General features: G+C 42.4%; 1 long non-coding RNA gene across 1 annotated transcript; it reads right to left on the reverse strand.

Moving 5' to 3' along the window:
- Positions 1-12,255: 12,255 nt before the first annotated feature.
- Positions 12,256-55,508, reverse strand: LOC114811050. The gene is made up of 3 exons (XR_005659902.1): positions 55,451-55,508; positions 54,399-54,466; positions 12,256-12,614 (listed from the first exon to the last, which is right to left on the reverse strand). It is a non-coding gene; the product is annotated as an uncharacterized LOC114811050 (long non-coding RNA).
- Positions 55,509-72,089: the final 16,581 nt, after the last annotated feature.

The raw sequence follows: 72,089 nt of genomic DNA on the forward strand, positions 1-72,089 counted from the left end.
CCCAATTAATTCCTGGAGGATTTTACATGCTATTTCATCCATTATTCTTGGGTAAATGATGATGATGATGATGGAATTTGTTAAGTGCTTACTATATGCCAAGCATTGTTCTAAGTACTGGGGTAGATAAAAGGTGATCTGGTTTTCCCAAGTGGGGCTCACAGTCTTAATCCCCATTTTACCGATGAGGTAACTGAGGCCCAGAGAAGTTAAGTGACTTCCCCAAGGTCACATAGCTGATGAGTGGCGGAGCCGGAATTAGAACCCATGACCTGTGACTCCCAAGCTCTTGCTTTTACCATTAAGCCACGCTGCTGGGCTGTAGATATGATTGCACCAGAAACATAAATTTAACTTCTGTTATCTATCCCAGCATTTAGTGCAGTGCCTGGCATGTAGTAAGTGCTTAACAAATGCCACAAAGAAGTAAATCAATATTAACCAGCTCTCTAAAGAAGCCTCTGTACATCGATTCTGAAATAGTATTATGTGATGTCTTCATATTGTATATTGTATAATGTGACTGGATCCCTTCAAAATACACCTTGACTGACAGAAAAAGGACACTGTTTCAGGATCTGAGAGAGAATGTTTAGCTGGCTCAAATGACAAGCTGCATATTTTTTTCTTTTTAACAGGTTATTTAGCAAATGTCTAAGATACTTTGCTATGATGATAATTGCTGTGAGAGTAGTTTGGAAAGATAAAAGTGCTATATAAATTCAAGATACTATTATTATTACACTAGTGTTGATCTAAAAGCCTTTTAACAGAAGAATCTATAAACACTAAGCACCTTAACTCTGACCCCAAAACATCTGTACTTAGGAATAAAAATATATATTCAGATGTTTAACACAAAATGATCTCCTTACTCACTAATCTGGTAATTTACATATACCGCAAGAAGAGAATGCAAATGTTTCTTTTATATGACCTTATATTTACTAATCAAGAACATAGCATGGAATGACAGCCTCATTTTTCTTTCTGACATTCTAAGTACATCTAAACCAAACAACATGAATTAATTGCATAAGGGTACAAGAAATCAACATCTTTTCCTTAAGGGAAAAGATGTGTGAGCTGTGCACCCAGCTCAAAAAAAAAACACAACCTATTCTTGATCAATTCCATTGTGCTACAATGTAAATGTAATCAAGGCTTATCCAATCAAATGTAAATATGCCAGTCTCATTTGATGTTTCTCCAATTCTCAAAAGATAGAATCAGTAGTATTTACTGAATACCTACTGTATATTGAGCAGCTGGAAATGTTAGAGAAGCAGCATGGCTCAGTGGCAGGAGCCTGGGCTTGGGAGTCAGAGATCATGGGTTCTAACCTCGCCTCTGCCACTTGTCTGCTGTGTGACTTTGGGCCAGTCAATTCACTACTCTGGGCCTCAGTTACCTCAGCTGTAAAATGGGGATGAAGACTGTGAGCCCCACGTGGGACAACCTGATTGCCTTGTACCTCCCCCAGAGCTTAGAACTGTGATCGGCACATAGTAAGCACTTAACAAATACCAACATTATTATTATTAAAAGAAAGTGAAAGACACCATCCCTGCCGTCAAGGAGTTTACACCCCAACAGGGAAGACACACAGACACAAGTTTTTTGCATTTAGTGAGTAGAGGAAGAATTCATAAGATACAAGTGAGGGTAGGAAGCATAAAGAAAGCAAACTAGGGGAATAAATTAGGGAATGTAGGTTAGGGCATGTAAATCAGTAAACACATAAGTACTTAGGAGGACTGTGTGTATGTAAGTGTTAGGGTGGGAATCAAGACACTTCACTTACTCTTCAAAGTCAGACACACAATTTCTAGCATCATGTGCCTCCCCGCCTCCCACCCCACTCCCCGACTGAGTTCCACATGGTGCAGGAACTGCGTCCCACCTGATTATCTTGTATCCACTTCAGCAGGTTTGGCTTAGTGGATAGAGCACAGGCCTGGAAGTAAGAAGGACCTGGATTCTAATTCTTGTTCTGCCACATGTCTGCTGTGTGACCTTGGGCAAGTTACTTAACTTTTCTGTGCCTCAGGTACCTCACCTATAAAATGGGAATTAAGAGTGTGAGTCCCATATAGGACAGGGACTGTGTCTAACCTGATTAACTTGTATCTACCTAAGTACTTAAACAGTGCTTGGCAAAAGTAAGCTCTTAACAAGTATCACAATTATTACACTAATTATTACAGTTGTAATTGAAATTGTAATTATATTACAATTATTACTTTCAAGTGTGGCCTCTGGAACCCCCGCTCTATTACAGGTAAGCTACCTTTCGTCCATGACCTATTCCTCTCCCGCTCTCTCCTCCTCCTCGCCCTTTCAGAAACGTGGCTCACTCCCAAAGACACGGTCTCCGCCGCTGCTCTCTCCAGCAGAGGCCTCTCCTTCTCCCACTCCCCCAGATTCACCGGTAAGGGAGGAGGCGTCGGCTTCCTCCTCTCACCCCGATGCCGCTTCCGCACTATCCCTCCTCCCCCCTCCCTCTCCTTCCCCTCCTTCGAAGCCCATATCATTCGCCTCTACCAACCCCTCCAGATACTTGTCGCTGTCATCTACCACCCTCCTGGTCCCACCTCCGACTTCTTCAACCACCTAGACCCCTTTCTCACCTTCCTTCTCTCTTTCTCTCTGCCCACTCTGATCCTCGGAGACTTCAACATCCATATGGATGTACCCAATGACTCCTCTGCCGCTCGCCTGCTATCCCTCCTCGACTCTGCCGACCTTCTCGTCCACCATGCCGCGCCCACTCACCGACTCAGTCACACCCTCGATCTCGTCATCTCCTACCGCTGCACTATCTCCTCCCTCACCAACTCTGAAATCCCTCTCTCTGAACATAACCTTCTCACCTGCCTCATCTCTCACACTCCCTCCCCCTGCAAATCTTGACTACTTCCCCACAGAGACCTCCGCTCTCTCGATCCCATCTGTCTTTCCAAAAGCATCTCTCCTCACCTTGCCGCCCTGTCCTCACTTCCCACTCTCGATGATCAGGTCTCCGCTCTCAACTCCACCCTCTCTACTCATCTCAACTCTCTCGCCCCCCCCTTTCCCTCCGCCACTCTCGATACATTAACCCACAGCCCTGGATCACCTCCTCTGTCCGCCTCCTACGCTCCCATGCTCGAGCTGCTGAGAGCTCCTGGCGAAAGTCCAAGCACCAAGCCGACCTCACACACTTCAAATTTATCCTTTCCTGACTTAACTCTGCCCTCTCCTCCTCCAGGCAAAACTTCTTCTCCTCCCTCATCGACACCCATGCCCGTCACCCCCGCCAATTGTTCCGGACCTTTAACTCTCTCCTTAGGCCCCCTGTTCCTCCCCCTCCCCCATCTCTCACCCCCAATGATCTGGCCACCTATTTCATCACAAAAATCAACACAATCAGGTCTGAGCTCCCCAAAGTCACCCCTCCTCCTCTCCCCTCCCCCCCACCAACCCTCTCCCCTACTTTTCCATCCTTCCCTGCAGTATCCTCAGAGGAGATCTCTTCCGTCCTCGCAAGTGCCACCCCCTCCACCTGCACCTCGGACTCCATTCCCTCTCACCTTATTAAAACCATCGCCCCTGCCCTCCTCCCTTCCTTAACTTCTATTTTTAACCACTCAATCTCCAATGGTTCCTTCCCCTCTGCCTTCAAACATGCCCACGTCTCCCCCATCCTAAAAAAACCCGCTCTTGACCCCACTTCCCCCTCCAGTTATCGCCCTATCTCCCTACTACCCTTCCTTTCCAAAATCCTAGAACGAGTCATCTACAAATCACTGCTTAGAATTCCTTAACTCCCATTCTCTCCCGGACCCCCTCCAATCTGGCTTCCGTCCCCTCCACTCTACCGAGACTGCTCTCTCTAAGGTCAACCATGACCTCCTTCTTGCCAAATCCAATGGCTCCTACTCCATTCTAATCCTCCTTGACCTCTCTGCTGCCTTTGACACTGTTGACCATCCCCTCCTCCTCCATACCTTATCTCACCTTGGCTTCACGGACTCCGTCCTCTCCTGGTTCTCCTCTTACCTCTCTGGCCGGTCATTCTCGGTCTCCTTCGCTGGCGCCTCCTCCCCCTCCCATCCTTTAACTGTTGGCGTTCCTCAAGGGTCAGTTCTTGGCCCTCTTCTGTTCTCCATTTTCACTCACTCTCTTGGTGAACTCATTCGCTCTCACGGCTTTGACTACCATCTCTACGCAGATGACATGCAGATCTACATCTCTGCCCCTGTCCTCTTCCCCTCCCTTCAGGCTCGCATCTCCTCCTGCCTCCAGGATGTCTCCACCTGGATGTCGGCCCACCACCTAAAACTCAACATGAGCAAGACTGAGCTCCTCATCTTCCCTCCCAAACCCGGTCCTCTCCCAGATTTCCCTATCACCGTGGATTGCACGACCATCCTTCCCGTCTCTCAGGCCCGCAACCTCAGTGTCATCCTTGACTCGTCTCTCTCGTTCACCCCACACATCCTATCCGTTACCAAGACCTGCGGGTTTCACCTTTACAATATCGCCAAGATCCGCCCTTTCCTCTCCACCCAAATGGCTACCTTAGTGCTACAGGCTCTCGTTATATCCCGGCTAGACTACTGTGTCAGCCTTCTCTCTGATCTCCCTTCCTCCTCTCTCGCCCCGCTCCAGTCTATTCTTCACTCCGCTGCCCGGCTCATCTTCCTGCAGAAACTATCTGGGCATGTCACTCCCCTTCTTAAAAACCTCCAGTGGCTGCCTATCAACCTCCGCTCCAAACAAAAACTCCTCACTCTAGGCTTCAAGGCTCTACGTCACCTTGCCCCTTCCTACCTCTCCTCCCTTCTCTCTTCCTACTGCCCACCCCACACGCTCCGCTCCTCTGCCGCCCACCTCCTCACCGTCCCTCGGTCTCGCCTATCCCACCGTCGACCCCTGGGCCACGTCTTCCCGCAGTCCTGGAACGCCCTCCCTCCTCACCTCCACCAAACTAATTCTCTTCCCTTCTTCAAAACCCTACTTAAAACTCACCTCCTCCAAGAGGCCTTCCCAGACTGAGCTCCCCTTCTCCCTCTACTCCCTCTACCGCCCCCCCTTCACCTCTCTGCAGCTTAACCCTCTTTTCCTCCATTTCCCTCTGCTCCTCCCCCTCTCCCTTCCCATCCCCTCAGCACTGTACTCGTCTGCTCAACTGTATATATTTTCATTACCCTATTTATTTTGTTAATGAAATGTACATCGCCTTGATTCTATTTAGTTGCCATTGTTTTTACGAGATGTTCTTCCCCTTGACTCTATTTTTGCCATTGTTCTTGTCTGTCTGTCTCCTCCGATTAGACTCTAAGCCCATCAAAGGGCAGGGACTGTCTCTATCTTTTGCCGACTTGTTCATTCCAAGCGCTTAGTACAGTGCTCTGCACATAGTAAGCGCTCAATAAATACTATTGAATGAATGAATGAACAGTACTTGGCACATAGTAAGTGCTTAAAAATGCTTATATCATTATTATTGGGGTCCTAGTGCCCTGTAATCTTACAACCAATATAAAGGATATCCAGGTTTTCTAAGAAAAGCACTCCAAAATTGTCCCAGGAGTTGTCTGTCATCATCTCATGACAATTGGATTTGATATCCCTAAAGGCCAGAGGAAGCCCAAGCTTTAGCTAGCCAGTTCTGCAGCCTAAGGGGCAACTGCTGAGGTTTACAGCAGTGCCACAGATCCACTCCCTTGCTTAGGAGAGGGAGTCTCCATACTGGTCATGTCCACACAAAGGTTCAGGCACACTCTTTGGTTATGAACAGATAACCACATTTACTTCTCTTCAATCATACTCTCATAGCTATTGGTGGACTTTTAGCACTGAGCCAGCAATCTGTTTCATTTTATTCTACCAAAATGTATAAGTAAAATCCAGTTTGGGAATAGTATTGAGAATATAGAGCAAGAAGTATTAAAGTATTCTATCAAATAATAGCATTTATTGAGTGTTCACTGGGTGCAGAGCACTGTACTAAGCTCTTGGGAGAGTACAAGAAAATTAGTAGACATGATCCCTTGCCTTCAAGGACCTAAGAAGTGTAGGATTGTGTTTGAGTTTATGTTTTCCTATAACCTTAAACAATAAATGTAAGCTCCTTGTGGAAAGGAATGATGTTAACCACCTCTATTGTTTTGTACTGTGCTCTGCACACAGTAAGGGCTGAATAAATGCCATTATTTAATTTACTTATTTAGTCTTAAATAGACACAGTTTTGGGACTAACAACCTATTTAACAATCTTTGTCTTGATTAGTGAGAGGAGGTACAACCCCCTAAAATGAGATAGGGTTTGGGTCCTGGGGCCTTCTACAATCCATTCAGTAATGTGAGATGGAGGCTTAGGGAGAAAAGAACTGATCCCCAAGAATCTATAGTCCACGTGGACTAGATGTGGAATTCATTTCTGAATGTCTTATGTCGCTTAACTGAGAGTTGCCTTCAAGGTATCTCTACGTAGATATCCTCCCATCTTCCCAAGCTTAACATGTCCAAAACAGAACACCCTATCTTCCCACCCAAACCCTGTCTTCCCAGACTTTCCCATCGCTGTAGGCAGCACCAACATCCTTCCTGTCTCACAAGTCCATAACCTTGGGGTCATCCTTGACTCCTCTCTCTCATTCAACCCACATATTTAATTCATCACTAAATCCTGTAGGCTCCACTTTGACAACAGTGCTATAATCTACCTTTTCCTCTCATTCAAACTGCTACCACTTTAATATAATCACTCTTCCTTTCCCGCCTGGATCACTGCATCAGCCTCCTTGTTAACCTCCAATCCTCCCACCTTTCCCCATTCCAGTCCATATTTCACTCTGATGCCTGAATCATTTTCCTTCATAAACATTCAGGACATGTCACCTCATTCCTCAAAAACTCCACTGGTTGCCCATCCACTTCCTCAAACTCCCCACCACTGGCTTTAAAGCACTCAATCACCTTTCGCCCCCACCCCACCTTACCTCGCTACTCTACTACTACAATCCAGCCTGCACACGTCTCCTCGAAAGCTAATTTTCTTACTGTGACCATCTCACCTCTCTTGCTGCCAAGTCTTCACCACACTCTGCCTCCAACCTAGAACACCCTCCCTCCTAAAATCTGGTAGACAAATACTCTTCCCTGTTTCAAGGCCTTATTAAAGGAACACCTCCAGGAGGCCTTCTCTGACTAAGCTTACCCTTTTCTAGTCTTCCCCTCCCTGCTGCATTGCCCTGACTTGCTCCCTTTACTCTTCCCCCCTCCAATAAATATCTATTTATATTAACTTCTGTCTCCCCCCTCTAGACTATAAGCTCATTGTGGGCAGGGAATGTGTGTGTTTATTGTTGTATATTACTCTCCCAAGTGCTTAGTACAGTGCTCTGCACACAGTGTGCTCAATAAATGTGATTGAATGAATGAACTGAGAGCCCAGTGAATCAGCACTTGGGAAAATATAATAAAACTAAAAATGGTCCAGGCCTCAAGCAGCCAACAATATACTATATTCCCCAAACTCTTAGGGATAAAAGAAGAGACACAGCAGTAATATAGGGGTGTTTCAAACACGGTGCCCAAGAGCCCCTCCATCTATGCTGTCAGCAGCCCAAATATCCTTGTTTTTGCTTCAAGGTGTGAGGGGCTTACCCCCAGCCTATTTTAAAGTTCATAGAAAATGGCTTTGGCTGCACTTCAGGGGGAAACATGGAGTGGCTGTGGGGTCATGGAACCATCTGTAAGAATCAACTGGTCTGAGCCAATCTCTGGGGCGTGGTGGAACAAAGAGTGGAGCAACAGACCTGTTCCCCAAGCACTAACCAGAGCTGCAGGAAATGACTGCAATTAAGGAAAGACAGGATTTTGGATCATTCTCTTCTCCAAGAGCAGTACCACATGAGGCCTATGCTGGGTGCTTAATTAAATGTGTTGGGACAATACAAAATTATTTCCTTTCAATCGAGGCTTGGTTAGGCAATCTGAACTATAAGACAATATAATGTTCGAGGAACTAGAAGTTATTGCACCCAATACAATTCTCTACAGCAGCAAAGATTCTGATAGAGGATGGAGAAAGGAATATCACAGTTTAGGATCAGATTTTAACTGAAATAGTAAGTGAATTATTTTCTCCAGTGTCCATCAAAAAGACCAGAAGGAATAAACTAAATTTTCTAGCGAAGTCAGTAAAAAAAAAAAAAAATTCAGGTCAAATCATGTCTGGGTTAAAATCATTAAGATATAACCAGCTCCCAAACCATCAGGTAATATCTGTGGATCTTGAAAAGAGATGGATAAAAAGATTATGGGCCTATTAATAAAGGTGTGTTTTTTTATCCCTTTGGAAGGACTAACAGGAAGTAAATAAAACTTCATTCTTCAAGAAATGCTCTATAGTGGAGCCTATAAATTTCCAACTGTGGCTCATGGCAGGCAAGACATTAGAGAAATTAATAGAGGATGAAATCGCAAAACATCTGAAGAAATATGAGGTAATAAAAACTAGCCAGCATGGCTTCTTCAAAGGTAAATTTCCTCAGATAAATATGGTAAAATGTTTTTAAAGATAATGAAGAGAGCTCAGGAGGATGAACCACTGGGCACATCAGTTATATCCAAGAAGATTTTGATATTTGCCACTCTGTGTATGATGGATTAAGAAAAGTGAGATGAAAAACGTTACCTGAAATTGAGCCAAGTGAGGAGATCAAAATGATTTGAAGGACAGAAAAACAGAAAAGTATTTACTCATTAATATCCAGGAAACAGCTTGGGTGAATTAATTTACCAACTAACTGTAGAGGAGGTTTGTCTTGGGTGCATATGGAGAGAGTGGGGAGGAGAGAAGCCGGGCATGTTAAGAATTGTGCTCTTTCATTTTCAAAGGGCACCAGGAAAATTGATATATATACCTTTATCTGGGACTTTAGTTTTAAACCTAAAACCAAGGGTAATCCTAAATATAGGAATAGTACAATGGAGTTTATGGTCTCACATGCCCATAAACTCCATTGTACTATTCCTAGATTTAGGATTTCCCTTGGGGAATCATAGTTGACAGAGTATCATTTATGGACACCAAATCCATATAGGAAATTATGACAAGTGTAGGGGTAATTTTGAAAAGTAGGAGTAAGGACTACTTGCTAACTTAGAACTTGATATACTAATTCACTCCAAAAAAACCTTACTTTCATTGGTGTAAATCTTTACTGCAGTTGAAGGTTAAAGTCCTCCATCTTATGTAACCTGGGTTACAAGTGACAAAACACTCAATCCAAATCTTAGGGTTCAGGACTAAGTGTGAAAAACTTTTAAACTGATCTTTGGAGTGGCACTAACCAGTGGTCCTTGACTGAAATAAAACCATTTTTAGAATCATAGAAGAACTGGGGAAATATCATATAATAATAATAATAATGGTATTTGTTAAGCGCTTACTATGAGCAAAGCACAGTTCTAAGCATGGGGGTGGCGGGGGTACAAGGGGATCAGGTTGTCCCACAAGGGGCTCACAGTCATAATCCTCATTTTACAGATGAGGTAACTGAGGCACAGAGAAGTTAGGTGACTTGCCCAAAGTCACAGCTGACAAGTGGCAGAACCAGAATTAGAACTCATGACCTCTGACTCCCAAGCCCGGGCTCTTTCCTCTGAGCCACACTGCTTCTCTAAGGCAACAAGCATTTGCAAGCCAAGTTAGTAGAACTCTACTTATAAGTCCCATGGGTTTTCTGTGCATCATAAACTTCTGTTAGATTGCAAACTCTTCGAGGGCTGGGAACATATCTTTTCCTTCTGCTGTCTCCTATCTAGTGCTTAGTAGGGTATTTTGAGCCCATTAGGTTCCCAATAAATACCACTGAACACTAACCATAGATATTGTGTGTTTTTTGTGTGCTTTGATTGTGAAGTTGTCATCACTAATTTTTTTTCCTTTGGTATTTCTTATGTGTTTACTATGTTCCAGACACTATTAAAGTTCTAGTCTAGATGCAAGATAATCAGGTTGGTCACAGTCTGGGTCCCACAGGGAGCTCACCATCTTAATCCCCAATTTACAGATCAGGTAGCTGAGGCCCAGAGAAATTGAGTGACTTTCCAAGGTCACACAGCAGACAAGTGGCAAACCAAAATTAGATGTTCTTACCATGATGGCAGATGAGACAAAAAACTGAGATGGCAATAGCAAATCCATTTACTACACTTAAACACAGTCCTCTGATTTTGTGATTCTAATCTGCCAATCCCTGTTTCTAGTCTGCTTCTTGATAACTGTACATAATAGCAGGGAAGGGAAGTAACTATCACAGTAAAATTTTCATTGCTTTTTTGTTGTCAAAGATGATTCTATTTTTAATGCACTTTAAATTTTATGATGCATATGAGATAAACCCTGTTATTTTTGATATCAACTTCCATAGTAAAATTCAACTTGCCTATTTCCATGTAAACCAGTCTTCCCTATTAGACTTGCATATTTCCACTTAACCCCAATGAGAATTCTAGGCCCTACTGTTGGACTCAAAGATAGTCTCCTGGGCCATTATTTTCTTCAGAATTATTAACACTTTATAAAATTTGGAGCCTATTATTTCCCATTTCTGAAGCCAATCCAATATACACTATTGGTAACATTTTCAAGGTACTGAGAAATACCTGAGTCATTTACTCTTCTCTTATTTCAATCAGAGACTATTCATCCAAAGCAAATTTACCATTGACAAGTTTCATAGTGATAAAAGTAATATTAGTAACATTTATGGACACCTACTAAGTGCATGCACTGTACTTGGAAAGGCTTAACAGGAACCAAAGACATGCTCCCTACCCTCAAGAAGCTTACAATCTAATGAGGGAAACAGATAAACATACAAAACATTTTGCAACTTGTGAAAGAAGTAGGAAGGACAAAGTTCTGAGAGAGAATTCAACAAATAGGACAACATGAAAATCAGAACAAATAATTGAATATACAATTGAAAATACCTAAAAGCAATGAACAAAATAATCTTGATCTGAAGGGAGTAGGATGGATATGAAGAGGCTACTCATTTTATTACTTTTATCTAAGAATCGATTTAAGGCATATTTCAGGGTTCCTGTGTTGAGCCCAGAATGCATGTTCACGACTCCTGTAGTTTAGGATCATTTTGACAAGCAAGACCATTGAGAACAAAGAAAGGAAAATGAAAAGATTGGCATAATTATTAGGGCTGTGATTTGGGTTGATGTTTTAGAGTGATCTACTATGAAAACTCAAAAGAGGTATGTGTATTTTCTCAAATCTTCCACAAGAGTTGCCTAATCTGTGAGAAATGGATGCAGACCTTTTGCACCGGAGTTCCCTACAAAGGTGTAAACCTGATGACACCAAGCTGATATTGCCAACTCATTGGCCAGTCAAATGGGAGCTCTACACCCTGGGGAAATAGTGAGCATATAGTCATCTCTTAGCACAATCCGCCCCTAACTGTAGAGTTCCAGCAGGCACCTGTGATTCAGTTAAATCCTTGAACCTTCAACAACCGCCATAACACAGAGGTGGAGTCCGGCTCCAGCCCCTAAATGCACACTGAACTGGCAGGAGTTATACAAATCAGGAACTGAGGCCTTGGACCAGGATCTTAGGAGTCAATGTTCTCTGGAGTATTTCGCTGTCACTGAGTACATCAAAGAATAAGACCATAAATTTCCCCAGGTAATCCCTAGTTCAGTGGGAGGGAGCTCAGGAGTTTCCTTGTGGAATGTGCTTCTTCAAGACGAGAAAACCTGTTTGAGTGTGCATTAGAAGCGAAGTGAAGGAGCAAGGAGGAGACTCTGTTCTCTGGTCTTCTAAAAATATCAACACAGAAAAGTTTATAAGCACCCTCCCCAGCCTCACTCACTATCTCTTTGCAGGCCTCTTTGCTTTGGGGACTGGGAGTTACACTGATCAGTGAGGGATTCAGAAAATCAACCAAAATATCCCAGCTATTTTTGTTATCCAACATCAACTTGGACTCTTATCAAGTTGTTCAATAATAAATGAGGTTCATTATGCCAGCATCAATGATTCTACAAGCTGCTTCATCCAAAGGGGCAGTTAATAAGCAATGTGCTTTTGATCTAAAATTTTAACTTTTGTCTAAACTAACCAGAGATATAAAAATGTTTCAAGTCTCACCGGTCCCCCAAACATATAGGATGAGTGACAGAGGTACAGTTGGTGAGATTGGTTTAGACTATTTTATTGATTCATTTGGGGCTTTTATCTTTGCAATTTCATTTTGTTTCTCATTATTTCAACTACAACAATCCATTTAGAGTGGAAAGAAGAGTCACGTGAAGAGGATAATACCTACAAAAGAATGTGGTCATAAGGCCTGATAGCTTCTGTTCTGGCACATAATTTCTTCCCCAATACTGTATGGGAAGTGGGTGGGTTGTGTGATTGTGTCAGATGGGGGCACACAGTTGCACAGTATTGCAAGTGATGTCTGTGATCTCCATGTTTCATCCCTCCAGCAGTTGACCGTAAATTCATTGTTCTGGCAAGTCAGGGCCTGGGATCATCAGTCAAGTGGCCAAGAAGCAGAGAATGCAGAAGATAATCCTGGAAACTCTTCCTAGGACATGGAAAAGAACTTAAACTTAATGCTGTGTGACCTTGGGAAAATCACTTCACTTCTCTGTGCTTCAGTTACCTCATCTGTTAAATGGGGATTAAGAGTGTGAGCCCCACGTGGGCAGGGACTATGTCCAACCTGGTTACCTTGTATCTACCCCCAGCTCTTAGAACAGTGTTTGGCATGTGGTCTTATGTTGTTAAGTCTGACGCCATGTTCACATCTCTCCCAGAACACCCTACTTCCATCTGCAATTGTTCTGGTAGTGAATTTAAAGAGTTTTCTTGATAAAAATACAGAAGTGGTTTGCCACTGACCTCTTCCATGCAGTAAACTTCAATATCCACCCTCGACTCTCTCCCATGCCACTGCTGCCCAGCATAGGTGAGTTTTGACACTGAGCAGATTGCCTTCCACTAATTAGCCACTGCCCAAGCTAGGAATGGAATGGGTAAACTTCTGCTTGACTCTCCCTCCCATAGCAATGGGAAATCACAAAAAAATGTGAGCCCCACGTGGGTCAATCTGATTACCCTGTTCTACCCCAGTGTTTAGAACAGTGCTCTGCACACAGTAAGTGCTCAATAAATATGATTGAATGAATGAATGTCATCATCACTGTATCATCATCACACCCATTTCTTTCCATAGCACTGTCTCCTGTTTCAGTGATCTAAATGCCTAGTGGTCCTGCATTTTCAGAGATAACACTACTGATGGCAAAATTCCAATAAAGGAATCTCACTAAGAAGATCTCCAAACAAGTGAGATAATTCACACTGTGTGCATACAGACACTGTCCTGTGCCGTATTGAAGCATTTGTCTCCTACAGCTCCAGTCATGTTCCAATCTGTCTCTTGGGCTCCCAGTTTTTCTGAAACATATGCTCAAAGACAAAGCAACCCTTCTCCTGATTCCAGACAGGTCTACCTGCTGCTATTATTTCCTGCTACTATACCACATTGCTTAAGATTGTGTTTCCCTGCTTTTAAAATGTTTCCCCCATCCTTTCTTTTTGCATATGACCCAGTTGAGTTCATTCATTCATTCAGTAGTATTTATTGAACATTTACTATCTGCAGGGCACTGTACTAAACACTTGGAATGTATAATTGGTCAACAGAGAGAGAGAATCCCTGCCCAGTGACAGGCTCATAGTCTAAATGGAGGAGACAGCAAAGCAAAACAGAACAAAACAAGACAACATCATCAAGATGAATAGAATCAAGGAGATATATACCTCATTAACAAAATAAATAGGGTAATAAATAATATATACAAATAAGTACAGTGCTGAGGGGAGGGGAAGGGGGAAGAGCAGAGGGCAAGGGGGAAGGGAAAGGAGGGAAAGCAAAGGGAAAGGGGGGCACTCAGTCTGGGAAGGCCTCCTGGAGGAGGTGAGCTTTCAGTAGGGGTTTGAAGTGGGGAAGAGAGCTAGTTTGGCAGATGTGAGGAGGGAGGGCGTTCCAGGACAGCAGTAGGACATGGGCCAGGCGTCGACAGCGGGACAGGAGTGAACGGGGGACCGTGAGGAGGTGAGTGGCAGAGGAGCGGAGTATATGGGGTGGGCAGTAGAAAGAGAGAAGGGAGTGAGGTAGGAGGGGGCAAGGTGATGGAGAGCTTTGAAGCCAAGAATGAGGAGTTTTTGTTTAGTGCTAAGGTTGATGGGCAGCCACTGGAGGTTTTTGAAGAGGGGCGTGACATGCCCAGAGCGTTACATCATACGGGATCTGCCTGGGTACTCTATTCTCATCCATTCTCCTTTCACGTTCATCCTAGAGGAACTGTGCTATGATTATCCCACTAGGTTGTAAACTTCTTATTATTAATAAAAATAATAAAGTGTGGTATTTGTAAAGTGCTTACTATGTTCCAGACACTCCACTAAGCTCTGGGGTGGGTACAAGCAAATCGAGTTGGACACAGTCCCTGTCTCACATGGGGCTCACAGTCTCAATCCCCATTTTACAGATGAGACACCTGAGACACAGAGAAGTAAAGTGACTTGCCTAAGGGCACTAAGCAAACAAGTGGTGGAGCAGAGATTAAATCCAAGTTCTTCTACTCCCAGGACTATACTCTATCTACTAGGTCACACTCCCTTGATGGCAGGGATCAAGTCTTCCCACTCTAATGTACAGTACTCTCCCAAGAGCTAATTATAGTGCTCTGCACACAGTAGTGCTCAATAAATTCCAGTGATTGATAAGCAGTGTCTGAATATTGGTCGACTGACTGCACTCCAGGATCTCACTGTTAGTGACCCCTTTCCTACTATTTTAATTGGCTCAAAGTGACACTGATAAAACCTTTCAGAAGCTAGATGTGCCCTTTAAGATGTATTCCATAAATTACATGATTTTTTATTTCCTTCTTATGATAAAGTTCATTGGGCTACCAAAAAAAAAAACCAGTGAGTTGGATTAGTGAAATGGAATTGGTGGTCTACATATTTTTATTAATGCTATTTATTAAGAGCTTACTCTATGCCAGGCACTATACTATACTGGAAACTGCCTACTATATATACAGACAAGATTGAGCTACTGGTGGACAATAATCATGTGCTCTTTTTTAACAACTGAAGGAGGTACCTGTACTAATTTATAGCAAAATGAAGTCATGGAAGATTAAAATCAATCAGTGGTATTTATTAAGCTCTCACTATGTGCAGAGCACTGAATAATCACTTGGGAGGATACAACGGAGTTGGTAGTCATGATCCCTCCCACAGGGACCTTACAGTCTACAATGTGAAACAATAAAATAGATTAGGGATCTGGAAAGAGTAGAGTATAAGAATATATAAGAAGCAGCATGGCCTAATGGATACAGCATAGACCTGGGAGTCAGGAGGGTCTAGGTCCCGGCTCTGGCATTTGTCTGCTGTGAGTTGGGCAAGTCACTTAACTTCTTTGTACCTTAGTTGTCTCTTCTGCAAAATGGGGCTTAGGACTGTGAGCCCATGTGGAGCATCGTCTGTGTCCAAACTGATTAGCTTGTGTCTACCCCAGTGCCTAATACAGTGCCTGGTACATAGTAAGCATTTAACAAATAACATAAAAATATTTTGAATATATAAAAATATTTACACCTTTGAACTTTCAAACAAAGAAAGAAGGAACAAAAGAAGGAATGGGGCTCTGAATTGACTCAGACGTGTGACTTTGAGATCAGTGCCAAATGGGCCTGTTTTCCACAGAAATTTCAATCAAATCTAATTTGCATTAGAAAGCATCCTTTTGTCAAACACTGCAGGGCAGTCGTGCAAAGTCGCTTTAAAAATCAACACAATGAAATATTAATAAAATGTCAGAGGAATCTATTTGCAATTTATCCTGGATGAAGTGAGCAGCTTTTTTCTGAAGTGCCAATACAAACAGGAATTGAATTCTACAACCAAGAGCCAGATAAAGCAGAAATATGTGGATAGCAAATAAATCTGGTTAGTGACTGACACTGAACACTGACAAAGCAGCAGCCTAGTATGGAGTCGGTGGATTATTCAAATAAGGTGAACTCAGGCTTTGAAAACTTTACAAATGGGTGTTGGGGTACTAACATTTACCCTACTGGCTTTTTACCCATGAAGATCTAAGTTTAAATCAAATTAGAAATGAAAATTAATTTGGTGTTGCATCCTAGTTCACCACTCTGAAACATCTAAACCTAATATTCATAATTCAGTCATGGTAGATACTTGTCACTAGAACATAAATACTGCAATGAATGACAAGGAAAATATGGTCATTTCTATAGCTGTGAGACCATTGCATAGCTGGTAAGTCCAGTAGCCCCTTCATTCAGTGTTCTTAGTCACCCACAAAGGCCACTTTTAAGATGGGACATTCGAAGGTAGCCCAGGGTTCTAGAAGTGGAAAAAGCCCGGGCTTGGGAGTCAGAGATCATGGGTTCAAATCCAGGCTCCGCCACTTGCCAGCTGTGTGACTTTGGGCAAGTCACTTAACTTATCTGTGCCTCAGTTCCCTCATCTGCAAAATGGGGATTAAAACTGTGATCCCATCGTGGGACAACCTGATCACCTTGTATCCCCCCAGCGCTTAGAACAGTGCTTTGCACAAAGTAAGCACTTAACAAATACCACCATTGTTATTATTATTATTAGAACCCTCAGCTATTTGTGGGAGGGGTAGGAGCTTCCTCAGTGGTCTTCATTCATGCACCCAAACTGTTCCCCTATAAATATGTTGCCACTTTCTCATGATTGCCTGATGTTAAAGCATCAAGGAGCCTGAGACTCTTCCAAGTGCATAGTATAGTGCTTTGCACACAGTAAGCACTCAATAAATATGACTGAATTAATTAATTCAGCTTGCTAGTATGTGCATCCTCTTGCCTCCGGGACTTTTCTAGATAGATACATAGATACATAGCCAGATCCTCAAGCTCAATATGACCAAAACTGAACTCCTCATCTTCATATCTAGATCCTCTTCTCCTCCTAACTTTTCCATCACTCTTGCCCAGAGTATCATCTTTCCCATTCCTTAAAACTGCAACCGAGGTGTTATCTTCAACTCCTCTTTCTTTCAAGGGCTGGTTACATATACTTGGAGGTGAGAAAAATGTTCCTCCTTCTGTGAGACTCTTCGAATGTATGAGTTCCACACACAAATTACATAGGCACCTCTAGTGATGAATAGCCAATCAGTTATCTACTTTGTCAAGGATCAATCAATTGATAAACTGTAAGCTCTCTATGGGCAGAGAATGTGTCGGTGTATTGTTATATTGTACTCTCCCAAGAGCTTAGTACAGCCCTCTGTACACAGTAGGTTCTCAATAAATGTGATTGACTGGTGTTTATTGAGCACCCACTGTTTGCAGAGCACTGTACTAAGTGCTTGGAAAAATACAGTACAGTAGAGTTGGTAAACATAACACCTTCCCACAAAGAGTTCACAGACTAGATGGAAACAGACATTAAAATGAATTACGTATAGAGGAAATGGCAAAGTGCAAGCTTATATAAATACTGTGGGGCTCAGGGTGGGTTGACTATCAAGTGCTAAGAGGTACAAATATGAGTTCATAGGAGACACAGAAGGGAGAAGCAGCATGGCTTAGTGAAGAGAGCAGGGCCTGGGAGGCAGAAGGACCTGGGTTCTAATCTTGGCTCTGCCACTTGTATGCTGTGGGACCTTGGACAAATCACTTAACTTCTCTTGTGCCTCAGTTACCTCATCTGTAAAGTGGGGATTATGACTGTGAGCCCCATGCAGGACAGGGACTGTGACCAACTTGATTAACTTGTTTCTATATTAGCATTTAGTACAGTGCCTGGCACATAGTAAGCACTTAAATACCATAAAAAGGGTGGGAAGGGGAAATGAGGGCTTAGTCAGAAAAGGCCTTTTGGGAGTAGATGTTAAGTTAGGAGGGTTTTGAAGATGGGAAAACTCTATCAGATATGATGGGAGAATTCCAGGCCAGTGGCAGGGTGTGGGCAATGGCTCTGCAGTGAGATAGAGGAGATCAAGGTACAGGGAGTATGTTGGCATTAGAGGAGCAAAGTGTGCAGGCTGAGTTGTAGTACCATATCAGTGCATTTAGGGAGGAGGGAGAGAGCTGATCGAGTGACTTAAAGCTAATGATAAGGAGTTTCTGTTCGATATGAAAATGGATGGGCATTGGAGGAGTTTGAGAAGTGGGGAGACAGGGACAGAATGTTTTATCAGAAAAATGATACTGGTAGCAGAGTAGTTACATGACTTGCCCAGAGTCACACAATGGGAAAATGTTGGAGATGGCCTGAGAACCAAAGACTTCCATCTCCCAGGACTGTGTTCAATTCAACAAGCCCTGCTGCTATAGATGGAGTCTAATTTCTCAACTATGCATTTCCACTTTGGGTATCCAAAATTCCTGAAGACCTGTTTAACTATACCTCATACAGTTTTCCTTCCCTCATGCTGGAATCAATCTGAATCGTAAATCTGAATAATCTCTTCCGCAACTATATTTTTTGTTGTGCAACTTTGGAATTCAGAGATTCTTCTATAAACAGGAAATGAGTATTAAACTGTGTATGTATTAATCATCAAAACTTTTAGAATATAATTGCATTGGTCTCAGTGTTAGCTGATTCCCAGATTATGGAAAATTTGAAGTTTCTACCAAAAAGGTGCTCTTCTATACAAACTTGACTTTGAATTAAAGGGTAGACATAGTAATTCTTCAATATGGAAGCATAAATTAAATTCATCTCCAATGTAGCAGAACAGAACTTAAAAAAAAGAAATACTGACTTTTATTTTGTGCATTTGTTACGGCTGCACTACTAGGGCACTTGTAAAATCTTATTCAGAAATGTACCTTGAGGGAACTCAGTTGGAGCCACAAAAAAATGCATGCACAGTGCATTTTTCTTTGTTCATTTTTACCTTGGTAAGAAACATTCATCTGTCGGAGGAAACGCTGAAGCAACTTCTGAGCAACATATGAAATGGAAACTGTCTTTCCTGTCACAGGATGCTTAGATGCCGAGACAGCCACACTCCTTGGGGAGTTACCCACAGAAGGAGAAAATCCATGGATTCTAAACAATTGAATGGTGGATAGATTTTTTTCTGTGCTTACTTTCTGAGATTTTTGCATTCCTGTTCATTAGAACTCCTCAAATTTAGTATATTTTGATAACCTTGTTGACTATCTGAAGGCAAAGCAAACTAAACCCATCCCAGAGAACATGAGACAGTTCCTATTTTAATAACATCAGAGAGAGAGAGCTGTCCTTGTGCTGATCCTGCTTCATTTCTCTGTCACACAGTCAAGGTAACTAATAAATTCTCTTGTTTGGGATGGAGGAACTGGGAGATGGGAAGGATCTGTCATGACTTGCTCCAATTCCACTAATTTGATTTTTCAGCCAGTTGTTATCTCCCATACTTGGAACTGATTTGTTTCCTAGGAAACTGCAGGTGCCAAGTGACAGTCCTTTATACAGGAGAGAGCAGCAGTGACAAGGAAATTTGGAGACACTTCAACAAACAGTCTGCTTTCAGAGTTATCCTCTCTCTGGAGCAGGCTGAGAGAACTGCAATGAGGAACTCTCAGAACAGAGCTCACCCCAGAAAGGAAGAAGGGGCAATTTGAAAGCTCTACTGTGTACTCAATAGAAACCTCTCCTGAGCACTTAGTACAGTGCTTGACACCTAGTAAGCACTCAATAAATACCATTAATGAAAATGATGATGACAGAACCATCGACTCTCTAGAGCTAATAGGGTGTAGAAGTCAATCAATCAACCTGTGATCTTGCTGCCTAAAACTGTTCTGTACTTCTCTGTCTTGTCTACGTGTCACTCTACTTCTCTCATCGTGTTCCACTATATTTCTAGCTGTCTGTGTCTGTCTTACCTGGGTTTGTCTCTCTCTTACTTTCTTCTCTTCTGTATTCTTGGACCACTGACCCTAACCCATGGAAGCTCACACTATTAATGTTATATCTGTAAGATCACTCAGTCAGTGGTATTTATTGACCACTTACTGTGTGCAGGAAACTAAGCACTTGGGAGAGTACAATACAACAGAGTTGATAGAAATGATACTTGCCCACAAATAGCTTACAGTCTACAAGAAGCTGATCTCCATGCATTCTGTCTCTTCCTACTTCAGTCGTTAGTTCACTCTGCTGCCTGGGTCAATTTCTAAAAACCCAATCTGTCCATGTCTCCCATTCTTCTAGAACCATCAGTGATTGCCCATCCACCACTGCAAACAGAAACCCCTTACCATCCCCTTTAAATCATTCAATCAGCTCTCCCTTTCCTATCTTACCTCACTGACTTCCCACTACAACCCAGCCCACACACTTCATTCCGTTAATGCCAACCTACTCATGTAATCGATATCATTTATCCTATCATTAACCCTTACCTACCTCCTCCCTCTGACCTGAAACTCCCTCCCCTTCCCTTTATGACAAACCATTACTCTACCCACCTACAAACCCTCATTAAAATAACATTTCCTCCAAAAGGTCTTCAACTAAGCCCTCTTTTCCCCTACTTTTTCTCCCTTCTGCATTGCCACTGAATTGGGATTTCTACCCTTTAAGAATATGATATTCACTCCACCCTCAAGCCCACAACACTTATGTATGTATCAGCAATTCATTTCAACATCTCCCCCTCTGAACTCTAAGCTCCTGTGGTCAGGGAACGTGTCTGCCAACCCTTTTGTACTGTACTCTCCTAAGCACTTTCATAGTGTTCTGTACATAGGAAGCTCTAATTAAATACCAAAGACTGATTGATTGATTACAGCCTACAGGGAGCTTAGAGCTAGCTCTATTCACCAATTTCATTTATTTTCATTAATTACCTATTTAATAAAAATGTGTAAGATTGCTAATGGAGAATTGAATTGAACTTCATTAAAGTCTGTCCCTCATACAAATATATAAACTGCACAAGAATGAGTTTGACAGACCTGTTTTCTCTTTTTGGTGTTTCAGTGGACTAGTAAAACAAGTCAGGATGTTCCCCTTACAGTTCCCTGAACCCATCCCCACTTTTCCTCCAAGCTAAACATCCTTAATGAGTTTGCCCTTCTCTCATAGGGCCTATTTTCCAACCCTGTCACCATTTTTATTCCACTTCTCTGATCTTCTACAGGTTTACCAAATCTTCTTTAAGGTCTTGGAGCCAAAAACTACCACAAGCAGACACAAGAATCTAATGGAAGTTTTACCAATTCCAAATATACCAGAAGGATGATTCCCTGAATTTGTATGTCATTCCTATTAATACCTCTAAAATCCTTGGAGTGTTTTGTTCAGTAAATTTTTATTTCTTTCTTTAAAATTATGCTATCACAGATTGTTTGATACTAAGCTTGTCCAGCTATGATTTCTCATTCCCATACTGATTGGTTACCTTAGCTTCCATTTATCTTTATGGCATTTGTTAAGCAATTGCTACATGCCAGGCACTGTACTAAATACATCCAAAGTCCTAGAACAGTGCTCAGCACATAATAAGCACTGAATAAATACCATAATTAATTAATTAAAAACCAAATAGGCACTTTGATAAAGCAATCTGTCTTAGATTTTGGAAGCACAGGAAATTCACATCATTCAGAGTTAAAGCAATGGAAGTAACGAGAGAATATTGAGAGTTGTTCTTGTTTGGAGAGCTACAACCATGAATTATGCAAAAAAGGCTCCAGTCACTTGAAAGATTATGGTAACGAACACTCATCTGTAACAAAATTTCGGCCTATGTAGGGATTATGTTCTGCTTGGGAATTCAAAGTTCCATTTATTCTCCTTTTTTTCACCTGTATTTGTTTAATTAAGCAACAATTTCCAGCAAGAAGAGAGCCACGAGTAGATTCTCAAAAAATAGGTTCTTCCTGGAAGATTAAAATTAAACTGATGGCAATCCATGCCAGGGGAATATGTAGCCTCAGTAAAACAAAAGGTGCTGAGAAGGCAAAAAAGTAATAAATCCACAAAAGGAATCAGTTGTGATGAGTGTCCTAGACCAATGTTAAAATTAGTTCAGGAAATAAAACAAAACTGTGGAGGCTTAAATAAAGAAATTTACTTCTGTGCTGCCTAGAGGTACCAATATGTTGTGTAGAGGATATTGGAGTGTCCAATGGACATAATACTTATTTGCATCATTACTGTGGTCTTAGAGCTTGTTGTGCTGAATGCGCAATGGAGCTAGCTAGATCCTTTCTTTCCAGAGACTAGCGGAGGAATTAAGATTGTCACTCAGTTAAGAATCATTTAAAGTTACCAAACTACAGGGTGCATGAGCAATTCATCAGCTCATTTCTGGGAGAGCTAGTGAAATAATTGTTCTTGAAGAGGCGTTCAATGTCTGGGTGCCCATAACATTTAGGCCAATGGTGGCTATTCTAGCAAAGCTCTGCCACTTTTAAAAGATCCATTCTGTTTTAACAGACTACTGAGACCTAAAAATTCAGACAGAAATGATAACTATTCACCAAGGTCCATGAATCTCATAAAACCAGTGGGGTCTCAAATTCAGAGTCTGTCCTCATTCAAACTTCTCTCTGATTTCAGTGGGGTGGATGGCTGAGAAAGAAGTCCTAGAAATCCACCGTGGAGCCTCCAAATTCAAAGGATTGGAGGCCAGTGGGTTTGTCCTTTAACCTCCAACCCTGCCTGTTATGTCTATGCTCAGGCCATAAAGTAGTAAGTTAGTATTTTGCATTTTGTTGCACAGACCATTTCTGTCAGGGATAGTTTTGTGGTCCTACAAATATGAGGTGTTTTTGAAGATTTTTGATATTGGGTTCACAATTCACAGATGTTTTCAAATCAGAATCTCATTTCAAATGAAAATTTCATTTAAAAATTGTCCTAACTAGCTAAAAAATGCCAAGTTCAAGGCCAAGTTCAGTTCACTGTTAGTGTTGAAAGGCCTAAGGGGGATGTCATAAAAGGTTTCCCACAGGCACAGCTAACAGCAAACACCAGACAAAGATAGAAAAGTCTTCTATATAATCCTTATCCCAGGACTGTCTGTATTAACTAGTTTATTCTGTAACTGCCAGCTTAGAGACCCTCTAGGGGCAGGACAGCTGACAACTTGTACCCTGAGAAACCTGAGGTACATCCCGATTTTCCTTAGCTCCTTTGATATCTGACTTAGCTTAACCAAGATTCCTGGTAGCCCATGGTAAACTTCCCACAAACTATCAATCTTCAAGCCACTTCCTCCAGGGTGCCCAAGTTAACCATTTAGAGAGTTTGGGGGAACAGCTCCTGAATCACCTCCCATAGGATCTTTCTCCTGAGTCACACACACAGAGTGTGAACCCAATGTCAAAAATCTTCAAAAACACATCATCGCTCTAGACCGTACCACCATCCTTCCTGTATTACAAGCCCATAACCTTGGTGCTATCTTTGACCGCTTTCTCTCCTTCAACCCACATATTCAAGCCATCACTAAATCCTGTCAGTTCTACCTTCGCAACATGTTAAAACCTGCACCTTCCTCTCCATCTAAACTACTACCACATTAATGCAAGAACATATCCAATCCTGCCATGATTATTGTATCCTTGCTGACCTCCTTGCCTCCTGTCTCTCCCACTCCAGTCCATACTCATGAGAAGCAGTGTGGCTCAGTGGAAAGAGCCCGGGCTAAGGAGTCAGAGGTCATGGGTTCAAAATCTGGCTCTGCTACTTGTCAGCTGTGTGACTGTGGGCAAGTCACTTAAATTCTCTGGGCCTCAGTGATCTCATCTGTAAAATGGGGATTAAGACTGTGAGCCTCACGTGGGACAATTGATTACCCTGTATCTACCCCAGCGCTTGGAACAGTGCTTTGCACATAGTAAGCACTTAAATACCAACATTATTATTATTATTACTCCATTCTGCTGTCCGGATCATTTTCTTTCAAAAACTTTCAGACCATGTTTTCCCACTCAAGAAATTCCTGTGGTTACTCATCCTCCTCTGCATTATTATTATTATTATTATTAATCATATTTATTGAGCACTTACTGTGTGCAAATCACTGAACTAAGCATTTGACAAAACTCAAACAAAAGCTCCTCATCATTGGCTTTAAAACACTAAATCACCTTGCTCCCTTCTACTTTACCTCATTACTCTCCTAGTACAACCCAGCCCCTCACACTTTGTTCCTCTAATACTAACCTTCTACTGTACTTTCAGCTCATCTATCTTGACACCAACCTCTCATCCACATCCTACCTCTGGCCTGGAACACTCTTCCTCCTCATATCTGATAGATAATTACTCTTCCCTACTTCAAAGTCTTATTAAAGGCACATATCCTCCAAGAAGCCTTCCCTAAGTAAACCCTCCTCTCCTCTTCTCCCACTCCCTTCTGCATTGCCCTGACTTGCTCCCTTCATTCATCCTCCCTCCCATCCCCACAGCACATATGAATATTTGCAATTTAATATTTTATTTCATATTTACTTTATGTAATAAATAAATTACCATACTAATGTCTATCTCCCCCTCTTGACTTTGAACTCATTGTGGGCAATAAATGTGTCTTTTCTTATATTGTACTTTCACAAGTGCTTAGTAGAGTGCTTTGCACACAGTAAATGCTCAATAAATACAATTGAATGAATGAATGACCACCACTTATCTGCTGTGTGACCTTGGGCAAGTCACTTAACTTCTCTGTACCTCAGTTACCTGATCTGTAAAATGGGGATTAAGTCTGTGAGCCCCATGTGGTACATGGACTGTGTCCAACCTGATTACCTTGTATCTACCCCTGTGCTTAGTACACTGCCTGACACTTAGTAGGTGCTTAATATCATATATATATATATAGAGAGAGAGAGTCTCTAGGAGCAGATGTGAATTTTAGGAGGTCTTTGAGGTGGAGAGAGTGATGGTGTCTCAAGTGGAAGGAGTTCTAGACCAGAGAGGGAGTGACTGGGCAAAGGGTTGATTGCGGGATTAAGATACAGAGAATAGGTTGGTGTCAGAGGAGTGAGGTATGTGGGTTGGGTTGTAGTAGATCAGGGAGGTTAGGTAGGAAGGGATTTGCTGAATGAATGCCTTAAAGCCAATGGTAAGGAGTTTCTGTGAGATGTGGAGGTGGATTGGTAACCACCGGAGGCTTTTGAAGAGTGGGGAGATACAGACTGAACAATTTTTCAGAGTAATGATTAGGGGAGGAGAGTGGACTGGAGTGGGGAGAGGCAGGAGGCAGGGAGGTCAGTGAGGAGGCTGATACAGAAGTTAGGCAGGTTCTGATGAGTGCTTGGATTAGCATGGTAGTAGTTTGGTTAGAAAGGGAGGATTCTATAGATGCTTTAAAGGAAGAATCAGCAGGTTTTGGAGAAAGATTGAACCTGTAAGTTGAGTGAGAGAGTAGTAGTCAAGTCTAATGCCAAAGTTGTGCGACAGGAATAATGATGGTATTGTCTCCAGTGATGGGAAGGTCGGGGGCAGATAGGGTTTGGGTAAGAAGATGACGAGTTCTGTTACATTTCGGCTCTCACCCCTTTCTGACTTAGTAAACCTGATTCAGAGCCTTCTGAGCCAGGTTTTTCAGGCTATGGTTCTCCATGAGCTTTAGAGCTATACCTCCCACTTCATGCATCTCCTGCAAGCTGCATCAGGCAGGAGGCAAGATGCAGGGGAGGGAACTCTACCACAGGGAGGAGAGTGATGGGAGGGAAAGTATAGTCTATCTAACTGCTCATTTGGAAGGCCCAGTGGCAGGATTGGTGGCAGATTGCACAACCCGTTGTGGACAGGGATTGTCTCCATTGCTGTATTGTACTTTCCAAGCACTTAGCACAGTGCTTTGCACACAGTAATTGCTCAATAAACATGATTGAATGAATGAATTTGGGGGCCCCCAGGCCTCAGCCCCATGAGCCTTTTGTTAATCCTGCCCTGCTCTTTCCCCTAATGCACGTGACAAGGACACATATTTCTGTTTAGAGAGTTAATAATAATAATGTTGGTATTTGTTAAGCGCTTACTATGTGCCGAGCACTGTTCTAAGCGCTGGGGTAGACATAGGGGAATCAGGTTGTCCCACGTGGGGCTCACAGTCTTCATCCCCATTTGACAGATGAGGGAACTGAGGCGCAGAGAAGTGAAGTGACTTGCCCACAGTCACACAGCCGACAAGTGGCAGAGCTGGGATTCGAACTCATGAGCCCTGACTCCAAAGCCCATGCTCTTTCCACTGAGCCACGCTGCTTCTCTAACCAGTCCTCAGGGAGCTACCCACTCTGTGACCCTGGATCTAGGATTATTGCAAAAGAGACTTTTGTCTGTTTTACAATAACGACTCTCTCCAGAGGATGGTTTTCGCTACCCAAAGTAAAACATTTCACTTATCACTGAGGATATTTTTCTTCCAGCTTCAGCTTCAAAATCCTTCCTGTACAAGTCTCCATTCCTTTCTAAGAAAGGGAACCTAGAGAGCCAAAAAAGCACGGAGCCAAAAAGCCCACTTCCCCAACAATTTACCTTCTTGCCAGACAGGTAAGAGGTGTAGTAAAGGGTTCCATTAATGATTTGTTGATGTAAATAATAAAACTAAAGCCTGTCTTTAGAAGCCTTGCTTACTTTTATGAATGCTTGCACAACTTGAATGCATGTTGTCTATTTAATATAGATATATGTGTTTATGTATGGATATATATCTACACACACACACACACACACGTGTGAGTTCAGTAAATAAGTTCAGTAAATGAATATAATTAATTTTCCACATCTGGTGATGATCTTTGTTCCCAAATTCTGCTCTTAAAGATAACGTGTGTCAATTCAATGATGACAATGTATTGTGATTTAAGAAGCAGCATAGCCTACTGGAAGAAGCAGCGTGGACTAGTGGCAGGACCACTGACTTGAGAGTCAGGGTTCATGGGCTCTAATCACACCATTGCTGTTTGTCTGCTGTGTGATCTTGAGCAAGCCACTGAACTTCTCTGTGCCTCAGTTCCCCCATCTGTAAAATGGGGATTGAGATAGTGAGCCCCACTTGGGACAACCTGATTTAGTTGCCATTGTTTTTACGAGATGTTCTTCCCCTTGACTCTATTTATTGCCATTGTTCTTGTCTGTCTGTCTCCCCCGATTAGACTGTAAGCCCGTCAAACAGCAGGGACTGTCTCTATCTGTTGCCGACTTGTTCATTCCAAGCGCTTAGTACAGTGCTCTGCACATAGTAAGCATTCAATAAATACTATTGAATGAATGAATGAATGAATGAATCACTTTGTATCTCCTCCAGCACTTAAAACACTGTTTGGCACATAATAAGTGCTTAACAAATACCATCATTATTATTGGAGAAGCAGTATGGCTCAGTGGAAAGAGCACGGGCTTGGGAGTCAGAGGTCATGGGTTCTAATCCCAGCTCCACCACTTATCAGCTGTGTGACTTTGGGCAAGTCACTTAACTTCTCTGAGCCTCAGTTACCTCATCTGTAAAATGGGGATTAAGACTAAGCTCCATGTGGACAACCTGATCACCTTTATCCCCCCACCAGCACTTAGAACAGTGCTTCACACATAGTAAGCGCTTAACAAATGCCATTATTTATTTTAAGCAAAATTTTCCCCAACTATCTTTATGTGTATATTTGACAAGTAGCTTATCAGACATTCCCCTATTTATATATCTACCATCTAAGCTCATCTGAGATCACTCTTTTGAAAACCTGGGGCCTAAATGTTATTTAATTCCTACAAATTCTATTTCCTGTTTAATACTAACATTACTCTTCACTTCTTTTTCATGGTATTAGCAAAATGCAGGGTATATTAGCTTTCCAAAATATTCGGGCATCTAAAAAAAATGAATGAGTTAACGGTATCTTAGTAATAGTTTACATATGTTGCAATTTTAAGGTGACTATAGTTGAATAATTGAGGGTAAATAAATTAAAATAATATACCTTCAGAAAATAGTTCATTAAGAAGAATTTGGGATCAGAGTGATCTAAATGTGTCTGTGTATTGTATTGTACTCCCTGAAGTGCTTCATGCAGTGCTCTATACACAATAAGCACTCAATAAATACAATTGAATGAATGAATCTAAATTGCTTCATAAGCTTCATTAAAGGTAACCAGAAGTCTAGTTAAGCTATTGGGAATAGGGTGGAGCCAAGATGGGAAGCAGAGAACTGGATCAAGGCCAGAAAAAGGGAGTAGGAGAAGAGGAAATGAGGGCTTAGTCAGGGAAGGCATTTTGGAAGATAAAGTGCTTTTAATAAAGTTTGGAATGTGGGCAGTGATCATCTATCAGATATGTCGGACATGACCTTCATTCTAATTTTGGCTCTGCCAGTTGTCTGCTTTGTGACCTTGGGCAACTCACTTAACTCCTTTGTGTTTCAGTTACCTCTTCTGTAAAATTGAGGTTACGACTGTGAGCCCCATGTAGGGTAATGACCATTCCAACCTGATTAGCTTGCATTTATCCCAATGCTTTTTTCAGTGCCTAGCAAATAGTAAGTGCTTAATGAATACCATTTCAAAAACAAACAAAAAATCCGTAGTATGGAAGTGAGAGTCACTGGGAAAATTGTCAGGATCACAGGATCACTTTTCAGAATGCTTTGGGCTGACTTCCTAGGCTTTTGAGAATGAGATACTACATATCTTGCCAGGAGTTCCATTCTCCCTGCCCAGTTTCTTCTGAACTGTCTGCTATGCAAAGTAATTTGGGTATGAAGGTCTAACACCTTTCTTCATGTGTCCAACAAAAACACTGCTCATTTCTTCATATTTGGTGGGCAATACAAAAAGATGCCATCACTCCTTGGAAACCTGATCTTTTACAAAGTTACCTATGAACATCATTTATTCAGAATCCAGCTGTACATAATGGACATGGCATAAGTGAAGAAATTAAAAGCAAGTAAAGCAAATCCTGCATAAAGAATAGCATTGGGTGACTTTGGACCATAATAATAATAATGATGGCATATGTTAAGCGCTTCCTATGTGCGAAGCACTGTACTAAGTGCTGGGGTAGTTCCAAGCAAATCGGGTTGGACACAGTCCCTGTCCCACATGTGGCTTACAATCTCAATCCCTATTTTCCAGATGAGAGAACTGAGGCCCAGAGAAGTAAAATGACTCACCCAGGGTCACACAGCAAACAAGTGGCAGAGCCGGGACTGGAACCCATGATCTTGGCTCCCATGGCTTATGCTCTAACCATTAGGCCATGCTGCTTTTGGCATGGCACTTACTGGGTGCAGACCACTGTTCAAAGCACTTGGGAAAGTAAGCTACACCAATAAAGAGTGATAACCCCTGCTCACAATGAGCTCACTAACTAATCTGCGATGGTATCTCTGAGGGGCATTGCTCTGTCTCTCTCAGTGTCTCTGTAGGCAGGCAGGGCCCAGAAACAATAGTAGATGACGGCAGCACTTCTGCCTCACAGATGGCCTGCTGAAGACCCCATCATCCTCTCGCCACCACCTCTTTGTTCCCCTTGGCTCCCGCTCTCGGAATGGGCAAGGGCAACAGCAAGGGAGCGAACACTCACCCTTGTCTCTGCCCCGAGCAGCACCTCAGAGAACCTGTCACCACCTTGCTCCAAAAAGCCGAACCATATCAATGGCAATAATAATAATAATAGTATTAGCTAAGTGCTATGTGTCCAGCACTGTAGTAAGCACTGAGGTGAATACAAAGTAAACAGGTCCCACCTGAGGCTCAGTTTAAGTAGTAGGGAGAACAAGTATTGAATCCCTATTTTGCAGGTAAGGGAACTGAGGCCTAGAGAAGTTAAGTGACTTGCCCTAGGTCACACAGCAGGTATGTGGCAGAGCTGGGATTAAAACTCATGCCCTCTGATTCCCAGACCCATTATCTTTCCATTTTGTCACGCTGCTTCTATAGTTTACAAGTTTTATGTATAAATGCAGAGCCTATTCCACTGGTTCAACCACTGGTTGTGCATTACTGGACATCTGGGTGCCTCTCAGATCCCATCCCACCATCTACAACTGAATACTGAAGTACTTCAGTGCCTGATAAGAGTGTAAAAGGCAGATGTTCAAAACTTCAGACAGCTGCTGCTCAGTCTTCCATTACATCTCAAGTTCTGTTGACAGCAAAACTTTGCCTCTGGGTGCTCATTAAGATGAAAATTTCATAAGAGAGGTGTTGGGAGGAAAAATTAGTCAGGTGATTAGAATAAGATAATGTAGTCTGTTTCCACCAAAATGCAATCTTTGAACTCTGCTCCAATAAAATGTTAAACTATATAAGATGGCAGTGCATGATTCAAAAGAAAAGAATGGATGTGCTAGAAAAAAGCAAAACTCTAAGGTGTTCTGATTTAATGTAATAGAAGTCAGTATTATCTGGATCTTTCTAATCATAATTTCAGTCGTTAAAGCACCAGGGACTCCATCAGTATAGACACTATATTCTGACTCAATTATATTATGCAATGAAAAACAGAAGTTCACAGCATCTATTAGACTTGTTATTACCCTTGTGCCATACTCAATTGACCAAAAGAAAAAAAAACTATCTCCTAAGGGAGCAGAAAACAAAAAAGCAAATTCAGTGGAATGTATAATAGGTGTTTCCTGGGTGAATGGTGGAGGTTTCAGTTCATTTCTTCCCAAGATGAGCATTCCCACCAAATGCTTCAAAGTAAACATCAGGCCTCATTACCCCTTTCCATTGTTCATACCACACACATATAGGTATAACACTGATTAATGAAAAGAAATTGCAACAGCCAAAGACAAAATAAGCAACTCAAGAGGTATAGTTTGTTGGACTTCTGGAATGAAAAGAAGCACTGATCCAAGGAATGTGGGAGGATGAGAGTTGCAGCTATATTTATGAAGGACACTGAGTTCTCTGTTTCCTACAAGCACCTGAGCTAAGTCTGTGAAACTTAGGACTGTCCAAACAACACAGATAACTTGAAATGGCAACAAACAGGAAGTAGGAATAAAGAAAAAAAGGATATGTTATTTGGTGAGGCCTACGGTTTGATGGTTAGCATTCAGAACTTCAAATGCAGTGATCCTAGTTGAAATCTTAGTGGGACTTAATATGAGAGGAAACAGTGTATGGTCTAGGGGAAAGGGCATGGGCTTGGGAATCAAAGAACCTGGGTTCTAATACTGGCTTCACCATTGCCTGCTGCGTTACCTTGAGCAGACTTCCCAGCCTCCTGTCTCTCCCCACTCCAGTTCATAGTTCACTCTGCTTCCCAGATCATCTTTCTACAAAAATGTTCAGGACACATCACCTTGCTCTTCAAAAAACTCCAGTAGTTATCCATCCACCTCTGCATCAAACAAAAACTCCTCGGCATTGGCTTTAAAGCACTCCACTACATTGCCCCCTTCTATCTCATCTAGCTACACTCCTTCTACAATGCAGCCTGCATACTTCACTCCTCTAGTACCAACTTCCTCATTGTGCTATCTCACTGCCAGCCCCTAGCCCACATTCTGCCTCTGGTCTGGAATGTCTTCCCTCCTCAAGTCTGACAGATTACTCTCCTCCTCAAGGTTTTATTGAAAGTGCATCTCCTCCAAGGGGCCTTCCCAGACTAAGCCCCTCCTTTCCTCTTCTCCCACTCTCTTCTGCATTACCTGACTTGCTCCCTTTGTTCTCCCCCCACACCAAAGCTCCATAGCACTTATGTACATATCTGTAATTTCTTTGTTTTGATGTCTGTCTCCACCTCATGTAGACTGTAAGCTCTTGTAGGCAGGGAATGTATCGGTTTATTGGTGTATTTTACTGTCTCAAGTGCTAAGTACAGTAATTTGCACACAGTAAGTGCTCAATAAATATGACTGAGTGGATGAATTTGTAGGTGCCTCAATAGCCTCATCTGTAAAGTGGGAATTCTTTACCTGTTCTCTCTCATACTTAAACTGTGAGCCCCATGTGACAGGTACTGTGTTTATTCTGGTTATCTTGTATCTATCCTTGTGCTTAGCAAATACTACAGTTATTACTATAAGAATCTGAGGAAGCAGAAACATACTCTATGTATTAGTGAATTCATTCATTCAGTCGTATTTGAGTGCTTACAGTGTGCAGAGCACTGTACTAAGCGCTTGGAAAGTACAATTCAGTAACAGATAGAGATAATCCCTACCCAACAGTGGGCTCACAGTCTAGAAGGGGGAGACAGACAACAAAACAAAACAAAACAGAGAGGCATCAATAGCATCAGAATAGATAGATAGAATTATAGATATATACACATCATTAATAAAATAGAATAATAAATATGCATAAATATACACAACTGCTGTGGGGCGGGGATGAGGGTGGAGAAGAGGGAGGGAGTAGGGGCGATGGGGAGGGGAGGAGGAGCAAAGGAAAAAGGAGGGCTCAGTCTGGGAAGGTCTCCTGGAGGAGGTGAGCTCTCAGTAGGGCTTTGAAGGGGGGAAGAGAGCTAGTTTGGCAGATATGAGGAGGGAGGGCTTTCCAGGCCTGAGGTAGGAACATGGGCCAGGGGTCGACAGCGGGACGGGGAGAACTAGGCACAATGAGGAGGTTAGCAGAGTAGTGGAGTGTACGGGCTGGGCTGTAGAAGGGAGAAGGGAGGTACGGTAGGAGGGGTCAAGGTGACGGAGAGCTTTGAAGCCAAGAATGAGTTTTTGCTTCATGCGAAGGTTGATACACAACCACTGGAGATTTCTGAGGAGGGGGATGACATATCCAGAGTGTTTCTGTAGAAAGATAATCTGGGCAGCAAAGTAAAATATAGACCAAGGCAGGGAGAGACAGGAGGATGGGGGTTCAGAAAGGATCTGTAAAGTAGGATTAAGACTGAGCCTTACATGAGACAGGGACTATGTCCAACCTGATTAGCTTGTATCAACCCCAGTGCTTAGTATAGTGCCTGGCACATAGTAAGCGCTTAAATTCCATAATAATAATTATTAGTATCATTCAGTACCTTTTCTGGTGGGAGCGGAAAGAAAGGGCAGGGAAATGTAATGTCACAGATGTAACTGGATCCAGGATGGTGGGGATGGGAGGTGTGAAGTGGGGGCCAAGGAGGGAATGGACAGCAGCAAGGGACTGACGGAAAGGGGCTGAACCCAAGAGTCGGCTTGAGGTTGTGTGTATGTGGCGGGGATGGGGGATGGCCGGGGAGGGGGCAGTGAGCCTGTAGGAGTTGGGTCTGTAGAAAACATTTATTCATTCATATCGGATTTATTGAGTGATTACTGTGTACAAAGCACTCGGGAGAGTACGGAGTAACGATAAACCAGGTGAATGCCCGCAGAATTTAGAGTATGACAGGAGATGACTGGAGAAGGGAGAGCCCATGAAGCAGGGTGCTGATTCATAGGACAGAAAAAGGGCAGGGGGAAGAGTTGCAAGAGGCAGGTAGCAAAGAGAGGACATATGGAGAGGAGGGGAGTATGGGGAAGACTAAGGAATGGCTAGACAGAGAAAGAGCAGATCGGGAAGGAAAGAAAAGAGGACAAAATAGGGAAAGATGAGGACAAGAAAATCCAGTGAGATATTTCATGAGCCTCAGCTAGGGATAAGTAGAATAATAGTAACTGCTGGGGCAATGGAGCCTTATGCGTCTCCAAAATCTATTTTTTTTAATTTGCGGTAAAGTCATTTAAGACAGAAGGGCTTAGAAAGGAACCAAGAGAAGCAGCATGGCCCACTAGAAAAAGCATGGTCCTGAGAGTCAGAGGACCTGGGTTCTAATCTCAGTTCTGCCACATGTCTGCTGTGTGACTTTGGGCAAATCACTTTACTTCTCTGTGCCTCACTTTCCATGGATTAAGACTGTGAGCCCCACTGGGACATGAACTATGTCCAGCCTGATTACCTTGAATCTACCCTAGCACTTAGAACAGTGTCTGGCACATAGTAAGCACATATACAGTGAATGTATGTACTATCGTAGTTTAGAAATTTTAAAAACCCTGAGCATTTTTTTTAACTGATTATTCCTCTCCAAACTGAACTCCTAGGCTTTAGTATCTGACAGCATGCATCCAGTTTTCATTATCAGTTGAGCCTCAACAAAGCATAGACTAATTTAGAACAAGAAGGATAGGTCATGTATTACACTGGAAAACTATACAATGCAATATTTACCTAGATCCAAAACGAGTGATTCTTTATTGTCTATCTTTCCTTGTTTGGTCTGTCAAATAAATGAAATAGCTTTTAAAGAAATAAGATCAAATATTTATCATCTGACATTTCAGCATGGCTTAGTGGAAAGAGCATGGGCTTGGGAGTCATAGGACACGAATTCTAATCCCAGGTCTGCCATTTGTCTGCTGTGTGATGTTGGGCAAGCCACTTAACTTACTTGTGTCATAGTTACCTCATCTGTAAATTGGGGATTAAGACTGTGAGCCCCTTGTAATAATAATAATGTTGGTATTTGTTAAGCGCTTACTATGTGCATAGTACTGTTCTAAGCGCTGGGGTAGACACCGGGGAATCAGGTATCTACCCCAACACTTAAAACAGTGCTTGGCACATAGTCAATGCTGAACAAATACCATAATTATTATTCAAAGTCTAGGATATTTAACATCCCAACAGCCACCAGCTTCTCATTTTCAGGATGAACATGAACTTGAAATGTTTTCAGTGGAATCAAATCAGGAATTCCTAGCTCCAAAGTAACTCAGCAATGCAGGTGAACCTTGGGCTTCCTGAGACTCTTACAGACTATTTGCATGACTTTACATAGCCCTAGAGCAGTAATGATGATTAGTATTAGCAATCAAGAAATTGAAATATTTGGAGGATTTAAAGTCTGATTCTCTACTGAATTACTTAAAGTACATTGCATAACCATGAATTATTCTTGCCATACTATGAAAACATTTTTGTAGATAACATTACATTTTCAGTTTTTCTGTTAACATATAAAAATTATTCAGCAGGAATACAGGTCACAAGGTGTTTTAATACAATTTATTATGGGGTATTAGATTACTAATTACACAGGTAGCATCATGGGAAAGTGAAGGGAAACTTTATAAAACCTTTGGTCAAACCTAAGTGAAAGGACCAGATATTATATATCACAGTTCTCTCCAGACAGTCTCTTAAAAGTATTCAATTAATGGGCACTTGGAAAATTGTTACATAGACGTTTTGGTTCACCCACAAAATAAAGGGGACTTATTGCTTCTCACCGTATTTCGCACTCTGAGCCTTCTCTTTTCCAGTTCACCCATTGTGACATCCAAAGCCTAACAGTCTTCACCATCTTTGTATGAACTTTAAAGAGCTTTCTTTTAAACATTCATTTGTTTTCTACCCAACAGACCAAATTCTCCCAGACCCTAAGCAGTTGTTTATTAACTTATCCTCCTCATCATCATAAGAAGAAGTTTTGGGAAAGGAAGCTAACAAGGAAGGAAAAGCCAGAAAAAAATTAATGATTTCTGAGACATTTTCAGTCATACACATCAGTTATTCATTTATTCCTATACTCAGTAGTATTTGAGCACCTAATGTTGGCATAGCACAGTTCTAAGCACTTGGGAGAGTATAATAAAAATAGAAGAAAGTCCAAAATGACCATGAGGAATGTAAAAAGGGATATTAATTTACTAGAGAGGGAGAGAACTTCCAATGAATTATTTACAATACTTGGATCTACATTGGTTTGTGCAAACAGTCAGGATTAGTAATATCATGGGTCATTTCTTACCTGAACATTTATTTTTAGCAAAACTTGGACCCACTGCTTATACTTTACTGCAGGCCAATACTATAAGCTAGTACTTATTTATAGATAACCAACAATTTAGCCCTAGAGTCAACATAGCCCCAGAAAATTAGCTTAACTAGATAGAATTATTTGCCTAGGGAAGGAAGAATCTGGCAAACAGAAAGAGAGAGAGGCTCTGATTCCTCTGTAGAGTTTTAAATTCCTGCTCCTATTCTATTTCTCAATTTGTTTAGCTTTTATGTCTCTTTTTACCCAAGATGCAACTCTTCCCAGTAGGTTCCATAATTCTGAGACAACCAAGAAAATTTGGTGCCTAAACCAGACACACAGGAAGAGGTCACAAACAAAGGAGTTGGCTTTGGGAGGTCAAAGTTCACTTTAATTGCATTCCCCTTCACACACACACACACACACACACAAAAGTAATTTAAACCACATATTAAAACTCAAGGTAAAATTAAACTGTGTTTTTGGCTTATTCAAATTTTCTTTTTAGGCCTGTATACATTTGCCATTCATATTATATATTTGCTTGAAAAACGACAACTTAAGCTTTAAGTACCCTACTAAGGTATGCTGACATTTCCCAATACCACATGAATATAAAGATTAATTTAAAATTGATTTACTAGAAGAGATTATTCACAAGAAATGCTTAATGTACATTTATTCCATTTTTATTTGAAGATATTCCTTAAACTATTCAAGAAAAGGTTTTATGAAATTTATATTAAAAATGAGGGTATTTTTAGCTCATCATTTCATAAAGCAGAACATTTTCTGGTCCTTCAAACACTGAGCATAGAATTTGAAGGAAGATTCTCCAACAAAAAGCATATCAGCTGACCTCTTTCTTGAAAGCGTTTCGTCCTTTTTAGTTTGCTTTTAATTCAATTCACGGATGTCTATTGATAACTGAAAACTCACAAAACTAGTTCTTTGCTATGAGCTCCTTAGTTCCATAATCAATAATCAGCTTTAACCAGTAAATCAATGATATTTATTGATCACTATAGTGAGCACTTGGGAGAGTATAATACAACAAGATTAGCAGACACATTTCCTGCACTTAACAAGCTTTTACAGTATGGAGTTCTTGAAAGGGCCAAAGATTTAGAGTTGTTTAAATGATGATAATTCAATCCCTAAGGTTTTTAAAAATCATTTTTCTTTGTAGAAATATTCTAAAACAAAGCTGTTAGTAGGATAAATGAAGGGTACACAAAGTGAAAGTCTGTGGGAGGCAAAATGAATTTCTGAAAAATTTTTCTTTCTGGAAAATATTCATTTGGGTCCAGAAGCATCCAGAAGCAAGCCTCATCCTCTACACCCAATGAACGTTTGTGGGTAGGGTGCTGTGGAGGTAGGGGGAACATTCAGTGAAGTCATAGACCCCCTTCCCTTTCCTTAACCACTCCCAGAATCCAGGCAGACTAGCAGCTAGATGAAAGGAACACCACCAAGCCACTAGCACTCCCAATTAACACTGTTCAATGGGCCAGGCTGTTAGGCTAGCAGGAGGGGTGAAGATGGAGAATGAAACTGTCTAAACCAAGTAGCCCTTCTTTGGGCTCAGCCAGGTCATGGTCAGCCTACCCCAAAATATTAGGACTAAATAACTGAGATGTCAATGCACCTCTAGTTTGATGAGAAGGAAGGACACACTTGCGTCAATAAGAAGCCTTTCAGAGATTTTTGCTCAAATGAGGACTTTTTCTCGAAGTAAATTTGACCAGTGGCTGGATATAGAACTTCACTGAAGTCAGAAATTGAGCAATTATATAGGGCAATGGTACAATCTGAGTGCCAAAAATGGTTATTTTTGACTTATCTTATTTGGCTTTCCATGTGAAGCAAATTAATCAGATCATTTCATCTTCCACTTCACTTGGGCTGTGCAAACTAATAATTATTATAATAATGGTATTTGTTAAGCACGTATTATGGGCAAGGCACTGTACTAGGCACTGAGATAGATAAAAGATAATCAGGTCAGGCACAGCCACTGCCCCACAAGGGGCTCATAGTCCATGTAGGAAGGAGAACAGGCATCTAAGCCCACTTTACAGATGAGGGAATTGAGGCACAGAGAAGCTAAGTAGTTTGCCTAAAGGCCCACAGTAAGCAAGAGACAGATCTGAGATTAGAACCCAGGTCTTCTGACTCCCAAGTCCCCGCTCCATCCTCTAGGCCATGCTTCTTCCCAGTATATGTCCACAATCAACAATAAAGGAAGACTCCAAGTCATCAACAGTACAGGAGAAATATACCACTAGAGAAAGTCCTCCAGTCTAAGGAATCAACATTTCTGAACAATATTCCAGTTTTCTTTCTATTCTCCCCATTAAACTTATACCAAGAATTCAATAATCATGGTCTCCTTCTTTCTTTCTGGGAGATTTTTATATTATTGTCTATTAGAGCAATTATATAATTAAGTCAAACCATACTACAGAAGAGTCAATTCTCTGACAAAGTGGAAGTAACACTCTTGACAAACCCTGAATTAAGGAAAATGTATATGTGTGTGTGTGTGTATATTTATAATATTTATACACATACATACATATGTTTGATTCAGCATGCATGTCACAATGGCATAATAGTAATAATAATACAGTACTCATAAATGTGGTATTTGTTATACGCTTATCTTGTGCTAATGAATGTACTAAACACTGGATCAGATACAAGTTTTTTTATGGTATTTGTTAAGAACTTACAATGCGCAAAACATTGTTCTAAGCTCTGGGGTAGGTACAAGTTAATTAGGTTGGACACAGTCCCTATCCTGCATGGGACTCACGTTCTAAGTAGGAGGCAGAGCAGTATTTAATTCCCATTTTGCAGTTAAGGAAACTGAGGCACAAAGAAGTGAAGTTATTTGCCCAAGGTCACACCACAAGCAATTAGAAGCGCAATTGGTAGAGCAGGGATTAGAACTCATGTCCTCTGGTCCCTGCTCCATGCTCTTTCCTCGAGGCCAAGCTACGTTAGGTCAAATACAACCCATGTCCCACTAGTGGTTCACAGTCTAAGAGGTATTGAATCCTCATTTTACAAATTAAAAAAAGGAGGCACAAAGCAATTAAGTGATTTGCCCCAGGTCACACAACAATCAAGTGGTGAAGTTGTGATTAGAATCCAGATCCTCTGACTTCCATGCCCATTCTCTTTCCAACTTGGCCTGTTTCTTTCCATGACAAGTTTTATTGGAAAAACAGTCCCTAATTCCAACTTTTCATGGAATCCAAAATGTGTAGTAAACGCACATGTCCTTAGAAAATAGACTGGACTGGCTACATCCTTTGTTCCTAGCATTTTTCAAAGATCAAAAGCAATGTTATTCAACTATATTATACCAAAAAGCACTCATGAGTTTTCAAAGGCCATCATGTACTCAGATAATATTAAAACCCATAAAGCCATGACAGTAATTGAAAAACAAAAGTGCTAAAACCCATACAACTAAAATACCTCAGGCCTCGGTCATGAAGGGAAAAGGTATATTTGAAAAGTCAAAATTTCCCCTTTGAGAGATACTATCAGTAGCCAAATAAATATAACTTTGTGTTCTCTTACTCTGCATGCTGAAGCATGATTAATGGAATTTATGAGTATTCACTGTGTGCAGAACTCTATAGTAAGTGCTTGGGAGAGTACATAGTGGATAGACCACAAGCCTGGGAGTCAGGAGGTCATGGGTCCTAATCCTGGCTCCAACACACATCTGCTGTGCGACCTAGGGCAAGTCACTTCGCTTTTCTTTGACTTGGTTACCTGACTGTAGATCCTAGACTATAAGGTCCTTTGGGCAGGGAATGTAACTACCATCTCTGTTGTATTGTGCTTTCGTAAGTGCTTAGTATAGTGCTCTGTGCACAATAAGCATTCAATAAATACCACTGGTTGATTGATTTATTGAGACAGACATTTAAAAAGTTACTGATAGAGGAGGTGGCAGAGTATAAGACTATGTACCTAACTGCAGTGGGATAGTGTGAGGAAACTAGTGCTTAAGGGGTTCACATGGAAGTGCACAGGCACCCATGATGGAAGTGCAAATAGGGTGGGGAAATAAGGGGGTAGTAAGGGAAGGCCTCTTGGAAGAGGTGTGATTTTACTAAGAGTTTGAACATGGGCAGAGTGGTGATCTGTCAAATAAGGAGGAAGGGGGTTTCAGTCCAGAGGGAGGATTGGCATGGGCAAGACTCTAAGGGGAACCCAGAAAACTTTTTCCCTGAAGAAGAAAAGGCTAAGCAATCATTCAGGATCACCTTGAATGAGAGGAAAGGAAGACAGTCTTTCCAGACCTATGCCCTGGGTTGCCTACTGCCAAGTCGCTTTGGCTTGTCTGCCAGGAGCTGTTCCCGGAAGAGAAAAATCAATCTGTGGTATTTTTGAGTGCTTACTATGTGCCACACACTGTTCTAAGTGCTTGGCAGAGTACACTATAACCATTCCAGTGCTGCGGTCACTACTTTCCAGGTCCAATGCCATCATCAAGCTACATCCATATAGCGCTAAGATCAACAGCCCCCTCCCACAGCCAAATCATCCCTTCCTGGGTTGGCCCAGCCACCATGGCCCTAGCCACACTCCTACCAGCAGCTCCCAGCTCTACCCTTAGCCAGCCTACTGCCAATTCCCCTATTCTTATACCTCGTCAGAATCTCTGCTGCATGGACTCATCCCCAGGGTTGTAGATTGCCCTCCCAACTCTGTCAATCCTGTTCCCCACTTATTGGATCCTTGGGAGGCTTGAAGCCTAGTGAAACAATATTGTTTCTTAGGGGAAAAGGTAGGGTATACAAAAGCTAAAGAGGCCCTGTTACAGCTTGGTAATGACTACCAAATAGTAATAATAATAATAACAATAGGGTATTTTTAAGCACTTGATATGTGCCAAACACTGTTCTAAGTGCTGGTAGGTACAAGATAATCAGTTTGTCCCACATGGGGTTCACAGTCTTAATCCCTGTTTTACAGATGAGGTAACAGGCACAGAGAAGTTAAGTCTGTGAACGTTATGTGACCAAACATCCTAATCTCAGAGACGCAGTCCAACTTTGGACCCCTTTATCCTGGGATACCCGTAAATGTCTGATTTGGGATTTTCCCTTGTAAATCTGTCATTGCCAATCATTCATTCAACAGTACTTATTGAGAGAATATTGAGTGCAGAGTATTGTACGGAGCACTAAAGAAAAGTACCAGGATCACCAGTCAGACGCTGCTTCTGAACTTCGAGGAGCTTACAGTCTAAGGAGGGGAATGGAAGGACCAAAACCAGACACTCAAAGAGATATTGAAATAAAAGAGCAAAACAAATTAAAGGAACAAGAGCCACATAAACTTCAAAATACGATTTTCACTGTTCTGGGAGTGCAGTCCAGATTAGAACAGTGACAGGTATCCACACACTCCAAGGACTTAGATGGCATAGCTGCCACTGAGCTTATACTTGCTTCACCCAAACAGGACCAACCAGGCTCCCAAGAAGGCATGAAAAGTGGAGTGGTGAGGAAGAAGCATCTTTACCACTGGCTTCAGCACTCATGTGTGGAAGAAGCCAGCTGCACAGTGGGCCATCGCCACTGCAAACACACTCCATCTTCACTGCCTGTATCTCCTAAACAGAGGGTCAAAAAGCCTCTCCCACTGCGCTTTTCACCTCGTTACATTTTTCTGATGACTAAAGAGATCCAGGGTCTGCTAGCCAGGAACAGAAATCACAGGATGCTTCACAAGAGAACATCCTACCTCTAAGACTGGATTACCATTAAGTGCCACTGAAAGATCCCTCTCTGAAGACTCTCTTTCATATGTGAGCTGTACTGCCTTCCACTTGGGAAATGGCTTCTGCCTTCCCACTGGAATATTAGATAGCTGCCTTTCTGCAATGCCTCTTCCTGTTTTCATTAAGTTCAGCCAACCTGCTGCTCTGCGTCTCCAATGAATCATCCATCTCAGACTTCTCTCCTAGACTGTTTCAGAGAGAATGGACTCCTTGTTCACTACCAGAGAGTTTCCAGAGACTGGACACATGTGAAAGTTGTACACCATGAGCATGAGTAGCCATCATAAAAATATTACAATAGGTCTTAAAATTATAAATTCATACAGTAAAAATACCTGAATATACACATCTTTTATAGAATACTTGCAGAATGGGCAAGAAAACCGGGAGCACAAAACAGATATGACAGTCCAGGGGTTGAGATTATAGTCTGCAGATAAACACAATTTTGATTCCTGCAATGTTTGCAGCATCTAGGGTATAAATCATATGAGGAAGCACTGTGGTTATTATGTATGGCTTTTTATTTTCAGTCATCCCTTTTCCTTTACTAGGTAGAGGGGAAAGCATAGGTTGATTCCATAGTGTATAAATAAATGTAAGTGCAAACATGACAAATTCGTGCTCTGTTCTTACAGAGCAGAGTCAGTAGACATACAGCAACCCTGAGGTTAAAAATATGAGCTTTGGAATATTAATGTCTCTCCAAAGCCCAGAGTTATCCCAAAGGTTTGGAGGGCCTGCCCTTTATTTCAATATGGTCCTCTTACTTATTTTACCTGGAGAAGCATAATGCAGACAGCTCAGGAATGTATGGTGACTTTGGAGGGAATGTTTACCTTACTTCCCTGGGGAGAGCTGATTTGATAATGGCATTTATACTTGCTTGCTATTGGCAAGCCATAAATGAAACTCTGATAATGGAGGAGTTGGCCCAAAACAATGTTTCAATTTAGCCATTATTTCTCAAGAAGTATTTTCCAAAAGTTCCTTTAGCTTTTCTAAGTGTGAGGTAAACCTAGAAGAGTTCAATTGCAAACCCCTCCAGCTCTACTATTGCAGAAACCAGAAGAGCAACCTAACCCTCCCTATAGATGAGAATATTGTTAATGGGAGTCCGGCACCTCTTCAGTCCCACTGGTTTATTAAGACCAGACCTGGAGTCTTGTCTGCCATTCTGGCAGACTCTCACTGCCCTAGAAGCAGCATGTCTTAGGGGAAAAAGCACAGGCTTGGGAGGTAGAGGACAAGGGTTCTAATCTCAGCTCTTCCACTTGTCAGCTGTGTGACCTTGGGCAAGCCACTTAGCTTCTCTTTGTCTCAGTGACCTCATCTGTAAAGTGGGGATTAAAACCACGAGCCCCACGTTGGACAACCTGAATCTATCCCATTGCTTAAAACAGTGCTTGGAGTATAGTAAGCGCTTAACAAATACCAAAATTATTATTACTGTTATTACTACACTAGTTGATTTCAGCCCTTGTTACCCCAAGCTAAAGATACATGTCTCCCTACTCCTCAAGAATCTCCAGTGGCTTTCCATCGACCTCTGCAAACAGAAAGTCCTAACCATCGACATTCATCACACAGTCAGCCCACTTCACCGATCTACTATTACAGCTCTGCCTGCACACTTTGTTCATCTAGAGTCACCTTACTCACTGGGCTCCAATCACGTCTATCTCACCACTGACTCCTTAACCACACAGTTCCCCTATCCTGAAACTCCCTTACCCTCCTTATATTTCAGACCACCATTCTCCCTACCTTTAAAGGATTGTTAAGGTCACATTCCTCCAAAAGGCCTTCTATGATTAAACCCTCTCTTCCCCAGCTCCCTCTCACTTCTGCATCATCTATGCACTTGGATCTGTGATCTATGGGAATTTGATATTTGCCCCACAGCACTTAGGTACATATCTTTAAATTATATATTATAAATTATATTAATGTCTGCCTCCCCTTCTAGACTGCAGGCTTAAAATAATGATAATTATGGTATTTCTTGAGCACTTACTATGTGCAAGGCACTGTACTAAGTGATAGGGTAGATAATAAAATGGATTGGTCACAGTCCCTGTCCCACATGGAGCTCCCAGTCTCAACCCCCATTTTACAGATGTGATAACTGAGACACAGAGAAGTGAAGTGACTTGCCTAAGGTCACAAAGCAGACAAGTGAAGGAGCCAGATTTAGGACCCATGACCTTCTGCCTCCTAGGCACATGCTCTAACCACTATGCCATGCTGCTTCTTGTGGGCAGGAAACGTATCTGCTTAGTTATATTGTACACTCCCTAGCTTTTAGTATGATCCTTACACATAGTAAGCACTCAAATACCATTGATTGATTGATAAATAGACATAGAAAATGTGGTTTCTTCTATTATCCCATAGTAAGCTGGAGATAAGGTTTTCAGACACTGGGAAAATGGAATTAAAGGAAGGGACCTGGAAATTTTAGACACATTTTATCTACTTTACATAGATAACATGTCTGGTAAAATGCCTTTTGGCCAGTTAGGATGGGTGACGATAATACCTTGAAAATTAAGTACTGTGTTTGAATATGTACACATGAAAAAATTTCTCCAAACACCTTTATTATTGGTACAGATTTGCTCTATTTCATCATATAACTTTATTATGCTCTTTATTAGGGTTTTTCTAGTTATATCATTTTGTTTAAACTTGGGAATGCATTAATGTACATGATTCTGTGGGAAATTATACTTTCTTGGGGGCTCCTTCACTTAACACTTTGTTTTAATGGAATCAATTAAGTGTGTAAACTGGGGGATAGCAGTAAACTGGGGTATAGTAGCTTACCCTCCCTGCTGTCATCTTTAGCTGCTTCAGCAGTATTAAAATCTAGTATCTAGAATAAACAAGATGTGAAGGAAAACTACTTCAGTCAACCTATGAAAGGGAAATCTCATGGGAGGAGCAGCACACAGGACTATGTAATTTGTGCATCATAAAAATCTCATTTACAGTTTCTTTCCTAAGTCCCTTAAGATTTATTGTAAAAGGGTTTTGCGGCATTCCATTAGCAAAAGGATATGTCAAGGTCTGTGTTCCCAGGAAATTGATGCTCTTAGCGTTTGGCCTCACACTTTGCATCACACCTAAGGTGTGCACCAGTGGCCCTGCAGCACAAGCCCTGTTGATGTTTACCACTTAATTGGCAATTATAATCTTATAATTAGCTGATTTCTGAGGCTTCTGGCAACCACCAGATGGGCTATCCAAAGCTATGTGAGTGAAATTTGATCCTGAAAACGCCACAGTGTCACAATGAAATAAGCAAATCCCTACAGAGAGTGAATACCATTAATTACTGTGCCCAACAAGCACCACACCCAGTCAAGGGACTCCCAGCACCAAAATGACATTAGGAGAGCATTCTCTGATCCAGAAAAATGAGAATAGTGAGGAAATGAAGGAGGGCAGGCAGATGAAAAATGCTACCTTCACTGTCTCCCTCTTTGAACACCATCATGTTATATCGCAGTTGATAATCGCTTGTATAAGCAATGGTGTATTAAATGAGCTCTTGAAACTGTCTCTTGCAACAATAAAACCACGGGCTTTTAAAATCCAAACTTGACTGGCAACCACTCAGTTGAACTTGACTAGATCCCTCATGCAACATTGTAATTTTAATTATATGGAGAAAGAGTGTCCGGCTGCCAACTCCTTATTCTTTTCAGTTGGGCTGCAGAAAGGACAGTACTGCAAAGGCAGCAGGTGTATTTGATTAGGATTCACCTACTTTATTTCAATTATTTCCAACTTTTTCACCTTTCTTACACATAAAAAGCACAATGACAAAGCTCATTTTTTTGATTTCTAGTTTGGGTAATAATAGCCTACCCCCTCGCTTGTTCTGTGGATTCTGATTAAGCACATGTTAATTATTTGAAGGGAACTGAGGAGAAAGTAGTCTTCCAGTCCTTTTCAGAGGTCTGGAGCAACTGTACAGTGAGAGACTACCTGACCAGTAGTTGCAAAGGTGGGGGGGGAGGGGGTGAATTAAATGACTCTGACCACTTTGGTAACGTGACTTGAAATTTCAATAGACATTGGGATTATATTCTTTCCCAGATAATTAGCTTTTCCCTGTAAGCCTTACCTCTTAATTAGAAAAGTAAATGAAGAAACACTACTGGGAAAAAGAAGTGATATGAATCCTGTCTACACTGGATTTTGAAAATATCATTTACACAAGTAAACTGATTTTCCTAGAGAAATGGACCTCAAAATTTGCCTGGAGAAGATGATTATCTACCATGGAACACTGGAACATTTTTGAGGTATTTCACCTAAGAAAAAACTCCAAACTCCTGAAAGACCCTTAATTGTAGCTAAAGATTCATTTATTCTTCAATTGTGATTTTTTTTTCTGTCATCCTAATGCTCTTGGTGACAGAGGATCTCCTGGGGCATTTATTTTTTATCTTTAGTTGCCCTTGATAGTTATCATGGAGGTGTCCTTTGATGGCATCACAAAGGTTAAAATAGAACCTCTTCATAGCATATAATTTCAGTATCTATCTGTTTTTGCCCTTGAATGGCAATGTAAAATCTTTGACAAAATCTATTATCACCACTTTCTCCTCTCATATTAGAACCTGTAAGTTGGTTTATTTAGAAAAAAATTAAGTTAATTATTCTTGAAATATGTAGCAAGATCTCTGTCTCCATTCAGGAATAACCAAGTGGATTAAATATAATAATAATTTTTCATGGTAGTTATGAGAGATTGCATCAGGTCAAAGGGACAGCAGATTCATTACCCTATTTATTTTGTTAATGAATTGTACATTGCCTTGATTCTATTTAGTTGCCATTGTTTTTACGAGATGTTCTTCCCCTTGACTCTATATATTGCCATTGTTCTTGTCTGTCTGTCTTCCCCGATTAGACTGTAAGCCGTCAAACGGCAGGGACTGTCTCTATCTGTTGCCAACTTGTTCATTCCAAGCACTTAGTACAGTGCTCTGCACATAGTAAGCGCTCAATAAATACTATTGAATGAATGAATGAAAGATTGTAAGCCCCATGTGGGACATGGACTCTGTCCAACTTGATTATATTCTATCAACTCCAATATTTAGTACAGTGCCTGGAATATATTAAGCACTTAAATATCATTATAAAAAAAAAAACCACCTTACAGTGGCTGGCTCTCAGCTTTAGAGAAGGACTGGAATCAGAAATACACTTCATAAATGTTAATGGGCCATTTTTGAAAGTATTTCCTTCTGCAAAATAGAAGTGAATACACTGAAAGTGATAAGGTGAAATCAAACTGCTTTGGGCTGTGTGAAATTATTGTACAAAAAACAACAATAAGAATACTAAAAAGTGTGGTAATTGTTAAGCGCTTACAATGTGCCACTGTACTAAGCACTGGGGTAGATACAAGAAAATAGGGTTGTACACAGTCCCTGTCCCACATAGGGCTCCAAGTCTCAATCCCTATTTTACAGGTGAAGTAACTGAGGCACAGAGAAGTTAAATAACTTGCCCAAGGTCACATAGAAGGCAAGTGGTGGAATGGAGATTAGAACCTAAACTCTGACATGAGATGGCTCATCATTTTGTTTCTGTGTTTTTTTCTCAAGCATTAAAGCAGCATTCATTCTACACTAGGTGCTCAATAGGGAACAAAACTCTAGCTATTACCAAAGATTACGACTCGGAGAACCTGCTCAACTAGCAATGAAGAGAGTCATTGTCTCTGTCCTGAGCAACCTTATTCAGTCAGTCGTATTTATAGGGCACTTACGGTGTGCAGAGCACTGGAGTAAGCCCTTGGGAGAGAGTACAGTACAATAGAGTAGGTTAGACATGGTCCCTGCTCACAAGGAGTTTACAGTCTATTTGGAGGAATTTACAGATTAGAGTTGCAGAGTTTTCCATCGTCTTTTCCAGCACGTCTCCTCTGCCTCTTCCCATCTTTCTGATACTCTACTCTGTGACACTTGTGTACATAGCTGTAATTTATGTTTCATTTATGTATTTAGTCATGGTGTCCGTCTCCCCATCTACACTGTAACCTTGCTGTCAGCAGGAAATGTGTCCCTCTATTGTTGTGCTGTACACTCCCAAACACTTAGTACAGTGCTTTGAACACAGTAAGCACTCAGTATGATTGAATGAATGCATCTGTGCTTTTGGACTTGAGATACTGGCTTGTGACCATGACAGCCATAAGAAAAGGGGGAATTCTAAATACCTCAGCTTCCTCTTTGTAAAGGCATTTGCACTGGGAGCAAAGTGGCGTTATATATGCAGATTGCTAAATCTCACACTGGGAAAGAGACAGGCCATTTAGCTTATATTTTATTGCTGGCAATTGAAAGCTATCTCGTTGATAGAAATATGACCTAGGTGGTTTCATAGCATATGTAAAACCTTCCTCATTTTTCAAATTATGCTCAATTGTTCAGTCATTAGGTAAAATGCATTTTCTTTGAAAAAAAAACCCCACTATTTCATGAAATTCATGGATTTATTTCTATTTCTTGTTTGTAAATTTGGAAGCAATTGCTCCCTCCAAAATAACCAGGGCTGCTTAAATCAGTGCTGGTAACGGGTAAAATAAGACTACTCCCCATTCTGATCCAAACTCTCTTTATGGTGGAATGAACCTGGCTCCTCTCATTGAGTTGGGGTGGTACTGAACCAAGAAAAATTTGGAGTAATTAGATTAAATCCCCTCAAACCCAAACTGTTGTCCCCTCAACTATTGCTGGGAACAAGGGACCTGTAAGAACTCTGAAACCACATTGCTGAGCCTCTTCCTCCAGGAAACACAGTGGGGATCTGTGATGAACAGTTCCACTGGCCCTCACACTTTGGAAAGAGAGGCGAAAGCTAGGAGAGTCACTATTGTGCCCCTACCTGAGGGAAGTATGAAGACTGAGATGATCCAGTCAGAGAGAAGGCTTGGGGAGGAAATAAGGAAGCCAGTTGGTTGAAGGACAAGTCCTTCAGCAGGGTAGTGAGCTGTATGCTTGGGAGAGCAGGACACAGAGGAAGTTTATGGTGTGGCCCTGTGACAAGTAGAGATTGGAGAGGATCCTGGGTTTGTATTTGGATATCCTGGAGGTTCGGGGTCCAGAGGTTCCTGCCCCTGAGGGAGAGAAAAGAAAACCTGCATCTGAATGACAGACAGGGGGAGAATGGAGCCTGGGATGCCCTGAGAGAGGAGCAGGGGAGAGACCAGAGTAACCTGAACACCAGGACACTTACAGGTAAGTAGAGAGGGGCCTGAGGGGGAAAGTATTAGATCCAGTGAAAGGCAGTTGGAACCAGATTTTTCTTCACTATTCCTTTAAGAATCCATTAAATATTTCTAAGATCTCAGATCTTGGTTTCTGCCTGCAATAGGGATGAAGGGCAAGCCCCAGGAGCTGGAGAAATGCATGGACCTGAGGAACAGTGGGGGTGGTAAGGAGATTTTTCCTCTGTGATCTTCCTGCACCCACAGCCCCAGGAGTGAGGTGGTAGGCTAGTCTCTGATGACCTCTGTGCCTTCAGTCAAAGGGTGGTGGCAGAAATAGGGAACTTGGGGAGCAATGATCAGGTTCACAACCCCTGCATTAGAAGAATGGAAAAGAGAACTAGAAGGTTTTAGGACCCAGTGAAGGTTGACTGGGGCCCGGTGCTCCTAAAATGAGGCCAGGGGCTCTTTTCATTGGGATTTAGTGCTTAGAACCCCCAGAAAAGTCACAAGGACACTCAACACTTTCAGCTCTCCTCACAACCTAGAGTGGTGCCTGCTCTCTTTCCTCTCTTTCTAAAATTGTCTTTTATATTTACATTTGGATTCAGAAGAAGTGGAGACGCACATCTAAAGTGTTTCCCTTAAGATACAATCTCCAATGTACTTTTGCAGAAAATAGCATCCAGGGAGCACAAAGAAGCCATCAGAAGAGCTCAAGATTTGGTCCATCAATGGTCCTTCTTCTCTGCTCTGGGAAATAGTCCTTTAGAGCTGCACCCATGTAGCCGGGCTGGGAACAGAAGAGACACTGTGTAATGTCTCTGCTCTCTCCCCTGGGGGGAATCAAGCCTCATAGTCACAGCCCCATTTTACTTACTATGTTGTGACTGCTAATCACACCGCAGGAAAATTATTGAGAAGGTAACGAGGTGTGTGAGCAAGAGGTAGTAGGAACTCAAGTTTTTTAAAAAAAATCCTCACTCCTCTTCTGCTTCCCATAAGGTTCTGACTGATCTGAATGCTTTGAAATCAGGATTTTCGAAAAATTCTAACACTCTCTTACAGACCATGAACCCTCATATCTCAACTTGATTTTCTGTTCCCCAACAGCTGCCTGCTTCTCTTCCAGAACCTTGACTTTGAAAAAAAGTGGGATTCCATCACTGAAGTCATAATAGGATAAAAACAAATGGCCAGATACCATCAGAAGCCCTTAAATAAACCAAAGTATCACTATTTTAAAGATTGAAGTAATTTCTTTCATTTGGAGCCAGGAGAATTGAGGATTCTCCCAGTCTTTATACCAGCCAAAATTTGCCTTGAAGAAAATTTCAAGAGATCTGTGATACCCAGAGGTTTCCCCGGAGACCTAAATTCATGTTTTTATTTCTTACTGAAACTAGAGGTGGTTTTTAGGGTAAACGATAATGCCACATCCAAACTCCACCTCTTAAATTAATGCCACCATTCCTTGGCTTTGCTAAATGGGCACTCTGACAGCAAAGAAAACACCCAAGGTCTAGCTAGTCAATCCTGCTTCTGATTGCCAAACACAGGATCTCGAAGAAGTTTCTCTCTGACATCCTCCACTCTGATTGGCAGCAACTTGTCTCTGATAAGGACAAGTCTCACACACTCTGGCCATAGGGCTCTTGGCTTTATGGATCATAACTGGTTTCAGTAGATTAGGAACTTGACAATTACAGTCTTAATTAGAACTGCAAATGGAGTCCGGTTTTCAAAATCTCCTCTTTCTTTAGGTAACAAATTGACCGAGAGGTAGCTTCTCCTCTAAAACCCTTGCATTTTCCTTCATGTAGCTATTCTGTGATCCCCCTCATTCACAGATCTTCCTGGATAGTTCACTCTACCTATCACAGCCATCTTGGTGAAGTCCAGATTCTCTGACTCTCTGGATCCTTCCCTTAGGTCTTTGAGATGGAGGCTGAGCACTGTGGTAATGGCAATAAGAGGTACTGAGAGCTACTGGGTGCATTATACTGTAGTAAGCACTTGGAAAGTACAGAACAAATAAAGGCATCTGGAATATGCAACACATTCCTGGAGCTTCAAATAGCATCAAGAGCTAAGGGAGATGGGATAATAGCTGGATGGAGCTATGGAACCCAGAGAAGATTTTTTTAGATAAAGATAATGGTAGCAATGGATCACAACTATAAGAGAATCAACAGGCCAAGATGATAATATCACATAAGCAAAAGAAGGGGTCTTGGAGGTGAGATTCCCCAGATTGCCAACTGCTCCAGGTAAACATCCTTAGTCACAAACTATTGCAGCCTTCCCAGGATCTGAAGGTTTTAAAAATAGTCTTCCAACGGGTCATGTCAGAAGGCAGCCTCAGGAGCCCCTGCCTTAAGGGGACTCTGAGCCATGTGTCACTCAGTCTGTGCCCACTCCCTTCCCAAGTATTTAGGTATCTGGGGCATGGTGGCCCTCAGCCCTGGAGGAGGCTGGAGCCACAGTCAATTCCCAGTCAGTCATATTTGTTGAATGCTTACAATGTGGAGAACACTGTACTAAGTGCTTGGGAGAATACAGCACAACAGAATTAGCAGACAAGTTCCCTGCCCATAAGAAGGTTATAGTCTAGAGGGGGAGACAGATGCTAATATGAATACCTAATTTACAATATATAATTTAAAGATACATACATCAGGGCTGTGGGGTTAGAGATGGGACAAATATCAAATGCCCAGAGATGACAGATCCAACTGCACCGATGATGCAGAAGGAAGATGGAGCCAGGAAAGAGAGAGCTTAATTGAGGAAATATGTGACTTTAGTAATGCTTGGAAGGCAGAGAGAGTGGTGTTCTGGTGTACATTCTAAAAGTCAGAAAGGCCTCACTCTGCCTTGTTGGAGAAGGGGCTTTTGGGAGTTTGGAGTCCATGGGCCTGGACGGTCTCAATCCAGAGCAGTGGGCCTTGGGGCTCCAGTGCTAAGGTAAAAGCCCAACCACATAGTGGCACTTCATCCTCCCTCTGCCATGCGTTCAATTCTCCTAGGAGTGTATTTGCACTACAGGCCTTGAATAGAACATGGCAGCAGGATTATGTATTGTTCTTCTGACAGCACGCATCTGCCTGGAAAGCACACGATGTTGAAAACATTTGTGCAAATGAGCACGGCAGCAGTCATGGCATGAGTACTATAAAAGTGAGGTTTCTTTAAACCAGGAATTGTAAGAATGAAGTCCCTGAATTCTAGGAAAATTTATTGTAGTGCAACACACTGAAAAAGCTATTTAAATCTAAGTAAATGATACTTTTGCCTGAAAGACCTTTTTAACTCATGATTTTGTGTTGCATGAAGTAGCTATAGCTTCTAAGAATCCAACAAGGTGTGATTTTCTTTGATTTAGAATTAGTGGTACACAAATAATTGCAAGAATTTAATGATTTTCCTCCTCCCTATGGGTTGGAGTCTCACTCTATACAAATCTGATCACAGCCTACCACTTTTTCTCCCATTTCCCATATGCCTTTCTGCCTATTTCATGATAAATAATCATCAAAGAAAAATGTCCCAAAATAATGACAGAAATTCATGTCGATTTGATAGTAAGTCTGTCTACCTTGTCCAATTAAAAGAAAGAGACCATCTGCTTAGCAGGGTAACCTGGCTTTTGATTTGCTTTCACAATCAGTTAATGTCTACAGTGCAGTGCTATGACCTGGACCTGTATCCACAGGCTGCTGAAGGTGGCAAACACCCAAATCAAAAGCAATTCTGCTTTCCATCTGTCAGCTGTAATCAATTAAATTGCAAAGCTACTTCAGTCTATTCTGACCTCTTCCAAAAAGTCATAAGCAGGGCAAACCACTCAAAAACATATTCTGAATTTGTGTCAGTAGAATGGAGGGAAGATTTTCCTGAACTGTAATGTGAATCTTTCCTAGCCTAACCAAGCTACATTGTCCTAGAATTGGTCAAGTGAAATCAAGAGGAAAACTAGATAATGTCAAGAAATACCACATGTTTCAAGCTGATTTAGAAATTATCTGAGAAAACTGTTTCTCACTAATTTTCCATGTCCAACACAATGGCACCATTTACTTTCTTTCTTCTTCTAAAATGAAAATCATTTTCCCTGAGGAAGGTTTGTGATTTCTTAAGTATTGCTCATTGCCACCACCTATTGGGCATTTTAGTGACAATTAATTACAAAGTCATTTTCAAGCAATACATGTTTTAAGTCATTGTAAGTTTTAAAATTCACTCCAATTTATCTCTAGCATATGAAATTTAAGTGTTATACACCCACAGTCTTTCAACTGAGCCTGCCTACATAGTTCAGGACATTTAGTTCACAAGCAAGATGACAGCAGAAGTGAAGAGAGCACCAAAACTTCTATTTGATGTTCAAAGACACATTGAGACCTTGAATTCCATCACCAGACCAAGGCTCTGCCAACTACTGAAGGAAAAGCTTCATGGCCTAGGAAATTTATAAAGATCTCATGCTTATAAGGATGGGTTCTAATCCCAGCTCTGCCACTTGTCTGCTGTGTGACCTTGGGCAAATCACTTCGCTACTTTGGGCCTCAATTACCTCATCTATAAAATTGGAATTAAGACTGTGAGCCCTAAATAATTGAAAAATAAATTCACTCATATTTATTGAGTGCTTACTGTGTGCAGAGCACTGTTCTAAGAGCTGGTATAGATACAAGGTAATCAGGTTGTCCCAGGTGGGGCTTACAGTCTTAATCCTCATTTTATAGATGAGGTAACTGAGGCACAAAGGAGTTAAGTGACTTGACCAAAGTCACACAGCAGAGAAATGACAAAGCCAGGATTAGTACCCATAACCTCTGACTCCCTAGCCTGCGCTCTTTCCAGTAAGCCATGCTGCTTCTCCTGTGTCCAACCCAATTAGCTTGTACCTACCCATATGCTTAGCAATAATGATAATGTGCCAGGCAGTGTACTAAGCACTGGCATGGATATAGGTAAATTGGGTTGGACATAGTCCCTGTCCCATGTGGGGCTCACAGTCTCAACCCATTTTACAGATAAGGTAACTAAGGCAGAGAGAAGAGAAGCAGTGGTAGAGCTGAGATAAGAACCCATGATCTTCTGACCCCAAGGCCTGACAGAGAATAAGCACCTAACAAATACCATAAAATAAAAATGGTATTTGGTCTCTTCCAATCATTTTACTGTCATCAGTGGAGTACAGTAGGGCTCTGTATTCTAGCAGATCTTGTTCAACTTATTCTTTACAGTCATGCTCAAAGATATATTTCAACCAAATAGTGTTTATTAAGAAGCTACTGTGAGCAGAACATTGAACTAGGTGCTTGGGAAAGGAATGAATTTTGTTCCTTGTACAGTGCACAGCATTCCAGAATTCTCAGTGAATACCACTGCCTTTATTAAAATACAAAATGACTTACTTTTTGCAGAGTGTTCTATTTAGCAGGTGGGAGAGAGCTATACACTTGTGAGACAAATTTAAAGTCTGTGCTCTGAAAATAGCTTAAAAAGAGTTTGAAATAGAGACTCACATGAGTGTTAGGGTGGTGCCAGGCCTCTTCTTCCATCCTTTGTGGTCCCTTGAGAGTGGCTCTTCTCCCTGGAGATGGACCATGAGGGAGTGGGAAAGCCACCCTAGACAGAAGGAGCCCTCTCCCAGTCACCAACTCCATAACACAGAAGACATGAGACAGTGGCTTTCCTTTCATGTAAAAAAGAAATGTGTAGGCCCTAAGGGCTTTTGAGAAGAAAACTGAAGTGCTCTGAATGCTCTTGAAAGGGGGATCTCGTCAAGTGTATATATCTATTTTATATTGATGCCTGTTCACTTGTTTTGATATCTGTCTCCCCCTTTCTAGACTGTAAGGCCAGTATGGGCAGAGATTCTCTCTCTTTATTGCTGAATTGTACCTTCCAAGCCCTTAGTACAGTGTTCCACACACAGTAAGTGCTCAATAAATACAAGTGAATGAATGAGAAGTGGGAATAGAAATGATTGTTAAATCTCACTGGCTGCAGAAGCAGCAAAGACATAGAACAAGCAAGAGTGTAACCACCACTTCAAAACAGGAAGTAGCATGGCCTACGGGAAACAGCATAGGCGTTGGAGTCAAAGGATCTGGGTTCAAGTCCCTGTTCTGCCATTTGATTGCTGTGTGACCTTGGACAAGTCATTTAACTTCTCAGACCCTCAGTTTCTTTATCTGTAAAATGGTGATTCAATACCAATTCTCCATCCTATTTATACTATGAGCCCCATGGGGAACAAGGACTGTGTCTAACCTGATTATCTTCTATCTATTCCAACACTCAGAACAGTGCTTGGCATATAGTAAGCATTTCACAAATACCACAATCATTATTAAAATACTGTTTATCCCTTTCCCCACAGGTCCCCAAAATGGGGCCCACAGTGAAAACAGGCTGGATCCAGTAGGCGGAGCCAGCCAGCCCACATTGGCTAACAGCTTCCAAAGGAATTTACAGAGTGGCATCCCTACACACCCAACTTTCCAAAGGAAATACTGGGCAGGATAAAAGGGGCAAGAATTGGAAAGCAGAAAGGAATAATGTGAAAACTCACATGCCCTGGTGTCTTCCTTGGGTCCTCTGTAACTCTGAACTCCCATTGATCTGTTGGCTTTGGATCTAAAGCCAAGAAATTCCCAGCTGAGTTCCCTACCCTTTGGTTCCCCTATCAGGATCTCTCTTCCCCCAAGTATGGTCAGCTGTGTGGGATCAGCCCCCGCATCTCCAATTATCCATCAATCAATAATGTTTCTTGAGTGCCTTCTGGGTGCAGAGCACTGAACTAAGCATTTGGGAGGCCCCACTTCTGACAGCTCAGTTTGACTATCTTGTTTATGGTCTGGGGAGAGAGTTTTTAGTCTAACATATCACAAATTAGAGTTAAATTGACTTTATTCTCCATTGGAAATCAAGGATAGCTGTTGGCGTAGACCTTCAGATAAACTGGACCCAATACAGGTCTATGTAGGAGAAGGTGAAGAAGTTTGAGGGAGAGAGAGCTGTAAGGAGGCTATTGCAGTAACCCAGCTGGTGATTATGAGGGTTTGAAAGAAGCAGCGTGGCTCAGTGGAAAGACCACGGGCTTGGGAGTCAGAGGTCATGGGTTCTAATCCCCGTCCACCATTGATAAGCTGTGTGACTTTGGGCAAGTCACTTAATTTCTCTGTGCCTCACTTACCTCATCTGTAAAATAGGGATTAAGACTGTGAGCCTCACGAGGGACAACCTGATTACCCTGTATCTACACCAGTGCTTAGAATAGTGCTCTGCACATAGTAAGTTCTTAACAAATACCAACATTATTAATAGTGATTTCAATCTTATCTTCTGTATGATCGTGAAACCCAGGCTGAACACAGAATCACATCTGAATTTTAGAGGGGTTTTATAGAGAACTTTTCAAATAGTTTCATCTCCATCAATGCATGTCCCATTTAACACTAATTATCAGGACAGGAGCAGAAACAACAGTGTTCTGGAATACAGTCAGAGTACTGAGCACTGGACAGTATGATGGCGATGGTATTTGTTGAGCGCTTACTATGTGCCAAGCACTGTTCTAAGCACTGATAGTAAATTTCTTAAAGGCACAGATCATATCTACCAACTCAGTTGTGCTGTATCATACTCTCCCAAACAGTACAGAGAAGCAGTATAGAGAAGCAGCATGGCTCAGTGGAAAGAGCCTGAGCTTTGGAGTCAGAGGTCATGGGTTCTAATTCCGGCTCTGCCGCTTGCCAGCTGTGTGACTTTGAGCAAGTCACTTCACTTCTCTGTGCCTCAGTTACCTCATCTGTAAAATGGGTATTAAAACTGTGAGCCTCATGTGGGACAACCTGATCGTCTTGCATCCCCCCCCAATGCTTAGAACAGTGCTTTGCACATAGTAAGCACTTAACAAATACCACCATTATTATTATTACAGTCTTCTGCACACCATAAGCACTCAGTACACACCAATGACTGACTGATTTGGGTAATGCTCAAGGCATTATGAAGACTTCCTGGGGCAAATGTTATCACAGAAGGATAGCAGGATATCCTAGGTTAATCTCTAGGATTACAGATTATAGATTGCAATGTGAAATAAGAAAACCCCACTGAGGAAGAGTATGTTAGTAATGGACAGTCGGAAGGTAGAAGGGATGACAGCCAGCTTGACGTTCAGATTGACATTCAGCCACTATAGATTGTCAGAAATGAAAATGGTGCCTGGTTCTGGGGTTAACAGCTGGAACCATGTGTCAAGGGGCAATCTTTAGCTCATCATGTGAGAGGGATTGTCAGTCACACCCACAGACACTGACAAAATTTAACAGAGACTACACCAAAAGCTACACCATCTTGAAACCCAAAGGACATAAACAGAGAAATTGAGTGGACTTTTGAGCCCTTGACATTTAATGGAAAGTAATGTGCTATGGTGATAACACCCTTAGCACTGATAACATCAATTTAAGAATGCTTCTCCAGAAAGGTAGATGGCAAGCTTTGGAGAGGTGGAAGAGGAAAGCCAGTCTTCAGTCATCGTCTTCATCCCTCCCCCTTCACATACACCAAGCCACCACTCTTTCCACTTCAAAAGCCTTATTAAAAACACATCTTCTCCCAGAGACTTTCCCTGATTAAGCCCTCTTTTCCCCTCCCCATCTCCTGCATCACCTATACACTTGGATCTGTATTCTTGAAGCACTTGCTATTTACCCCCACAGTCAATCCCATAACACTTATGTAAATAACACAATTAATTTATACTAATGTCTGTCACCTACTCTAGACTTTAAACTCATGGTAGGCAGGGAATGGTCTACCAACTCTGTTGAATTGTACTCTCCCAAGGGCTTAGTCCCCTCTCAGGATTGCACTGGACAGTTTCCAGTACTCTAACAGTCTCGACTATGGGAGGGAGACTCGGCAGTGGTTAGATTGGGCAGTGGCTAGTGACTGGAAGGCAATCTGCCACAAGTCAAAACTCACCTGGGCTGGGCAGCAGTGGCATGGGAGAGAGTTGAGGGTGGAGATTCAAGTTTGCTGTCCGGGGAAGACGACATTGAACCACTTTCATATTTTTACCAAGAAAATGTTATGGATTCATCGCTATCAGAACAATTGCAGAGGGAGGTGGGGCTTTCTGGGATAGATGTGTCCATGGAGTCGCTATGGGTAGCAGATGACTCAACAGCATAAGACAAGATAAGTGCTTAGTACACTACTCTGCATACAGTAAGTGCCCAGTAAATACCACTGATTGATTGATTGATTGATTGATTGATTGAAAACTGCTCAGACCAAAGAAGATGGGAGAGCTTCCACATACTACCTGTCTGTAGTTGTGTGTGGTTTTCGGAGGGGTTTTAACCTTACTATCAACCTCAAACTTAACTATACAATCTAGCAAATACTCCAGAAACCTCAGTTTGTCAGATTTCTTTCTTTTTGTTACGTTTGATGTTGAGCAGCTCCTGTCAGAGCAGATCCTATCAAAGAACAATTCCATTTAAAGGTAAATTGATGATGGATTTGTTAGACACTTAGCATGTGCCAGGCACTGTACTAAGCACTGGGATGGATATAAACACAATGAGTTGGACACAGTCCCTATTTCATGTGGGACTTGCCATCTCTACCCCCATTTTACAGATGAGATAAGTGAGGTATTAGAATTGAAGTGACTTGCCCATGGTCACACAGCAGACAAGTGGTGGAGCCATGATAAGAACCCATGACTTTCTGAATCCCAGGTCTGTGCTCTATCCACTATGCCATGCTACTTCTCCCAAACGAGTAGAATGCACAAGAGGAGCACGTCTCCCCACTGCCCCCGTTATTGGGGGAGAATGGCCAAAAGAAGTGATTTTCAGTTTGGTGCTGGTAAACTGTTGGCAAGTGAAACTACTGGAAACCATGCTTGCCCATACCTCTTATTTCCTTTCTCCTCTGTATTTCAAGGCATGGCTGTCAAGAGATGACTAAAGATTTCCTATAATAACAGCGAGGGGCCTGGCTTGGCCAATTTCTCCCCACTCAGTCATTGTTCATACAACTCTCCATCCAGTGAGATCCTTGGAGTCTGGACATTTTGGGTTAGTATATGGCTCTTTGCCATCCATGTTTAACTTTAGTGGCTGTGGATGTGAAGACATGTCCATTTATATCTCTGGAAAGAAGAGGAGGCCATGGGCTGACAAACTATTTAGAATGTTCACTTCCATCAGGAAATGGCACAAGGTGTCTGGGTTTGATGGATTTCCGGAGCTGTGACCTTGTGTCACATAAAATGTCTTACAGAGGCTTTAAATCCTGAAACTGGGGAATTTAGAATAGAACCACTTCTCCCTTGGGCTGTACTTCTAAATGATTAACACTCACACACAAAATATTAGGGACTGTGGAGGGGAAAAACTGTATTTGGGTGGCAACTGGGAAGTTCACCTTTTCACCAAAACAAAAGGAAAAATCTAAAATACACTTAAAAAAGGCTGGGATTAAAGGGGGAAGTGGATGATGGGCCATGGGGAAGAAGAGGGAACTGTTTTAATGTAGAGTTCTTGAGTTCCCAGCAAGAATTAGAAACCACCATGTTAATATCATTGTTTTCTCCTATTTAATAATGTTGGTATTTGTTAAGTGCTTACTATGTGCAGAGCACTGTTCTAAGCACTGGGGTAGAAACGGGGTAGTCAGGTTGTCCTATGTGAGGCTCACAGTTAATCCCCATTTTACAGATGAGGTAACTGAGGCACAGAGAAGTGAAGTGACTTGCCCACAGTCACACAGCTGACAAGTGGCAGAGCTGGGAATCGAACTCATGACCTCTGACTCCCAAGCCCAGGCTCTTTCCACTGAGCCATGCTATTTGTTACCTTCTAGGTCTCGGGTTTTCATCCTAAAAGAATACTGAAATGCCAGCTTTATGATAGTGATGAGTAAACCTTTTATTTGAAATAGCCACACTTTGTCTCAAGGTCAACAGAACATTCCAGAAAGATCATTCTAGCCTTGTCACACTCATAGGACTGAGCAACTACCTATTAAGATATCAACAGGGTTATGCCTTTAAGATGCCATATCATTGAGGTACTAGCTGGGTTAGTGTGAGTACAGAATTAAAGATCCACTTTAAAATGCCAAATTCCTCAATTTGAAAGCAAGTGGCCTTCAACATGGAGTCAAACAGAATCCATTTTTTTGGGCTATTCAAAATAATGAAATATCTCCTGCCATTCAGATAATAATGATGCTCAAGTCTAGCAGTGATCCAATAAAAGTCTTCAAGAGTCAATATCAGCTACTTAGCATGGTGATGACCGAAAAGTCATTACTGTTGACTCCACTTCTGCTATTCAAGAGTATTGCTTTGCTATTAAACTATAGCTTTGGGGGATATACTAGCCTTTTTTCACTAAACATTATTTGTAATTTATTCCATCTGGAAGATGGAGATCGAGCATATCCTAGGTCATCTGAAGATAATCTAAAATCTACAGGATCTATTCTTCCCCTGATGCCTAAGTACAACGACGATTAGCACTAATGAAAACTACAAGCAAATATTGAGAGCAGAATACACCCTGAAGTGTTTAAGCCCAGAATGTTTTATGTCCTGTATAAGAAGGACTATTAGTACAGAATTCTGATATCATTTAGGCAGGATTAAAATGCAAGCCAGGTTTTGTTTCTCACAGCAGAATACTTCTTGCCGTGAGTGTTATGTTTATCTCTAGGGACCACACGATTCAGTCAGAGTTTCACTTGAGTAAAAGGTATCAGTCAATCAGTGGTTTTTATTGAGCTCTTACCTTGTGCAAAGCACTGTATTAAGCTCTTGGGAAAGTACAGTACAACAGGATTAACAAACACATTCCCTGCCCATAAAGGGCATACAGCTTCATGGAGTCTTGAGCAGGTATTTAGGAATGAAATCTGAGATACAGTACTTCTTTTTCATTAATCTTGTGTGCTTTTGCCTAAGATCAGGGCCAATTCCACTTTATTTCAGGGCTCTCTTTTGTGTTTTTAAGAGGTGGAGCAGCAGAGACTTTTATATGGTAAATTAATAGATAAAAGCTAGTCAATCTTCTTCTCCCACTTTTCAAACACTGGGTTCTGTTTACCAAAACTTCTGAAGTCGGAGCATTGCTGCCTTTCCTTATGTAGTACCCCAAAATCAAACTCCCTAACAGTCGCCTCATTCATCTCATAGAGTCCCAGGTCTGCCATCCTTCAGCCTGCTACGAACACTTCTTCTGAGTTCAGACAATCAATCAATCACTGCCATTAACTGAGTGCTTACTGTGTGCAAAACACTGTACCAAGGCCTGGAGAGAGTGAAATATAACGGAGTTGGTAGGTGATACATTACCTGTCCATAACAGCTACAAATACAAAGATCACAACTCTGTTACTCAATGACATTTATTGAACACCTACTGTATGCACAGCTTTATACTTACTAAATTCTAGGAAGAATACAATAGAATTATGGACATGAGTTCTGCTTTTACTAGTTTACTAGTAGGGAAGATGGCACTAAAGTCAATTACAGATAGGAGGAAGCAATAGAGTATATAAAATATGTACAAGAGTTCTACTAAGGGTTGTGAGTATTTAAGTGTTAATTGGTGCAAACTACTGATGTAGCAGCTGGGAAAGATAGAAGATTAAAAATTAACCGGTGAATATCTCCTGGCGGAGATGTGATTTTCAAAGGACTTTGAAGATGAGGAGAGCTGTGGTGTGTTAGATATTAAGGTGTGGGAGTTTAGAAAAGAGAAAGTATATGAGCAAGACTTTTGTGCAAGAGAGAAGAGAACTGCCTAGTGGAAAGAGTATGGACCTGAGAGTCAAAGGCCCTAGGTTCTAATTTGGGCTCTGCAACTGCCTGCTGTGCAACCTTGTGCAAGTCACTTAACTTCTCGGTGCCTCAGTTACCTCATTTGTAAAATGGATATTAAATTCTATTCCCTCCTATTTAGAATAATAATAATAATAATAATGTTGGTATTTGTTAAGCGCTTACTTTGTGCAGAGCACTGTTCTAAGCGCTGGGGTAGACACAGGGGAATCAGGTTGTCCCACGTGGGGCTCACAGTCTTAATCCCCATTTTACAGATGAGGGAACTGAGGCACAGAGAAGTGAAGTGACTAGAAGATGAGCCCTGTGTGGGACAAGGATTACGTCCAAGCTGATTGCCTTATATTTATCCCAGTGCTTAGGACAATGTTTGGCACATAGTAAACATTTAACAAGTACAGTTTAAAAAAAAATTTGCAACATGAGTATGTTGATTTGAGAGGAACAAAGAGTGTGAGCAGAGAGTGGATAGAGAGGATGGAGAGAGAATACTGAGTACCTTAAAGCTGATGATCAGGAGTTTCTGCTTGAAGTGAAGAGGATTGTGCCACCATTGAAGGCTTCTGAAGGATGAGGAGACGTGTGGAGAATGACAGCTTAGAAAAATGATCTGGGTAGCCCAGTGAACCGTGGACTGGAGAGGCAGAAGAGGGGAGTCAGGGACACCAGTGAGGAGGCTAATGCAGGAGTCAAGAAAGTATATATGAATTGATCAATCAATCATACTTATTGAGTGCTTACCATGTGCAGAGCACCATGCTAAGCACTTGGGAAAGTACAATACAAGAGAGTAGGTAAATGCATTCCCTGCCCATATGATCAGTACAAGAGCAGCAACAGGCCCATTTGGAAGGAGAGGAAGGGGCAGGTAGTTTCATATTATGGAAAATCTAAAACAATTCTAAAGTAGAAGATGGGATTTCCAGAATATTTTAGAATCAAATACCTGGTGAATAGATGGAGATAGCTGTAAATAATTTTTCTGCCCATCCACCCTGTTGACTGTAAGCTTCTGGAGAGCAGAGATTAAGCATCTTGCTTCTGTTATTCTCTACCAAGAGCTTCACATAGAGATGCACAATCTGGAAATCAGGAGACCTGGCTGCCTTTTTGCCCCAATTTTACTAAATAGGGCAATGCTACCAGTGAGGAAAGGTTTCTATCAGAGAACCAGCTGGGGTCCATTATGAGGAGTACAAATTATGAGAAGGACCTGGGTTCTAATCTTATCTTCTGTGTAACCTTGGGCAAGTTACTTCACCTCTCTGTGCCTCAGTTACCTCATTTGTAAAATGGGGATTAAGACTGTGAGCCCACTGTAAACCGGGATTGTCTCTATTTGTTGCTGAATTGTACTTCCTGAGATCTTAGGACAGTGCTCTGCATACAGTAAGCACTCATTAAATATCTTTGAATGAATGAATGAATGGCAGGGGCTTGTCCAATCTAAATACCTTGTGTCTATCCTAGCACTTAGAATATAGTGCTTGACCCATAGTAAGAGTTTAACAAATACCATCATTATTTTTATAATATGAGGAAAAACCAAAATAGGAAGTCAAAGCTAGGCAGGCCTAACACATGGCCTAATGTCAGGATATTAGAATGACAAACAATAATAATAATAATGATAATATATTTGTTAAATCTTTACTTCCTGTCAAGCACTGTACTAAGCATTGGGGTATATTCAAGAAAATCAGGTCAGACAGTCTCTATCCCACATATCACTAACTAAGTAGGAGAGAGGACAGCAATTGAGTACCCATTTCACAGATGAGAAAACTGATCTCCAGATAAGCTAAGTGGCTTCCAAGCTGGCAGCTGGAAGATTCAGGATTAGATCTCAGGTTCTATGACGCCCTGACTCCTTCTCCTATGTCTCTCAGAATGGCCACCCAGAAGCTGTTATATATCATTTAATAGAGCAAAGGCTCATGAGAAAATCCAAGATAGAAACTTTAGCCAAAGGTGGAAACCTTGGGCATAAACAAAATTCAATTGAGTAACATCAATCTGTGTTTGAGGAGAAACAAATGAGGGTAAAATGGACAAAGCAGACACAAGTGATATGATAATAATAATAATAATAATGATGACATTTGTTAAGTGCTTAGTATGCCAAGCACTGTTCTAAGCCCTAGGGTAGATACAAGGTAATCAGACTGTCCCACGTGGGGCTCACAGTCTTAATCCCCATTTTACAGGTGAGGTAACTGAGGCACAGAGAAGTGAAGTGACTTCCCCAAAGTCACACAGCTGACAAGTGGATGCTCTGGATTAGAACACATGACCTCTGACTCCCAAGTCTGTGCTTTTTCCACTGAGCCACGCTGCTTCTCAATTAGGGTATTTGTTAAGTGCTTACTATGTGCCAAGCACAGATCTTAGCATTGGGGAAGATTCAAGGTTATCAGGTTGTCCCACATGGGACTCACAATCTTAATCCCAATTTTACAGATGAGAGAACTGAAGCACAGAGAAGTGAAGTGACTTGCCCAACATCACACAGCAGACACATGGTGGAGGCGGGATTGGAACCCACGTCCTCTGACTCCCAAGCCCAGGCTCTTCCCACTAAGCCATGCATGATGATAATAATAATAATAATAATGGTATTGGTTTAGCACTTATTATGTGGCAAGCACTGTTCTAAGCCCTGAAGTAGATACAAGATAATCAGGTTGGACACAGTCCCTGACTCACATGGGGCTCACAGTCTTCTTCCCCATTTTACAGATGAGGTAACTGAGGCCCAGCAAAGTTAAGTGACTTGTGCATGGTCACACAGCACACAAATGATGGAGGCAGGATTAGAAACCAGGTTCTTCTGACTCTCAGGCCCATGCTCTATCGTCGCTCAGTGGAAAGAGCACTGGCTTGGGAGTCAGGGGTCATGGGTTCGAATTCTGGGTTTGTCACTTGGCAGCTGTGTGACTGTGGGCAAGTCTCTTAACTTCTCTGTGCCTCAGTTACCTCATCTGTAAAATGAGGATTAAGACTGTGAGCCTCATGTGGGACAACCTGATTACCCTGTATCTACCCCAGTGCTTAGGATCGAGTTCTGCACATAGTAAGTTCTTAACAAATACCAACATTTTTATTACTTCTCTTATAGTCTTTGGAACACCTCGCATGAAGGCCTGGAATGATATTTGTCCTATAGTCATATCCTGATGGTCGTGGGCTTATCGAGTTGGATTTTCTTGGAAAAATGTACTGTCAGGTCTCTATTCCATGGTCCTGTTAGTAATAGCTTGATATAATGGATTAGCACTTCTAATGGTCTATTTTTGGTACTGTACTTCTAATAGTCTCATTTTTGTCCATTCTGAAATCCAAAAAATCTCTCCATTTCTTTACTTTTCTGCATATTCAGTAATTCTGCCACCTTCTTTAGGCTCTTTTCACTATCTAAAGAAGCTCTGTAGATTGATGTAAAAAAAAATAAATCTACAAAAAAAGACATATTCAAGACTAATTATCTTTTTGAAAGAAGTGTAAAGATTTCAGGAAGAATTTCAGGTTAGAAACTGATAAAATTTGTCTGATAAGCATTCTTTAAATGCAAAATAAATGACCCACAAACAGAAGTGGTTGGTGTCCTACTTGAGGAGAGGAGAGGAGAGGAGAGGAGAGGAGAGGAGAGGAGAGGAGAGGAGAGGAGAGGAGAGGAGAGGAGAGGAGAGGAGAGGAGAGGAGAGGAGAGGAGAGGAGAGGAGAGGAGAGGAGAGGAGAGGAGAGGAGAGGAGAGGAGAGGAGAGGAGAGGAGAGGAGAGGAGAGGAGAGGAGAGGAGAGGAGAGGAGAGGAGAGGAGAGGAGAGGAGAGGAGAGGCCCTGAAATTTATGTATTGATCATGTTTTTCACCATCATCAGGAAATTATATCTGATAGATGTTTAATTTGTACAAATGTTATGGAAGTTTATGATAATCCTTCCTGGAAGACAGTATTGACTGATTGATTAATTGATTGATTGATTGATTGATTAACTAAGCAAAAGATGTGAAGCACAGACTCTGAGCTCACTGTAGGCAGGGAACGTTTCTACCAACTCTGTTATGTTTTACTCTCCCAAGTGCTTAGTGCAGTGCTCAGCACACAGAAAGCACAAAAAATACAAATGAAGAAAGGATTTTTATGAATTTAAAGAATATGGACCTGGGGTTTAAAAATCAATAATTATTGAATTCATGAATTATCAAGTTTAATGTGGACAGGGAACCCACTGCTATATTGTACTCTCCCAAAAGCTTAGTACAGAGTCTTGCACACAGTAATCACTCAAAAATTACAATTGATTGCTTGAATTTTTTAATTTGAGGTCAAAACAAGTTTAATTTTTTAATTTTATATTAAAAGTCTCTGGGTTTTATTTCACTTTTTTTTCCCGTGATTCCACAGTCCAAGGGATCTCTCTGCATCGAGATCCAGGGAGCCAATGTCATCTACGCAAGGTGGGGGCAATACTGAAGATGATGATAGCATCGACTATATTGTATCATACTGTATCATGTTGCTATATTAGCACTACTGTATTGTATCATATTGTATCATGTTGCTATATTACCGATTTCGTTTATTACTGTTTATTGTTGTCAGTGCTGCCACCCACCTCTCTGGCCTCGCCATGTCCCTCCTCCCCCCCTCCCCCCTCCCGCCCCTTCCTATCCTCCCCTTCCCCTTCCCCTTCCCCTCTCTCGCTCAGCTCTTTCCCGCTCTCTCCTCTGTCTCCTCCCCCCCTCCTCTCTCCCGCCCTAGAACCCCACTTTACCAGCGCTACCCCTCTTCCCCCTCCCCCTACTCTTCCCCCCACCAAACCCCCTCTTCACCCCCTCCCCCCTTCTCTCTTCCCCACCCATGCCCCATCCCAGTCCTCTTGTCCCACAGCCACCCCTCATCCCCCTCTCCTCGTCCAGGGCCCCGCCACCTCCTTCCCATCCAAACCCTCCCCTCACCCCGCCCTTCCCCCCCTCCTCCCCTTGCACCCACAGCTACTTTCAAGTGTGGCCTCTGGAACCCCCGCTCTATTACAGGCAAGCTACCTTTCATCCATGACCTTTTCCTCTCCCGCTCTCTCCTCCTCCTCGCCCTTTCGGAAACGTGGCTCTCTCCCGAAGACACGGTCTCCGCCGCCGCTCTCTCCGGCGGAGGCCTCTCCTTCTCCTACTCCCCCAGACTCACCGGTAAGGGAGGAGGCGTCGGCTTCCTCCTCTCGCCCCGATGCCGCTTCCGCACTATCCCTCCTCCCCCCTCCCTCTCCTTCCCCTCCTTCGAAGCCCATATCATTCGCCTCTACCACCCACTCCAGTTACTTGTCGCCGTCATCTACCGCCCTCCCGGTCCCACCTCCACTTCTTCAACCACCTTGACCCCTTTCTCACCTTCCTCCTCTCCTTCTCTCTGCCCACTCTGATCCTTGGAGACTTCAACATCCATACGGATGTACCCGACGACTCCTCTGCCGCCCGCCTGCTATCCCTCCTCGACTCTGCCGACCTCCTCCTCCACCATACCGCGCCCACTCACCGACTCGGTCACACCCTCGATCTCGTCATCTCCTACCGCTGCACTATCTCCTCCCTCACCAACTCTGAAATCCCTCTCTCTGACCATAACCTTCTCACCTGCCTCATCTCTCACACTCCCTCCCCCTGCAAATCTTCGCTACTGCCTCACAGAGACCTCCGCTCTCTCGATCCCATCCGTCTTTCCAATAGCATCTCGCCTCACCTTGCCGCCCTGTCCTCTCTTCCCACTCTCGACGAGCGGGTCTCCGCTCTCAACTCCACCCTCTCTACTCATCTCGACTCTCTCGCCCCCCTTTCCCTCCGCCGCTCTCGCTCCACTAACCCACAGCCCTGGATCACCTCCTCCGTCCGCCTCCTACGCTCCTATGCTCGAGCTGCTGAGCGCTGCTGGCGAAAGTCCAAGCACCAAGCCGACCTCACACACTTCAAATTTATCCTTTCCTGCCTTAACTCCGCCCTCTCCTCCGCCAGGCAAAGCTTCTTCTCCTCCCTCATCGACACCCATGCCCGTCACCCCCGCCGATTGTTCCGGACCTTTAACTCTCTCCTTAGGCCCCCTGTTCCTCCCCCTCCCCCATCTCTCACCCCCAATGATCTGGCCACCTATTTCCTCACGAAAATCAACACGATCAGGTCTGAGCTCCCCAAAGTCACCCCTCCACCTCTCCCCTCCCCCCGACCAACCCTCTCCCCTACTTTCCCATCCTTCCCTGCAGTATCCTCAGAGGAGATCTCCTCCCTCCTCGCAAGTGCCATCCCCTCCACCTGCGCCTCGGACCCCATTCCCTCTCACCTTCTTAAAACCATCGCCCCTGCCCTCCTCCCTTCCTTAACTTCTATTTTTAACCACTCAGTCTCCAAGGGCTCCTTCCCCTCTGCCTTCAAACATGCCCACGTCTCCCCCATCCTAAAAAAACCCGCTCTTGACCCCACTTCCCCCTCCAGTTATCGTCCTATCTCCCTACTACCCTTCCTTTCCAAAATCTTAGAACGAGTCGTCTACAATCGATGCCTAGAATTCCTTAACTCCCATTCTCTCCTAGACCCCCTCCGATCTGGCTTCCATCCCCTCCACTCTACCGAGACTGCTCTCTCTAAGGTCACCCATGACCTCCTTCTTGCCAAATCCGATGGCTCCTACTCCATTCTGATCCTCCTTGACCTCTCTGCTGCCTTTGACACTGTCGACCATCCCCTCCTCCTCCATACCTTATCTCACCTTGGCTTCACGGACTCTGTCCTCTCCTGGTTCTCCTCTTACCTCTCTGGCCGATCATTCTCGGTCTCCTACGCTGGAGCCTCCTCCCCCTCCCATCCTTTAACTGTTGGAGTTCCTCAAGGGTCAGTTCTTGGCCCTCTTCTGTTCTCCATTTACACTCACTCCCTCGGTGAACTCATCCGCTCTCACGGCTTTGACTACCATCTCTATGCAGATGAAACGCAGATCTACATCTCCGCCCCTGTCCTCTCCCCCTCCCTTCAGGCTCGCATCTCCTCCTGCCTCCGGGACGTCTCCACCTGGATGTTGGCCCGCCACCTAAAACTCAACATGAGCAAGACTGAGCTCCTCATCTTCCCTCCCAAACCCGGTCCTCTCCCAGACTTCTCTATCACCGTGGATGGCACGACCATCCTTCCCGTCCCGCAGGCCCGCAATCTCGGTGTCATCCTTGACTCGTCCCTCTCGTTCACCCCACACATCCTATCCGTTACCAAGACCTGCCGGTTTCACCTCTACAATATCGCCAAGATCCGCCCTTTCCTCTCCACCCAAACGGCTACCTTACTATTACGGGCTCTCGTTATATCCCGGCTAGACTACTGTGTCAGCCTTCTCTCTGACCTCCCTTCCTCCTCTCTCGCCCCGCTCTGGTCTATTCTTCACTCCGCTGCCCGGCTCATCTTCCCGCAGAAACGATCTGGGCATGTCACTCCCCTTCTTAAACAACTCCAGTGGTTGCCTATCGACCTCCGCTCCAAACAAAAACTCCTCACTCTAGGCTTCAAGGCTCTCCATCACCTTGCCCCTTCCTACCTCTCCTCCCTTCTCTCTTTCTACCGCCCACCCCGCACGCTCCGCTCCTCTGCCGCCCACCTCCTCACCGTCCCTCGGTCTCGCCTATCCCACCGTCGACCCCTGGGTCACGTCCTCCCGCGGTCCTGGAACGCCCTCCCTCCTCACCTCCGCCAAACTGATTCTCTTTCCCTCTTCAAAACCTTACTTAAAAATCACCTCCTCCAAGAGGCCTTCCCAGACTGAGCTCCTCTTCCCCCTCTACTCCCTCTGCCATCCCCCCTTTACGTCTCCGCAGCTAAAGCCTCATTTTCCCCTTTTCCCTCTGCTCCTCCACCTCTCCCTTCCCATCCCCACAGCACTGTACTTGTCCGCTCAACTGTATATATTTTCGTTACCCTATTTATTTTGTTAATGAATTGTACATCGCCTTGATTCTATTTAGTTGCCATTGTTTTTACAAGATGTTCTTCCCCTTGACGCTGTTTAGTGCCATTGTTCTTGTCTGTCCGTCTCCCCCGATTAGACTGTAAGCCCGTCAAACGGCAGGGACTGTCTCTATCTGTTGCCGACTTGTTCATCCCAAGCGCTTAGTACAGTGCTCTGCACATAGTAAGCGCTCAATAAATACTATTGAATGAATGAATGAATGAATGAATGAATGAATGAATGAATGAATGAATGAATCGTAAGGGACAGAAGCTATTGCAGCTGAATGCTGGGACCTTCTTACACTTACGGTGGGTGAGGTATTAGAGAATAAACCAAGAAGAGAGGAAAAGGATGGAGGTGCCCAGAAAAAGGGGTGGGGAAAGGAGAGAAAAGGAGCAAGCAACAAACCACAAAAGTGACAGTGCTAGCTGGAATTCTGCAGGTAGAGAAAGGCAGCATCAACCTGAATTTTTAAAACTGGGGGCTGGGTGGGGAGGAGAACAAAATCTAGTAAACCAAATTTAGCACACATGGCATTAGCTGCGACTTCACAACGTTTCTAGAAGAATCCTACCCCTCTCCCCTTTAATAAAGCATCTGAGCCATCTACTGTTGATATTTTGAACTACAAATGTTTTCGGTGTTTTATTTACTTAGATATACACATATGTATTCATATGTGAATATGTAGGACTTATGGCTCTCTGTTGTTTGCATATTCTCAAAAAGGCTGATCGTGATTTTCTCAAGACCCACAGGAAAATTTCATTAGGATAACTGTATAGTCAAGCACATTACAGATGGCACTGTAATTTCGTTAAATAGTGATCACTGCAGGGCTTATTTTACATGCTGACACAGGGCTGAGAAGACCTCTCACCTGCAGAAGAACAGTGCATACATCCTTGGGCATAATCCAGCAAGGTCAGGGATGGTAAAACAATCCTTTAAGTCTATATCTCTACTTTCAGGTTTTAAAATGCTTAAACATATAGTAGAAGTAGACAGTAGAATTCAGAACCCATCATATCCTTGGGGAAATTGTCAAATAGAGCATAATGGCAGGGTGGTAAAAGGTACAAAGCAAAATGAAGGCCTACAGAGTAGTAGTTTTCCTGATTCTAATCCCGGCCCTTTCACTTGCTTGCTATGTGACGTTGGGCAAGTCCCTTAACTTCTCTGCACCTCAGTTTCCTCAACTTTAAAATGGAAATTTAATACCTGTTTCCCTTCCTACTTAGTCCCATGCAGGACAGACACTATGTCTGCCCTAATTAACCCCTACCTAGCCTAGCATTTAGAACAATATTTGGCAAATGCCATTTTAAAAAAAACCTTCTCCATGATGGCTATGAGTCTTGAACATGCTCCACATCCAAATCCTAGAACAGCACTTATGCAACATCAAATGGCTAGACAAGGTCACAAACAACATAGTCCTAGAACCTAGTCAGCATCCTAGCACTGAAGTAACAAGGCTGAGCTGAGTAGGACATTGGAATAGAATGGACGATGGCAGGAGCACCAAACAGCTCCCATAGGGGGAGCCAAGATTGGGAAAATTAAACCAGCAAGGACAGAGAAATGGTGTGAAGGATACGGTACACAATATCTAAGAAAAAGATGCATTTCAGCTGAAAACTGGGAATAATTTCCCATGTATCAACTAGCAGGGCATATTGCGGCTAAGAAAAGAGCTGCTATTTTCAAGCAGAAGCTGTATAAAAATAGTAAGACATGAAGCCTAAAGCAAAAACAGAAGCAGGTGCTACAGACAACAAACAGTATAGCACAACCAAGGACAGAATTTGTGTGGGCAGAATGTGGTCGAGAATGTGAGAACCTTGGTCTTTCTCGTCTATGTCACCACCAACTCCTTGCCCATATTCTGTCTCTGGCCTTAATCTCCCTCCCTATTCAAAACAACAGACAATCACTCTCCCCACTTTTAACGGCTGTATTAAAATAACATCTCCTCCAAGAGGCCTTCCCTGCCTACAGGAGGGAAAGATTAAGGAGATATTGTGTAGGAAAAATCAGCAAGATTTGGCAGTAGTCTGGATTTGGGGGTTGAAAGATACTAAGGAGTTGAGGATGACACTGAGGTTGCCAACTTCTAGGACGTGGAGGAAGGTGGTGGTGTAGAATGAAATGAGAAAGTTTGGGGGCAGGAGGGCATTAGGTGGAAAGATGAGGAGTTCTGTTTTAGACATGTTGAGTTTTAGGTCCTAGCAGGACAACCAAGTGAAGTTATATTTGACATGGGATTGCCGGTGAGATCAGGGCCAGAGATATAGAATTGGGAGTCATCTGTATAGAGGTATTGCCTGGAATCATGTGAGTAGATGAAAGACTCCCGGAA

The sequence above is a fragment of the Ornithorhynchus anatinus genome, chromosome 4, assembly GCF_004115215.2.
Source record: "Ornithorhynchus anatinus isolate Pmale09 chromosome 4, mOrnAna1.pri.v4, whole genome shotgun sequence".
Taxonomy (NCBI): Eukaryota; Metazoa; Chordata; class Mammalia; order Monotremata; family Ornithorhynchidae; genus Ornithorhynchus; species Ornithorhynchus anatinus.